The sequence below is a fragment of the Somniosus microcephalus genome, chromosome 20 (assembly GCF_052327205.1).
Source record: "Somniosus microcephalus isolate GS21.2 chromosome 20, FLI_Smic_1.0, whole genome shotgun sequence".
NCBI classification, from domain to species: domain Eukaryota; kingdom Metazoa; phylum Chordata; class Chondrichthyes; order Squaliformes; family Somniosidae; genus Somniosus; species Somniosus microcephalus.
This window is the reverse complement of record NC_141006.1, coordinates 58,800,995-58,873,083: the sequence shown is the minus strand read 5'-3', so window position 1 is coordinate 58,873,083 and position 72,089 is coordinate 58,800,995. Positions and strand designations below refer to the sequence as shown.

Below are 72,089 nucleotides of genomic sequence, written 5' to 3'. Positions count from 1 at the left end.
TGAGGCATTATATAAATGCAAGTTGTGTCTTTACTGAGGTGAGCCAGAATTGCCTCTCGAACTGTTAATGAGTTCAGTGGGTGTAATGCAGGCTGTGACCACTATGTGGCAGTGTTTTCACTCAATGATCACTTCCAGTATATTTGGCTGAAGGGAAATTTCAAGCTTCCCCACCATGGATGTTGTTGAATACTAAATGCCAGCTAATTCCACAACATTCACAGCTTATGTACAACTTCCCCACTTTTCAATGGGCAGTGAACTCAATCAGCACAGTATCACCTCTTGGCATATCAGTCCACCTGAGAGAGCAGCCGGGGCCTCGGTTTAACGTCTCATCCGATAGACGGCACCTCTGACAGTGCAGCACTCCCTCAACACCGGCACTGGGAGTGTCAGCCTGGATTTTGTGCTCAAGTATCTGGATTGGGAATTGAACCCACTGAGCCAAACTGACCCAAACTGACCCCGAGCAACCAAATTAGGTTTACCCCAACAATTGGTAGTTATGGATAGTTTATGATGTGGAGCTGGTAGTTATGGATAGTTTATGATGTGGAGTTGGTAGTTATGGATAGTTTATGATGTGGCGCTGGTAGTTATGGATAGTTTATGATGTGGAGTTGGTAGTTATGGATAGTTTATGATGTGGAGCTGGTAGTTATGGATAGTTTATGATGTGGAGCTGGTAGTTATGGATAGTTTATGATGTGGAGTTGGTAGTTATGGATAGTTTATGATGTGGAGTTGGTAGTTATGAATAGTTTATGATGTGGAGTTGGTAGTTATGGATAGTTTATGATGTGGAGTTGGTAGTTATGAATAGTTTATGATGTGGAGTTGGTAGTTATGGATAGTTTATGATGTGGAGTTGGTAGTTATGGATAGTTTATGATGTGGAGTTGGTAGTTATGGATAGTTTATGATGTGGAGTTGGTAGTTATGGATAGTTTATGATGTGGAGTTGGTAGTTATGAATAGTTTATGATGTGGAGCTGGTAGTTATGGATAGTTTATGATGTGGAGCTGGTAGTTATGGATAGTTTAAGATGTGGAGTTGGTAGTTATGGATAGTTTATGATGTGGAGCTGGTAGTTATGGATAGTTTATGATGTGGAGTTGGTAGTTATGGATAGTTTATGATGTGGAGCTGGTAGTTATGGATAGTTTATGATGTGGAGTTGGTAGTTATGAATAGTTTATGATGTGGAGCTGGTAGTTATGAATAGTTTATGATGTGGAGCTGGTAGTTATGGATAGTTTATGATGTGGAGTTGGTAGTTATGAATAGTTTATGATGTGGAGCTGGTAGTTATGGATAGTTTAAGATGTGGAGTTGGTAGTTATGGATAGTTTATGATGTGGAGCTGGTAGTTATGGATAGTTTATGATGTGGAGTTGGTAGTTATGAATAGTTTATGATGTGGAGCTGGTAGTTATGAATAGTTTATGATGTGGAGCTGGTAGTTATGGATAGTTTATGATGTGGAGTTGGTAGTTATGAATAGTTTATGATGTGGAGCTGGTAGTTATGAATAGTTTATGATGTGGAGTTGGTAGTTATGGATAGTTTATGATGTGGAGTTGGTAGTTATGGATAGTTCAATGAATTTATCAACTGTAAACAGCAGAACTTAAACACCGATTCCAACCTGTGCCTCACTCCAGATCTCCGCCCCGTCCAGTTTAAAGCTACACAAAAGGTGACATCCTTGGAATTATAACACATCCAGATGTGAGGGTGTTGGGTGTGAGGAGATGTTGGATATGATGGCAGGGGGTTGCTGCAGGTGCTGGTGAGCCTACATCTTGAACTGTTGCAGTCCGTGTGGTGAGGGTACTCCCACAGTGCTGTTAGGGAGGGAGTTCCAGGATTTTGACCCAGCGACGATGACGGAATGGCGATATATTTCCAAGTCAGGATGGTGTGTGACTTGGAGGGGAACTTGGAGGTGGTGGTGTTCCCATGCGCCTGCTGCCCTTGTCCTTCTAGGTGGAAGAGGTCGTGGGTTTGGGAGGTGCTGCCGAAGAAGCCTTGGCGAGTTACTGCAGTGCATCTTGTAGATGGTACACACTGCAGCCACGGTACGCCGGTGGTGGAGGGAGTGAATGTTTAAGGTGGTGGATGGGGTGCCAATCAAGCGGGCTGCTTTGTCCTGGATGGTGTCGAGCTTCTTGAGTGTTGTTGGAGCTGCACTCATCCAGGCAAGTGGAGAGTATTCCATCACACTCCTGACTTCTGCCTTGTAGATGGTGGAAGAGCTTTGGGGAGTCAGGAGGTGAAACACTTGCCGCAGAATACCTAGCCTTTGACCTGCTCTTGTTGCCACAGTATTTATGTGGCTGATCCAGTTAAGTTTATGGTCAATGGTGACCCCAGGATGTTGATGGTGGGGGATTCGGCGATGGTAATGCCATTGAATGTCAAGGGAAGGTAGTTAGACTCTCCCTTGTTGGAGATAGTCATTGCCTGGCACTTGTGTGGCGCGAATGTTACCTGCCACTTATCAGCCCAAGACTGAATGTCATCCAGGTCTTGCTGCATGCGGGCATGAACTGCTTCATTATCTGAGGAGTTGCGAATGGAACTGAAAACTCTGCAGTCATCAGCGAACATCCCCATTTCTGACCTTATGTTGGAGGGAAGGTCATTGATGAAGCAGCTGAAGATGGTTGGGCCTAAGACACTGCCCTGAGGAACTCCTGCAGCGATGTCCTGGGACTGAGACGATTGATCTCCAACAACCACAACCATCCTCCTTTTGAAGCATAGTCACTGTTGGATATGCGGCCACCAATTTGCACACAGCAAGGTCCCACAAGCAGCAATGTGACAATGACCAGATAATCTGTTTTAGGGATGTTGGTTGAGGGATAAATATTGGCCAGGACACCCGGGAGAATTGCCCTGCTCTTCTTCAAAATAGTGCGTGGGATCTTATACGTTCACCTGAGAGAGCAGATGGGGCCTCGGTTTAACATCTCATCCAAAAGATGGCACCTCTTGACAGTGCAGCACTCCCTCAGTACTCCACTGGAGTGTCAGCCTAGATATTGTGCTCGAGTCTCTAAAGTGGGGCTTGAACCTATGACCTTGTGACTCAGAGGTGAGAGTGCTACCCACTGGGCCACAGCTGACATTTTTTAATTTATGTATTGTACTCCAAATGACAAACACTGCACCAAGTGATTGGGTTTCGCTGGATCACATGAATTGTTTAGTTAGAATGGAATGAGATCATCTCTCATTCTCCTGCAAACCAATTATGAATCCCATTAAATCACCAAGCTGTATTATACAGTCTCCCAGCACCCAAGGAGCCAAACGACACACTGTTCGATCGCACGGGCGACCTTCTGCTGAACCTGTGACTAATCCCTTAGAAATGAATCCCAATCAATCAGTAATCAACGCACTAGGGGTGGGAGTTGGTACTGGTGAAATTCCAAGCACGGTCGGGGGAGAAGCAGCACATGGCTCACCCATAGTCAACGTGCTCTGTGCCGATCAACGGGAGGTGGAAAACACGGTCACAGCAACAACACCGGATGAATCACAACTTCCGATGAGTAGAACCACACAGCACAGGAGGAGGCCATTTGGCCCATCGTGCCTGTGCCGGCTCTTTGAAAGAGCTCTCCCATTAGTCCCACTCCCCCGCTCTTTCCCCACAGCCCTGCAAATTTTTCCCCTTCAAGTAATTATCCAATTTCCTTTTGAAAGTTACTATTGAATCTACTTCCATCACCCTTTCAAGCAGCGTATTCCAGATCACAACAACTCGCTGCATAAAAGAAATTCTCATCACCCCAACCACCCCCCCTTGCCCAATCCTTTTTCCAATTATCTTAAATCTGTGTCATAGAAACAGAGAAGATAGGAGCAGGAGTAGGCCATTCGGCCCCTCGAGCCTGTTCCACCATTTAATGAGATCATGGCTGATCATCCAAATTCAGTACCCTGTCCCTGCTTTCTCCCCATATCCCTTGATCCCTTTAGCCTTAAGAAATATGTTTAACTCCTTCTTGAATATATTTAATGAATTGGCCTCAACTGCCTTCTGTGGTAGAGAATTCCACAGATTCACCACTCTCTGGGTGAAGAAATTCCTCCTCATCTCTGTCCTAAATGGCTTACCCCTTATCCTTAGACTGTGACCCCTGGTTCTGGACTCCCCGACCATCGGGAACATCCTTCCTGCATCTAGTCTGTCTAGTCCTGTTAGAATTTTATAAGTTTCAATGAGATCCCCTCTCATTCTTCTAAACTCTAGCGAATATAAGCCTAATCGACCCAATCTCTCCTCATTCGTCATTCCTGCCATCCCAGGTATCAGTCTGGTGAATCTTCGCTGCACTCCCTCCATGGCAAGAACATCCTTCCTCAGATAAGGTGACCAAAACTGCACACAACCAAGGCCCTGTACAACTGCAACAAGACATCCTTGCTCCTGTACTCAAATCCTCTCTAATTGGAAAAAATATTACAAAAAAAACACGCTCTGTAACTTTTGGAATTTGTGGATTGGAACTAAACTGCGTAACAACAACAACTTGCATTTATATAGCACCTTTAACGTAGTAAAACATCCCAAGGCGCTTCACAGGAGCGTGATCAGACAAAATTTAACACCGAGCCACGGAAAGGAAATATTGGGACTGGTGACCAAAAGCTTGGTCAAAGAGGCAGGTTTTGAGGAGTATCTTTAAGGAGGAGAGAGAGGTAGAGAGGCGGAGAGCTTTAGAGAGGGAATTCCAGAGCTTGGGGCCCAGGCAGCTGAAGGCACGGCCACCAATGGTGCAGCGATCAAAATCGGGCATGCTCAAGAGGCCAGAATTGGAGGAGCGCAGAGATCCCAGAGGGTTGTAGGGCTGGAGGAGGTTACAGAGATAAGGAGGGAGCGAGGCCATGGAGGGTTTTGAAAACAAGGATGAGAATTTTTAAATCAAGCCGTTGCCAGACCAGGAGCCAATGTAGGTCAGCGAGCACAGGGGGCGATGGGTGCATATTGACACGACAGCAGCGACACTCTTTTGAGACCACCTGACACCATCCAGCCCAGGGATTGGATTTGGGATCTTTGCTAATTTTTCCAGCTTTTGGTCACCTATCCTAATAACTCTTTCTATGGATCGGTGTCAAATTTCCGTCTGATAACGCTCCTGTGAAATGCCTTGGGACATTTTTTCCATGGTAAAGGCACTATATAAATTAAAGTTGTTATTGCGATCATAAAAAATGATTGCACTATATCCTTAAGTACATACAATTCCCATTTTATGGGAGGGAGCGGGAAACAGTTACACATTCAGTTTTTTATCTGCTTCTCACTGTTACACAACATCAACCTTTCTCAGTAATCTCCTCTCTTGATTGACTGCATTGCAACACAAGTCTGTTGTCACAATGTTGTGATTCATTGACTCCCTGTGCTCACTTGACTGGAAGCCCCATGTGATCCGCTCAAAAGACAGGCCCATGTAAAGATATATGTTAATATCCAACGGTATTTCCCTTTCTCAAGAGATTCAAATAATTTTTTTAATAAAAAGGAAGAAAGTAGGGTTCCACAGGGCTCAGTACTAGGTCCCTTTTTGTGGTATATATCAATGATCTAGAGTTGAAGATAGGGGGTATGATTAAGAAGATTGCAGATGATACTAAAATCGGCTGTGTGGTTGATACTGAAGAAGGAAGCTGTAGACTGCAGGAAGATATCAATAAATTGGTCAGGTGGGCAGAACAGTGGCAAATGGAATTCAATCTGGAGAAGTGTGAGGTAATGCATTTGGGGAGGGCTAACAAGGGAATACACATTAAATGGTAGGACACTGAGTAGTGTAGAGGAACAAAGGGACCTTGGAGTGCATGTCCACAGATCCCTGAAGGTAGCAGGCCAGGTAGATAAGGTGGTTAAGAAGGCATACATAATGCTTGCTTTTATTAGCCGTGGCACAGAATACAAGAGCAGGGGGGTTATGCTTCAACTGTATAAAACACGAGTTAGGCCTCAGCTAGAGTACTGCGTGCCGTTCTGGTCACCACATTACAGGAAAGATGTGATTGCACTAGGGAGGGTACAGAGGAGATTTACAAGGATGTTGCCGGGAGTGGAGAATCTTAGCTATGAGGAAAGACTGGATAGGCTGGGTCTGTTTTCCTTGGAACAGAGGAGGCTGAGGGGAGGCCTTGTTGAGGTGTATAAAATTATGAGGAGCCTAGATAAAGTGGATAGAAAGGACCTATTTCCCTTAGCAGAGGGGTCAAAAACCAGGGGGCACAGATTTAAAATAATTGGTGAAAGGTTTAGAGGGGATTTGAGGGAAAACTTCTTCACCCAGAGGGTTCTGGGGGTCTGGAACTCACTGCCTGAAAGGGTGGTAGAGGCAGGAACCCTAACCACATTTAAAAAGTACTTGGATGTGCACTTGGGATGCTGTAACCTGCAGGGCTACGGACCAAGAGCTGGGAAGTGGGATTAGGCTGGATAGCTCTTTGTTGGCCGGCGCGGACACGATGGGTCGAAATGGCCTCTTTCCGTGCTGTAACTTTCTATGATTCTATAAAAGCTGTATTACTGTAGGAATGTGTATATCTATATCTATATAGCGCATTATTACATCTTCCAGAAACCACCAGCTCAGGATGGCTGCTCCATTTATCTTAGAAACATAGAAGAGCAGGAGTAGGCCATCCAGCCCCTCGAGCCTGCTCCGCCATTTAATGAGATCATGGCCGATCATCCAAATTCAGTACCCTGTCCCTGCTTTCTCCCCATATCCCTTGATCCCTTTAGCCTTAAGAAATATATCTAACTCCTTCTTGAATATATTTAATGAATTGGCCTCAACTGCCTTGTGTGGTAGAGAATTCCACAGGTTCACCACTCTCTGGGTGAAGGAATTCCTCATCTCAGTCCTAAATGGCTTACCCTTATCTTTAGGCTGTGACCCCTGGTTCTGGACTCCCCCGCCATCGGGAACATCCTTCCTACATCTTGTCTGTCTAGTCCTGTGAGAATTTTATAAGTTTCAATGAGACCCCCCCATCATTCTTCTAAACTCTAGCGAATATAAGCCTAATCAACCCAATCTCTCCTCATACGTCATTCCTGCCATCCCAGGTATCAGTCTGGTGAATCTTCGCTGCACTCTCTCCATGGCAAGAACATCCTTCCTCAGATAAGGTGACCAAAACTGCACACAATACTCAAGGTGTGGTCTCACCAAGGCCCTGTACAATTGCAACAAGACATCCTTACCCCTGTACTCGAATCCTCTCGCTATGAAGGCCAACATACCATTTGCCTTCTTAACCGCCTGCTGCATCTGCATGCTTACCTTCAGCGACTGGTGCACAAGAACACCCAGGTCTCGTTGCACTTCCCCTTTTCCCAATCTATTGCCGTTCAGATAATAATCTGTCTTCCTGTTTTTGCCATCAAAGTGGATAACCTTGCATTTATCCACATTATACTGCATCTGCCATATCACCCAACCTGTCCAAATTGTACTGGAGTTTCTCTGCATCCTCCTCACAGCACACACGCCCACCCAGCTTTGTGTCATCTGCAAACTTGGAGATATTACATCTAGTTCCCTCGTCTAGATCATTAATATATATTGTGAATAGCTGGGGTCCTAGCACCTATCCCTGCGGTACCCCACTAGTCACTGCCTGCCACTCGGAAAAAGACCCGTTTATTCCAATTCTTTGCTTCCTGTCTGCCAACCAGTTCTCCATGCTAGTCAGTACCTTACCCCCAATCCCATGTGCTTTAACTTTGCACGCTCATCTCTTATACAGGACCTTATTGAAAGCCTTCTGAAAGTCCAAATACACCACATCCACTGGTTCTCCCTTATCTATTCTACCAGTTACATCCTCAAAAAATTCCAGTAGATTAGTCAAGCACGATTTACCTTTTGTAAATCCATGTCGATTTTGTCTGATCCTGTCGCTGCTTTCCAAGTGCTCTGCTATTACATCTTTTATAATGGACTCTAGCATTTTCCCCACTACTGATGTCAGGCTTACCGGTCTATAATTTCCCGCTTTTTCTCTACCACTTTTTTTTGAATAGTGGGGTAACATTAGCTACCCTCCAATCCATGAGTACTGTTCCAGAGTATCGAGTTCTGGAAGATGACCAGCAATGCATCTACTATTTCTAGGGCCACTTCCTTAAGTACCCTAGGATGTAGATTATCAGGCCCTGGGGATTTATCGGCCTTCAGTCCCATCAATTTTCCTAACACCATTTCCCTACAAATACTGATTTCTTTCAGTTCCACCCTTTTATCAGACCTTATGTTCCCCGGCATCTCTGGGAGGTTATTTGTGTCCTCCTTTGTGAAGACAGAACCAAAATATGTATTTAGTTGGTCTGCCATTTCTTTGTTCCCCATTATAAATTCCCCTGATTCTGACTGCAAGGGACCTACGTTTGACTTCACCAATCTTTTTCTCTTCACATATCTATAGAAGCTTTTACAGTCAGTTTTTATGTTCCCTGCAAGCTTACTCTCAATCTATTTTCCCCCTCTTAATTAATCCCTTTGTCCTCCTTTGCTGAATCCTAAACTGCTCCCAATCCTCAGGTTTGCTGCTTTTTCTGGCCAAACTATATGTCCTCTCCTTGGATCTTATGCTATCCCTAATTTCCCTTGTTAGCCACAGTTGAGTCACCTTTTTTGTTTTATTTTTATGCCAAACAGGGATGAACAAATTCTGTAGTTCATCCATGCGATCTTTAAATGTTTGCCATTGCCTATCCACCGTCAACCATTTAAGTAACATTCCCCAATCCATCCTAGCCAACTCGTGCCTCATACCATCATAGTTTCCTTTATTTAAATTCAGGACCCTAGTCTCTAAGTCAACTACTTCACTCTCCATTTTAATGAAGAATTCTATCATATTATGATCGCTCCTCCCCAAGGGGCCTCGCACAAGATTGCTAATTAATCCCCTCTCGTTACATAATACCCAGTCTAAGATGGCCTGATCTCCCGTTGGTTCCTCAACATATTGGTCCAGGAAACCATCCCGTATACGCTCTAGGAATTCCTCCTCCACAGTATTGTTACTAATTTGGTTAGCCCAATCAATATCTAGATTAAAGTCACCCATGATAACTGCTCTGCCCTTATTGCACGCGTATCTAATTTCCCATTTAATGCCATCCCCAACCTCATCATTACTGCTTGGGGGTCTGTATACAACTCCCACTAACGTTTTCTGCCCCTTGGTATTTCTCTGCTCTGCCCATACAGATTCCACATCCTCTGGTTACCGACCCTCCTGCCAGTGGAAACAGTTTCTCCTTATTTACTATCAAAAGCCTTCATAATTTTGAACATCTCTACTTTATCCCCCCATAACCTTCTCTGCTCGGAGAACAATCCCGGTCTCTCCACATAAAAGTCTGCATCTCCATCATCATTCTGCCAAATACTAGGCTTTGTACAACAACTTGCATTTATATAGCACCTTTAACATAGTAAAAACTTCCCAAGGCGCTGCACAGGAACGATTATCAAACAAAATTTGACACCGAGCTACATAAGAGATATTAGGACAGGTGACCAAAAGGTAGGTTTTAAGGATCGTCTTAAAGGAGGAGCGGTAGCGAGGAAGAGGGGTTTAGGGCGGTAACTTTAGAGCTTAGGGCCTAGGCAGCTGAAGGCACAGCCACCAATGGTGGAGCGATGAAAGTCAGGGATGGAGGAGGTTACAGCGATAGGGAGGCGGGGCCCTGGGAGGGATTTGAACATGAGGATGAGAATTTTAAAATCGAGGCATTGCCTGACTGGGAGCCAATGTAGTTCAGCGAGCACAGGGGGTGATGGGTGAACAGGACTTGGTGCGAGTTAGGATAGGGGAGTTTTGGATGAGCGGAAATTTACAAAGGGTGGAAGGTGGGACACGAGCCAGGAGAGGGCTGCTGCATATTCACTTTTTTTTGGCTCATCACTAGAACTTTTCCACTGGCGAATGGAACACTTTCCACTTCAGGCTCCCAGTGCCAGGATCCAGCGCACCCAGTGCCCGCACTCGGCGGGACCTTGCAGGTCGGTGTGGCTCAGTGCCAGACCAGGTGGTGTGTTGACCCCTGAGTCTCCAGCAGGAGATCAGTTTGTACCTTCCGTTACCGCGCAGTACAAAAAATGAGCTCATCTCAGGCTCCAGCCTGAACAGGAACACTTATACAATAGCAGAATACTGCTGATGTTGGAAATCTGAAACAACAGAAAACGCTGAAAACACTCAGCAGGCCAGGTAGCATCGCGGAAAGAGTGTGTCAACGCTTCAGGTCGATGACCCTTCGTCAGAACTGGAAAAAGTTGGAGAAGTAACAGATTTTTAAGCAAGTGTGGGGCAGGGAAAGGGAGGAGGGGAGGAAAGAGCAAAGCGAAGGTCTGCGATAGGATGGAAGGCAGGATAGAAGGCAAGAGGAGAGAGGCCATGGAGGGATTTGAACAGGATGAGAATTTTAAAATCGAGGCATTGCCTGACCAGGAGCCAATGTAGTTCAGCGAGCACAGGGGGTGATGGCCTAAACAGGAACACTTTTACATGGTGTCTTTTTGTATAATGTTGGTATAGAAATGAGAATGTAACACTCAAAGGACTAAATACTTAACAGGAATGTAAATACCCACCTCCACCGCGGAGTCCTATTTTATGACATAGTTGTTTATTTCTGTCATTCACTGACCCGCCCCCACACAAGTGGGGATGTGAGGAAAAACTTTTTTACATAGCGAGTGGTGAGAACCTGGAACTCGCTGCTTACGGAAGTGGTGGAAGCGGAGACACTCAATGTTTTCAAGGGGAGGCTGGATAGGCACCGGAGGGAAATAAACCAGGCAGGGCTATGGGGACAGAGCAGGGGAATGGGACTGACTGGATTGCTCTGCAGAGAGCCGGCACGGACTCGATGGGCCGAATAGCTTCCTTCTGTGCCATTATGACTATGACAAGCTAGTGTAAACCAGGATTTTAGAGGCACTGCCTATTGTCACAGGAACTTTCAACTCCAGTGGAGTGGAAATGGGCGATATTAGATAATCTGCCAGTTATACGCCCACACTTTATACACAGGCGCGGCATAGAACTGGCGGGGCATAGAACGGGCTGTGCGCATAGTGGGCAGCCAATCTGTTTTCGTCCATTTTATGCCCCTGCCAAAGGTCAAAGTTCCACCCAGACACGTTCAGATCTCGTTACTCTTTGACCGTCACCTACCTCATACTGCGCCCACCAGGACGAGCACAGCCACGGGAGAACGGTACAAGTCACGACAAAGATACAGAACGCCGCTTCAGTCCACGTTACCTCCCCCAGATGTTAGCACTACTGGCGGCTACAAAAACAGCTGTCCGAGGTTAGACCGTCTAATGATAAGGTGAGCACTTTAGGAGCAGGGATCTTTCAGTTTAACATGGCCTGCCCCTTTAAGGTTACTGCTCAGATACTCTCCATGGGAAACGGTCCACATAGGGTCACTCCGAGACCAATTGCTGGAGGAAGTTTCTGTAGGTTGGCTGCTGCTTGTAAATCCTGCCCTTGAAGTGAGGCCGGGTCCTCAGAATCAGCAGGAAATGACTTGTCTTTGTGGGGGTTTTTAAATATACATTTGTGACACGTGTGATCAAAACTAGCTGACCTGCTGCGGCCCTGCTAAGGGCGGTGTAGTGTCTGCAACATTATTGTAACAGTCAGCTGACCAGGTTAAGGCCACTGCGCAGGTCCTCCCTGTGGAAAGGTGGTCTAAGTAGGTGCCGAGATCCATTAGAGGCCAATTATTATTGATGTTGGCCCCACTCCATCTCTCAATACCCTTGCCAGGTTATCTCAATGTCAGAAAAGCCATAGGAAATTACTATTGGTTTTTGAAGATTCTTCAGTTATGACTACTTGGTGTTTTACACAAAGGGTCGTTCACTGAAGCAGGAGAGAACTTCACAAAACAGTCAGACAGATTGGGTACAATTTTTATTTCAGTGCACGCATGTAGAGAGACTGAAAATTCTAATCCACTTGATCAATTCTCTCGCGGTCCGTCCCCACCTTTCTCCCTCCCTAAAGAGCCCCATCTGCTGGGGGAGGAGGAGGAGTGCAACCGCACCATCCATCTTACTTTCCAGCAGCAGAGGGGGAATCCAGCAAAATGGTGCAGTAGGGAAGAATTAACCAATAGGGGGCATTTCAGCAGCAAGTTGTCACTCGTCTCATTAACGACGGCGTCAACTGGATTAATTTCCCCCAGAGGTTTGGGTTGGGTCTTCGACCCGTTAGTGGCCTGCCCTCAGCAGCCGTGGCTTGGTGGGTAGCACTCTCGCTTCTCAAGTCAAGAGGTCGTGGGTTCAAGTCCCACATAAGAGACTTGATCACAAAATCTAGGCCGACGCTCCCAGTTCTGTACTGAAGAAGTGTTGCGCCGTCAGAGATGACGTCTTTCAGTTGAGATGTTAAACTGGAGGCCTCCGTCTGCCCTCAGGTGGACGTAAAAGATCCCACAGCACTATTTCAAAGAAGTTCTCCCCGGCGTCCTGGCCAATATTCATCGCTAAAACAGATTATCTGGTCGTTTATCATGTTGCTGTCTGCGGGACCTTGCTGTGCATAAAATTAGCTGCCACATTTCCTACATTACAACAGTGACCACACTTCATATTCCTCTCCTTCCTGGCGGTCATGTGTTTCTGTAGAAGCAGAAAAAAAAAATCTGCTTATTTTACCAGCGTGAGTCTTACAGCTGTGGAATTTCCCTCTGGCACAGTTCAGTGCTGGCTGGACAGTCAACTCTTGGGACTCGAAAATGTCCAATGTTACACAAGACCGTTTAAAAAAAGGGGAGTGCCTGGTGCAGTTCATACACCCTTAACATGTACAATTTTCCAGAAATCGATTAGAATTTGGTGAACACAACATTGCACGGAAGTAATTTTCAAAATGTTTTTTGAGGTGGTTTGGTGCAACAGATTTGCAGGAAGTGTAAAATCATTAGAGACACATATACGTAACGCACAGCGAAAGCATCCACCATCTTTCTCAATCGAAGAGGTTTCAGATAGACTCGTGGAGCTCGAAGCCATTCATCAAGCTGTCCTCTCAGGTGGGCGTAAAAGATCCCATGGCACTATTTGTTGAGCAGGGGGAGTTGTCCCCCGATGTCCTGGCCCAATATTTATCCCTCAAGCAATACCGCTAAAAACAGATTTTCTGGCCATTATCACATTGCTTGTTCACGGGAGCTTGTTGTGCGCAAATTGGCTGCCACGTTTCCTACTTTACAACAGTGACTACACTTCCAAAAAGTATTTCATTGGCTGTAAAGCACTTCGGGATGCGAGAGGCGCCATATAAATGCAAGTTGTTTCTTTCTTTGTTGTTCCTCCTTCATTAAAAAAGTGCCTCAAATACTGAGGCAGTGCAACCAAGCAACACGTCTGGTGAAGGCATCCGACACCAATGGTCAAAATTGGAAACCCAAGCATTTCTAAATGGCGTCGAGCAAACTGCGCACCTATTTTCTGAATATTTTCTAATCAATTGGGTAGAAATTCAGGGACTTAGAATGGGAAATCTTCTTTCTCCGATGCTGCTATTAAGCCAACCAAGCTTGCAATATCACCAGTGGACAACTCCACTGAGAAATATCCAAATCCAATCCAGCTGACCAGGGGTTGAATAGGACGCGCTGGTATGGAGCGGAAACATCAAAGTGTTGAGGTCCAGAGATGAGATGCACGGATTCACTCAGGGCTGTTGTGCCGCGGCACTCCATTTCCACCACGAAATGGCACCACATGGCCGTGGACAGCAATTCTTACACCCACGTCAACACCAGCTCCGTGACACGACAATGTACGGCATTCTCGCACACTCTGAAGTGCCGGCTTTTGGTGCACCTGAAGCCAATGAGTTCGTCTACCAGCATCAGCCAAATAGGAGTATTCAACTCTAGACAATGTCAACGTATCTTGGGGGAAAAACTTGGAAGGTAGGGAGGCCCAACGGGATTTAAGTGGATTTGGACAAATTTTAAGTGAACAGGCTAAGGAATGGTCGATGGGAGTTGACAGCCTTGATGGGCCAAATGGTCAACTTCGGCCCATCACTTTCTATGTTCTGGTTTAAGCATTGGCATACTGAGGAATACCCAAAACCAATAGGCGCTCATCACCTAAACTCCACTCAGCAACAGTTCTTGACCAAATCGGTTTACTATGGAATATTCAGTTTGAACCAGTGCTGCTGAATCAATTCACAACATTTAAAATTCAGTGTTCGGCACAAGACTTCAGCATTTACGTTGACAATTCCTTGCACGCGCTTGATGTTTTCCAAAGTTGCTGCCAGTCCCACTGCAAAAACATTGATGCCAAGTTCAACCCATGAATAAAAATCCTGGACTCACTATCCATTGCCAACTGAAGGATAAGGCCACCTTTCCCCCTTCCTCCACCCCCCCACAATCGATGGTGTACTCAAGGCGAAGATTATGCTGGATTGAGAAGCGGCCATCTTCATTTCTCCTTGCGGTCAAGTTTGATTTTGATGAGGTGCCTCATGTAAACCGCCGTGGCAACGCTCGAGGAAATGATCAGCGCGAAACAGACAACCACCAGCCAGGTGGAGTCGCTGTGCCAAACCTGGTAGAAGTGCTGCCTGTGTTTGTAATCCAAGTGGACAGCCTCCAGTTGGGCCAGGGTGCAGAGGACCATGAACGCGTGGAAAATCTGATGCCCCTGCAGGAAAATGTCGCACTTTCCCGCAAGCCACTTCTCAGGATGAGGGCAAGAGAAGAAATGAGCGCTCATGAGGAAGAAGGTGATCTGGCATTCGTGGTACCAAATGGAGGAGTCGGTGCAACCGGAGGAGTAGCAGTTGTATATCCGGTGCACGACAGGACTAATGTCCAGCATGTAGGCCAGCGCCGCTGGCACTACCTGGTAGAGTTTGCGTGCCCAGGGATGCAATACCTTGGCATTGGACTTTGCATAGCAGCATCCAACACAGGACATCCAAGCTAACATGGTAGCCATGGGGAGGTAGAACGTTTTGATGACGTGGTACCACTCCTCTTCAATGGAGTAGTAGTAGTGGACCAAAGCACTAGCGTACTGATAGATGGCCACCCCAACATAGTCCACGAAAAAGAAGGAGTAGTGGGCAAACTCGGAGCGAGCGTGCAAGAGATGCGCCAGGGAGCTGCAGGCCAAGTAGTTGAAGGCGGACAGGAGCAGGATCAGCAGCGGCAGTGCGTGGGGATCAGACAAGAAGTCCACTGTCTCGGAGAACTCCTGCAGTTTGAGGAGGACTATCAGGGCGGCGATCAGGTGGGACCAAACGTTGACGGATTCATTGTGCCGCTGGAACAAGGTGAAGAAGTAGTAGCGCCAGCTCTGCTTCACGGGCCTGTAGCCCGAGTGAATGTAGGGCTCCCGGAATATCCGCGGCACCTCGCAATCCTTCACAGTGCACGGCAGGCTGGGAAAGGACTGCTCCACCAGGCTCGGGATCTGACGGATCTGCTGGATGTTGATGAAGAGTCTGCCAATCTGCTCCATCACAACTGTTGCCATGGTAACACAGGGGACGTTACAAGCACTGGTACCTATATATAATTTTAAAACAAAAAAAAGTCCATTTAATAGGATTAACGTCAACATAACTTTGGAAAAATCAAAGCCAATAGGTGCTCACCTTAAGGCTGAACATTAACTCCATTTTAGGGCAAAGAAAGAACTTGCATTTATATAGCACCTTTCATGACCTCAGGACATCACAAAGCGCTTTACAGCCAATGACATGCTTTAGAGGTATAGACACTGTGGTAATGTAAGAAACGCAGCAGCCAATTTGCACACAGCAAGGTCCCCCAAACAGCAATGTGATAATAACCAGATAATCTGTTTTTAGTGATGTTGGTTGAGTGATAAATATTGCCCCCAGGACACCAGGAAGAACACCCTTGCTCTTGTTCAAATTAGCACCACGGGATCTTTTACATCCACCCGAGAAAGCAGACGGGCCTCGGTTTAACGTCTCATCCGAAAGACGGCACATCCCCTCAGTACTGCACAGAGTGTCAGCCTAGATTTTGTGCTCATGTCTCTAGGGTGGGACTTGAAAGTTCTTTATTTCTATAATTACACTCAGGCTTGTTGCTTCTGGACATGGTGGAAACAGCTGAAATAAAACCAGAACTGATAAGCATCAAAAGGCAACAAAAGAAAAAAAATGGAGTGGGAAGAGTTCAATTACAGTCGACAGCCCACGAGAGAGAATCAGTTATGTTATGTTGTCAGTTAAACAATAGGGCCTTCCCAGCAGAGCTCCTCTTAAAAATTAAATAGTTACCTATCATGGTAAACATTTTCTTACGTCTTTTTTTCTCCTTTAAGGATAGGGGAAAAGAAGTGGAAACCAGAGAGAGAAGTGGATAGTCGAGAGATTTTGCAGCTGGGAAGTTTTCCACAGAGCGCCCGAAGTTCTAACATATTACAATTCCCTCAGTCGGTGCCAGACACGGCACGTAGGTACAGCACCTACCCCACCCCGACCCAGGGTCCTGCAAAATGCTCAGCCCCAGAAATGTATTTCCCCTAGACGGTGGAAGTTTAAATTTTCATGTCAATGCAGGGACGTTAGATGGAGCCTCTCCATCAGGGCTCCTTTTGAAAGTTAAACAGTTACAGTGACCAACACTAACATCCCTTTTCTGTGTTTGTTTTCTGTGTGTCTGTTTAAACAGCGAGTCCGGATGACATCGCACAGGCACTGGTTGGAGTTACTGATCCCGGCTGTTGTGGAGCGGAGTTATCATTGCCAGGAGCAATGTGCGTGGGAGAATTCACCTCCCTCACACTGTCTGGCTCATTAACCCTTCCAAACCAGCATCCCTACTTGTATCAGCATTCACTGTTTAAACACTGAAACAAACAGAACCGAACAGTTAGTGCAATTACATCAAAAATGTGTTTCTATGGATGTTTACAACAGAGAAAATTCCCCCTTTAATTTTTAAAATAATGAAATGAAGGCTTAGAGGATTTAGTAAAGCAAGATCTGCGAGCACTTTGTCAACAGACAAAAGACCTCCTAAGTTTAATGGTTCTACATCAAGTAGGTTTGCACAGTGTCGATCCAGTACCTATTGAGCATGGCTCAACTCAGAACTGCCCTAACTCGCCACTAATTGGCAATCGCATTCAAGCCACAGAATGACTGATGTGGGAAATGGACAAATATCGCATTAGTGCAAATGGGACCGCTTTTCATAGGCTGGGACTGAGGAAGTGTTGGGAAAGTGTAGAGGGAGCTGCATCTAACCCGTGCTGTACCTGCCCTGGGAGTGTTTGATGGGACAGTGTAGAAGAAGCTTTACTCTGTATCTAACCCGTGCTGTACCTGCCTGCCTGGGGGTGTTTGATGGGACAGTGTAGAGGGAGTTTTACTCCGTATCTAACCTGTGCTGTACCTGCCCCGGTAGTGTTTGATGGGACAGTGTAGAGGAAGCTTTACTCTGTATCTAACCCGTGCTGTACCTGCCCTGGGGGTGTTTGACGGGACAGTGTAGAGGGAGCTTTACTCTGTATCTAAAATGACAAGAGAACTTCCATTTATATCAGACCTTTCACATACTCAAGATGTCCCAAAGTGCTTCACAGCCAATTAATTACTTTTGAACTGTTGGCACTCACGCAGGTAAACATCCACACTGCAACAGTCCATGAACAGTAAAATTCTTGGTGGTGTTGGTTGAGGGAGGAATATTGGCCAGGACACCAGAACCCCCTGCTCTTCCAATAGCCTGTGCTATACCCAGGTGCTTGATGTGTTGAAGTGTTCCATGGCCCAATGCGTGGATACCTCCTCTCGACAACCACAAAATCCACAACAAGATTAAAAAATGATTCACGACATGTGGCACAAGGATATAATTGCACCATTTGGCAAGTGAACGGTTTGTGTAGCGGACAAGATTTAATAACTGATGACAGTTCAAGCAGCCTGCTTCAAAACTTTGGCTCTTCCTTGCTCCTGAAGTAGACAAAAAAAGGGTTGGAGTATGAGGAGTAAAGGAAAACTATTTCCCTTCGTGTCCCTGGGGTGCCTTTTGGTCTGGTTGAATTTATTTTGTTGGAGAGGGTGGGGTAAAGAGGGGGAAGATTAGGTGGGCAAGGGCAGTCTTGCATTTACAATTTCACTACAACAAACAGGGCACAGGAAACTTTGCCAAGGGGACAAAGGCATAAGCATTCCTTGCAATGGAGGCCAGTTGGCAGTGAAACCAACCTCCAATCTATTAGAATGGGCGGTTACAAGGATGACGACCAAACAGTTCCCAACAACAACTTGCATTTATGTAGCGCCTTGAACATAGTAAAACGTCCCACAATGCTTCACAGAGCGTAATCAAATAACATTTGACACCGAGCCACACAAGGAGATGTTGGGACAGGTGACCAAAATATTTATCGAGAGGCAGGTTTTAAGGAGCGTCTTAAAGGAGGAGGAGAGAGGCAGAGGGGCTTAGGGAGGGAAATCCAGCGCTTCGGGCCTTGACAGCTGAAGGCACGACCGCCAATTAAAATCAGGGATGCGCAAGAGGCCAGAATTAGAGGAGTGCAGAGATCTCGGCGGGTTGTAGGGCTGGAGGAGGTTACAGAGATAGGGAGGGACAAGGCCATGGAGGGATTTGAAAACAAGGATGAGAATTATTTTTTTATTTTTTTAATAAATCAAGGCGTTGCTGGACCTAGAGCCAATGTACGTCAGCGAGCACAGGAGTGATGAGTGAATGGGACTTGGTGCGAGTTAAGATATGGGCAGCATAGACTTGGATGAGCTCAAGATTACGGAGGATGCAAGGTGGGAGACCGGCCACGAGAGCATTGGAATAGTCTCCTTTAGTCACCAACGTTTACATACAAAATTGATGGGCAGGAAAAGACCATCTGGTCCATCATGCCTGCTCCACACTAATGATGTCCAGAGCATCATAACTAGACACTTCTTTCTTCCTTCCTTCCCTCCCTCCCCCCACAGAAGTGTAATCTCCTGGGAGAGGCGAAAAAACCTAGAGCCAAGAAAGGGAAAAAATACCCTGGAAAATTCCTCTACGACCTGTGAGGCGATCAAAACCAGTCCAGAAGATGATGGTTCATCAAAAACATGGCGCTGCTGCAGTGTGGATGCTATTCACAGAAGTAAGTTAATTAACCAGGCTAGTGATCACACTTACAGTTTAAAAAAAAAATCAGTGCAAATGACTGAACCATTAGTTGAATTCCTGAACAGTGAAGCAGCCACTGGGCAAAGACAGGCATGTTATGACAGTGCTAATACCAACCGCCCCCGCGACAAAGCAACACAGTCGGAATTGGCTTGGCACAACACAAACTGACTCTGCAATGCAACCCTACTGCCGTCACAGCAAATCAGCTCAGTTAATACCACCCTCGCGATTTCCCTTCCTGCCCCTACATCTGCATCTTCCTCAAAGAAGTGGTCAGCCTACTCAGGCTGGAATAAAATGGTGTCCTCAACAGCGGAAACTTTAACAGGTTGGGGCTCTTTTCTCTAGACAAGAGAAGGCGGAGGCGTGACCTGATAGTTCATCATTTTAAAGACTGAGCTCGATAGGGTAGGTGCAGTCTTTAAAATGATGAATGTGGGAAGTCACACAACACCAGGTTATAGTCCAACAGCTTTATTTGAAATCACAAGCTTTCGGAGTGCTGCTCCTTCATCAGGTTCACCTGGCTTCACTTCACCTGACGAAGGAGCAGCGCTCCGAAAGCTTGCGATTTCAAATAAAGCTGTTGGACTATAACCTGGTGTTGTGTGACTTCTCACATTTGTCCACCCCAGTCCAACACCGGCATCGCCACATCATGTTTAAAATGATGAACTGAGCACGATAGGGTAGGCGTAGAGAAGATGTTTCCACTTGTGGGGGAGACCAAAGCTAGGGGCCTTAAGTATAAGATAGTCACTAATGGGAATTCAGGAGAAACTTCTTTACCCAGAGAGTGGTTAGAATGCGGAACTCACTACCACAAGGAGCAGTTGAGGTGAATAGCAGAGATACATTTAAGGGGAAGCCAGATGAGCACAAGGGAGAAAAGAATAGGTCATGTTGATTTTGGGGGGGGGGGGGGGAAAAAGAGAGAGGAGGCTTGTGTGGAGCATAAACTAGTTGGATGATTGGACTGTTTCGGTGCTGTACATTCTATGTAACTTACATTTGGTATCACCGGCACTCTGCCTCGCTTCAACGACAGTACGGCCTCCACATGCATTTGAGTAATGAGGCAGGTTTCCAGGTAGTCGTGTTACCAGGATACTGGGTTCCTAACTGGGACACTCAAAGACCTAGCCCTACTCTTCCATCAACTTTACCACTCAACCACGAGCCTCACCGGTCTCGGGCAGGCTCGCGAGTGGGCGGGTGGGTGTAGGCACAGTGGGTAGCACTCTCACCGGAGTCAGAAGGTCGTGGGTTCAAGTCCCCACTCCAGAGTCTGGGGCACACAACCTAGGCTGACACTCCCAGTGCAGTACTGAGGTGCCGTCTTTCAGATGAGACATTAAACGGAGGCCTTGTCTGCCCTCGCAAATGGATGCAAAAGATCCCACGGCACTATTCGAAGAGGAGCAGGGGAGTTCTCCCAGGTATCCTGGCCAATATTTATCCCTCAACCAACACCTAAAGCAAGTTATCTGGACCTTTGTTTTGTTGTTTGTGGGAGCTTGCTGTGCGCAAATTGGCTGTTGCGTTTCCTACATTTCAACAGTGACTACACTTCAAAAGTACTTCATTGTCTGTAAAGTGCATTGGGGCGTCCGGAGATAGTGAAAGATGTTATATAATTGCAAGTTTTATTCTTAACTTGGGTCTGCAGACTTGTCATCATGCTTGGCAGATACCAAATGCCAATTCAGTAGCTGTAGCACTCCACCCATATGACACGCCAATTATGCAAGGTTTCTTTTCTAACTCAATTGTTGAGATTGGCATCACATGGGAGTAACTGCACGAACAGGTACACATGAGTGGGGAGGAGCAGGCTACTGCACCTTAACTGCAGCAAACCATGTCCTTAGTTAATCTTCAATTTATGCTCCTACACACAACAGCAGGCAACTTATCAGGCATATCACAACATAAATGTTAGGGAGCTTGGCACGTCTGACTGGTGCCCATTACAAGGTTGGTCTCCGCAAACAATGACTACACATCGCAAACACTCAATTAATTTTTTGTTTTTAAGTTAATAAGAGGGCCTAATTTTCTACATGCCCCTCCCCCTTTCCTCCCAAAACTTCTGACCTCCTCTGCTGAAGACACTGACCAGTCCTGAAGTTTGGTTCCACAGATTGAGGCAGCCCTGCCGTACCTTGCCCATTTTGCCACTCTCTGTGTGAAAGCCCGCTCAGCAAGTTCGGTGGGCTATTCGACCGCTCATTTCCTCACCCAAGGTCCAAACAGGAGCATGTTCCAGCACGAGGGAAGGAAGGGTGGTAGGGGTGGGGGATAAAGAGAGAGAATTACAATCTGGAGCAGGAACCTTTGCTTGTTTCCCCAACTCCAGAACACGGAGCTCATCTGTAGCATCAAACCTGAGATCAACTAACAGCACAAACCAGCGACTGAACCTGGCACCTTGGTGTTCTGGATGTCCCACTAATATCTTGCAGTGCATTGCTCAAGTGAGCCACTCCCAGGGGAGAAAGAGGGGATGGTGGTGAAGAAAGAGCAGGGAGATGAAAGAGAGTGGGGGGGGGGGGGGCAGTGGGGCAGAGAGGTGAGGGGGTAGGAAAAGCCCCAATTTTCTCAAATTTAACACTAGTCCCATCAAACCCAACAAGAACCACACTTCAGAAGTAATTCATTGGTCATGGGCAGAACATAATTGCAAGGTCTTTCATGTTTTTGTAAATGCTCTGGGCTGTCCGCACATTTGCGTCATGTTTCAGACTACCGATGTCAGAATATATTTGCATGACAGAAATGACCTGCAATGTAAAGAGACCAGACTCGAACAAAGAGTTCACAACAGGGAATGATGAGAGGACACAGAATCTATTAAGCAAAATATTTAATTGTCATCACCAAGGTCACAAAGCTGTGTTTACAACACGTAATTGCTTAGTCTACAGACAGGCATGTAAATAGTTGACTTTTACTGAAGGCTACATATACTCACTCTTCCTTTGTTTATTAAAATGAAGACTAGATCTCTTACTTAATCATATACGAGCTTTTAAAAAAACACAAACGAACAGCACACAGATAGCAGTTTGCATCTGGCCTCTTGTGCATTCCCTGCCTCCCCAACTCTCAATCACAGAATAGTACAGCACAAAATGAGGCCATTTGGCCCATTGAGTCTGCGCCGGCTCTTTCGAAGAGCAATCCAGTCAGTCCCGCTCCCCTGCTCTTTCCCCATATCCCTGCAATTTTTTCTCCTTCAAGTATTTATCCAATTCTCTTTTGAAAGCTACTATTGAAACTGCTTCCACCACCCTCTCAGGCAGAGCGTTCCAAATACTAACCACTCGTTGTGTAAAAACGTTTTTCCTCATGTCGCCTCTGGTTTTTTTGCCAATCACCTTAAATCTGTGTCCTCTGGTTTTCAACCCTTCAGCCACTGGAAACAGTTTCTCTTTATTTACTCTTCTCCCAATTAGAGCCCGTACCTTCAGCAGCCGAGTCCCTGAACTCTGGAATTTTCGCCCTAAACCCCTCTGCCTCCTTTAAGACACTTTAGGTTACATTTTGAAATCCTCTGGTGTCTGACTCTGTTATTCCAAACCTTTATTAATCTTTGACTAAAGATTTTTTTCTAACATCAATTAGGAAGAGGCTCCAAGAATATCCCCATCCTCAATGATGGTGGAGCCCAGCACGTGAATGCAAAAGACAAGGCTGAAGCGTTTGCAACTATCTTCAGCCAGAAGTGTCGAGTGGATGATCCATATCGGCCTACTCCTGAGGTCCGCACCATTACGGAAGTCAGTCTTCAGCCAATTCAATTCTCTCCATGTGATAGCAAGAAACAGCTGAGCGCACTGGATACAGCAAAGGCTATGGGCCCTGACAACATCCCGGCTATCGTGCTGAAGACTTGTGCTCCAGAACTAGCCGTGCCTCTAGCCAAGCTGTTCCAGTACAGCTACAACACTGGCATCTATCCAACAATGTGGAAAACTGCCCAGGTATGTCCTGGCCTCAAAAAGCAAGACAAATCCAACCCAGCCAATTACCGCCCCATCGGTCTACTCTCAATCATCAGCAAAGTGATGGAAGCTGTCATCGACAGTACTGTCAAGCGGCACTTACTCACCAATAACCTGCTCACTGATGCCCAGTTTGGGTTCCGCCAAGACCACACGGCTCCCGACCTCATTACAGCCTTGGTCTAAGCATGGACAAAGGAGCTGAATTCCAGAGGTGAGGCGAGAGTGACTGCTCTTGACATCAAGGCAGCATTTGACCGAGTGTGGCATCAAGGAGCCCTAGTAAAACTGAAGTTAATGGGAATCAGGGGGAAAATGCTCCACTGGCTGGAGTCATACGTAGCACAAAGGAAGATGGTTGTGGTGGTTGAAGGTCAATCATCACAGCCCCAGGAGATCGCTGCAGGAGTTCCTCAGGGCAGTGTCCTAGGCCCAACCATCTTCAGCTGCTTCATCAATGACCTTCCCTCCAACATAAGGTCAGAAATGGGGATGTTCGCTGATGACTGCACAGTGTTCAGCGCCATTCGCAATTCCACAGATAATGAAGCAGTCCATGCCCGCATGCAACAAGACCTGGACGACGTTCAGGCTTGGGCTGATAAGTGTCAGGTAACATTCGCACCACAGAAGTGCCAGGCAATGACTATCTCCAACAAGCGAGAGTCTAACCACCTCCCCTTGATGTTCAATGGCATTACCATCGCCAAATCCCCCACTATCAATACCCTGGGGGTCACCATTAACCAGAAACTTAACTGGACCAGCCACAAATTTTGTGGCAACAAGAGCAGGTCAGAGGCTAAGTATTCTGTGGCGAGTGTCTCACCTCCTGACTCCCCAAAGCTTTTCCACCATCTACAAGGCACAAGTAAGGAGTGTGATGGAATACTCTCCACTTGCCTGGATGAGTGCAGCTCCAACAACACTCAAGAAGCTCGACACCATCCAGAACAAAGCAGCCCACTTGATTGGCACCCCCTCCACCACTGGCGCACCGCGGCTGTAGTGTGTACCATCTACAAGTAACTCGCCAAGCCTTCTTCGGCAACACCTCCCAAACCCGCGACCTCTTCCACCTAGGACAAGGGCAGCAGGCGCACGGGAACACCACCACCTCCTAAGTTCCCCTCCAAGTCACACAGCATCCTGACTTAGAAGTATATCGCCGATCCTTCTTCGTCGCTGGGTCAAAATCCTGGAACTCCCTACCTAACAGCACTGTGGGAGTACCTTCACCACACGGACTGCAGCAGTTCAAGAAGGTGGCTCACCACCACCTTCTCAAGGGCAATTAGGGATGGGCAATAAATGCTGACATTGCCAGCGACACCCAGGTCTCAAAATAATTTTTTTAATTTTTTCATTTATTAACAAGTTCATGCCCTAGTAGCCTGATTTACCTGGGTTCACCTAACCTGTACCATTTAATACTTAATGTCTCTCCCCCCCACCCAACCTTTTGTGCTGCAGACTACGGAATGTAACCTTCCAAACATAGGAACAGGAGGAGGCCATTCAGCACCTCGAGCCTGTTCGCCATTCAATGAGATCATGGCTGATCTGCGACCTAACTCCATATACTCGCCTTTGCCCCATATCCCTTAATTGGTTCGCAAAAACTTATCAATTTCAGATTTAAAATTAACAATTGATGTAGCATCAATTGGCATTTGCGGAAGAGAGTTCCAAACTTCTACCACCCTTTGTGTGTAGAAGTGTTTCCTAATTTCACTCCTGAAAAGTCTGGCTCTAGTTTTTAGACTATGCCCCCTAGTCCTAGAATCTCCAACCAGCAGAAATAGTTTCTCTCTATCTACCCTATCTGTTCCCCTTAATATCTTGAAAACTTCAATCAGATCACCCCTTAATCTTCTAGGGAATACAACCCTAATCAATGTAATCTCTCCTCATAACTTAACCCCTGGAGTCCAGGTATTATTCTGGTAAACCTACACTGCACTCCCTCCAAGGTCAATATAGCCTTCCTAAGGTGTGGTGCCCAGAACCGCTCACAGTGCTCCAGGTGTGGTCTAACCAGGGTTTTGTACAGCTGCAGCATAACTTCTATCCCCTTGTATTCTAGTCCTCTCGATATAAAGGCCAGCATTCCATTAGACTTTTTGATTATTTTCTGTACCTGTTGCATGATGCAGTTTGTATCAAGTCTAAGAAAGAATGGCAGTTATTCAAAAAGACTTATATGCTTCATTTATTGCTAATAAAAATGGGATTAAAGTATTCTTGGGTTTTGAGCCTTGGGTGGCCCCGGGGAGGGGTGACGTGTGATGGAACAAAGAGGGAGGTGGGAAGAAGGGAAAGGAGAGAGAGGGCAGAGTTGAGGTATGACACTCCCAGGGTTCAGATGTCCATCATGTTAACCCTGAACTACAAAAGGTGGAGTTAGGCTGCTCTGGTACTTAGACAATGACCCAGGACATTGAAAGTTGGACCTGTTGTAGGCCTCATCTTGTACGAGATTCCCAGCAAATTGTGACACACTACAGCACTGACCGTTATCCAGTGCAATAGACTGAATTAAAAGGGAGAAAAAAATCTGAAAATTTCCAATCATTCACGAAGCACCTTAGCATTCTGAACCCCTTTCACCCACTGCCAAATACAATAACTGAAAACCACACCCTTCACCCCAAGACTTGATTGCATTTTACATATGTTATTTTAATAAAGGCTGTGAAGATTTATAGGTGCTAGTTGATGACCTTGAAATTCAGGGAGGGGGGGCAGAGTTTATATGGGGATACTTCAATATGTAAACCGTCAGGTAAATGACTTAAATCGTATAAGCGGCTTTATAAAAAACCCTCGATTCTTCACCCTCCTGTCCTGAAGGGGCTGCTTCCTCCTGATATATTAGTATAATAAGCACCAGCGGTTTCTCCCTCCCACAGCCAATTATCTCCCCCAAGAGGCCCTTCTTCGACTGTGAGCCTAGATTGTGCGCATCTGCAAGCTCTTTTGCCAAGGGGGGCATCACAAACAAGTCTCGCTTTGCCCAATATCCAAATAAGCACACTTGCCAGCCAGTCATTGGACAGAAATAGAAGGAATCCTGGCTGATTTTTCTTCTCTTCTAGTCAAGAGATTGTAGTGTCCATAACCCCATCTCGTCTGAGATCAAACACAGAAACCAGAGACCTCCTGATCTACGTGTGGTGCAGCACACCAGGGATGAGGGGCTTCAGTTATGTGGAGGGACTAGAGGAGCTGCGATTGTTCTCCTTACAGAAAGTCAAGGGGAGGTTTAATAGAGTTGTTCAAAATTGTGAAGGGTGTAAATAAGGAGGAACTGTTTCCACTGGCAGGAGGGTCAGTAACCAGAGGAGACAGGTTTAAGATAATTGGCAAAAGAACCAGAGGAGAGATGAGGATTTTTCTTTTTTTAAACAAACGCAGCGAGTTGCACGGCCTGAAATATTTGAAAAAGAAAAATTTGCAGAGCTATGAGGAAAGGGCAGGGGAGTGGGACCAATTGGATCGCACTGTCAAAGAACCAGCACAAGCACAATGGGTCGAATGGCCTCTTTCTGTGCTGTAAGATTCTAAGACTGAACCACCAGGAGAGCTCCCCTCCCCTCCCCTCACCCAGGCTCAGAAAACAGCAGCTTCAACAGCTTGGGAATAGTTCAATTCTTGGCAGAGGGACAAATGAAGCATCTTAAAGGAATGCCACCACCGTTCACAAAAGAGGCAGCAGAAATAGGGGAAATTCCACACCGTTTGAGTCAGCCACCCACTTCTGAAAGGGGAAGACACATGCAGAGAAAGTACTTTTCATAAAGTACAGATGACAAAGGCCAATTCAGCCCATCATACCTCCACCATCTAAAAAAAAACACTGCCCTCCCCTCACCCACAGCATCGAATTGTGTGCTATGTACAACTAGCAATCATCATGCCTATAAAATCCATCAACGCCTCAATTTTAAAATTCCCATCCTTGTGTTCATCCTCCCTCCCAGGCCCCAAAATCCCACGGCATTGTTTCAGAGAGCAGGGGAGTTCTCCCCGGTGTCCTGGGGCCAATATTTATCCCTCGACCAACATCACTATAAAAAAAATAAAGAGATTCTCTGGGGTCATTAATCACATTGCTGTTTGTGGGAGCTTGCTGTGCGCAAATTGGCTGCCACATTTCCTACAACAGTGACTACACTTCAAGCAAAGTATTTCATTGGCTGTGAAGCGCTTTGCAGCGTCCTGAGCTGGTTGAGAGCAAAACTGCAAGCTCGCTCTTTTTAACTCTGGATTGATTCTGGAGGTTTCATCAGATAACCTCCAGACTCCAACAGCCGCACCCAGTCAAAAACGCACTAAGTATTCAAAGAAAATGAACACAAATTTTTTTTTTAATACCCCTATGATTTTTCTCCCGGTTTTGCTCGTAGCAGTGTTCTGGAGCTCAATCCCATGGAGCCTCCAGGGCAATCCGGAAGGGTTGGCAACCCATGGGTTTTCCCAGTGACATGGGGATGAGACCCAAACATTTTCACCAAGGGGAGCCATGCTCCCACTGAACTGACGCTGCTGAAATGATAAGACCAGCTCCCGACAGCCAGTTAATGGCAATTTCCAGGCGGAAAAGGCAATTCTGCTGCTCAAACACTCACCGTTTTACTGGAAACCCTGTCACTTTCCAGACGGGGAGTTCGGTCTGAACATCACCGTCTCCAAAAGCCGCCCCGGGAGTATCCGCGAATGCATTCACCTACAATTTACAAAAAAAGACAGCCAGTTAACAACAGATGTGCAGGCATGCAGATGCAATTATGGAATAATTAATAGCCTTGTCACAAAAAAAATTGAAAGACATTTCAGAGTTTTCTATGTAGGTTCAAACTTTTTAATGCAGATTTCAAATTAATGGCATTGAAATATATTTCAACAGTTGCATCTAATTTCTGGATACCGTTCAGGGTGTGTCCGGCGGAATTTCGGGCTGAACCCCCCCGCACCGGATACACATCCGCGCTCGCTACTTGTCCGCCGGTTAATACCCGTGCGACCGAGCTGATACATCAGGCTCCGAGTCCCGGGCACGCCCTGTCAATCAACCCGCCGGCCTGTCAATCGGCCGCCGCAGCCAATCGGCCGTCCGCCACTTGCGTCACGCCACCAATCAGCTCGCCCCGCGAGGGATGGGTTGGGTTGGGGAGGAGGCCCCGCCCATTCCTCGGTACCACGTGGGCCTCACTGTGTAACAAAACAAGTGGAGAAAAAAAAATGGCCTGGCATTGGATACAAGGGTGGGGCATTGAGACATTAATTTTATCCTGTTCGAACTGATAATCTGCATAGCAGGGAATTGTGCAATTTATTTTTTTTACATCAACTTCCCACCCCCCCAATCTTCCTGAGCCTGCTTAATGTATAACCACTTCCACCTAGGCTGCTATAGTTGTTAGGTGAAAACCCAACCATCCTGTGACCAAATAGCCAGCAAACACTCCCTGTCTCAAGGCCCGCAGAGGAAAGAATGGCCAGTTGGCCAAGGTAACTGTATCCCAGCGTGAGTCAGTGCCTCCAGGAGAGGAATAATACTGCAGCCAGATTAGCCATTTAATAACAGATGTGAGACTCACTGTTGGGGGTGCCGTCTTTCGGATGAGATGTTTAAACCGAGGCATCCTCGGACGTAAAAAGCTCCCATGGCACTATTTTGAAGAAAAGCAGGGGAGTTCTCCCCGGTGTCCTGGCCAATGTTTATCCCTCAACCAACATCACTAAAACAGATGATCTGGTCATTAACTCATTCCTGTTTGTGGGAGCTTGCTGTGCACAAATTGGTTGCCGTGTTTCCTACATTACAACAGTGACTACATTTCAAAAGAACTTAATTGACTGTAAAGCGCTTTGGGACATCCTGAGGTCATGAAAGGCGCTACAGAATGCAAATCTTTCTTATTAGTTCATTTGATTAGAGTGCTGGTTTTCAAACTTTTTTTGCATGGGAGCCCCATGTAAATATTTGGTATGTTCCCAGAGCCACACTCCTGGGATTCCATGTAATTACTGACGTATTCCTGGGGACCTGTTGTAATTATTGAAGTGTTCCTAGGATTCCCTTGTAATTATGGTGCATTCCTGGGGATCTATAATTATTGACTCACTCTTGGGCAGCTCCTTATAATTACTCTTGGGATCTCTTGTAACTACTAACATATTCCCAAGATTCTCTTTAATCACTGGCACAGTCCCAGGATCCCCTGTAATCACTGACAGATTACCGAGATCCACTGCGATCACTGACACACTCCCAGGATCTCCTGTAGATCCCATTCATCCATCGCCCTTGTGCGCACTGACCTACATTGGCTCCTAGTCCGGCAACACCTCAATTTTAAATTTCTCATCATTGTTTTCAAACCTCTCCATGGTTTCGCCCCATCCCTATATCTGTAACCTCCTCCAGACCTACAACCCTCTGAGATCTCTGCGCTCCTCTAATTCTGGCATCTTGGGCATCCCCAATTTTCATCGCTCCACCATTGGTGGCCGTACCTTCAGCTGCCTAGGCCCACGCTCTGGAATCCCCTTGTTAAATCTCTCTGCTTCTCTCCTCCTTTAAGAGGCTCCTTAAAATCTAACTTTTTGACCAAGCTTTTGGTCAACTGTCCTAATATCTCCTTATGTCAGCCACGGCACGGTTGGTAGCACTCTCTCCTCTGAGTCAGAAGGTTGTGGGTTCATAGTCCCACTCCAGGGACTTGAGCACAGAAATCTAGGCTGACACTCCTAGTGCAGTACTGAGAGAGCACTGCACTGTCGGAGGTGCCATCTTTCGGATGAGACGTTAAACCGAGGCCCCGTCTGCCCTCTTAGGCGGATGCAAAAGATCTCATGGCACTATTTCAAAGAAGAGCAGGGGGAGTTATCCCCGGTGTTCTAGACAATATTTATCCCTCAATCAACATCATTAAAACAGATTATTTGATCATTATCACATTGCTGATTGTGGGAGCTTGCTGTGTGCAAATTGGCTGCTATGTTTCCTATATTACAACAGTGACTACATTTCAAATAGCTCTTCATTAGCTGTAAAGCGTTTTGGGACGTCCGGTGGTCATGAAGGTCATTATAGTTATTTATTTCCTTCCTTCCTTCCTTCCCTCCCTTCCTCCCTTCCTTCCTTCCTTCCTTCCCTCCCTCCCTCCCTCCCTCCCGCTCCCCCCTGCCTTGGAACTTTTTACTATGTTAAAAGTGTAGTGTAAATGCAAGTTTTTATGTTGTAATCACTGAAACACTCCCAGGATCCCCTGCGCAAACTCTGAAGGGCAATAGAGATAAAAAGAAAAACAACCTGCGAAGAACCAATAAAAGACCAAACCCGAAACATGATCCTGTCTTTTCTTTTTTTCAGATGTTGACAGACTTGCTTTGTAACATTTTCTGTTATTTTTTAAAGACAAGAGTCTGCTACCCAAAGGAAAATAGTATTCACTTTACAAAAAAACAGTATTATTACTAAATAGGAGCAAAGGTCAGCACTAGTAAGTCTATAAATGTGGAAATCAGATGGAAGGAAAGAGTGTGCATTTATACAGCATCTTCTCTAATCTCTCAGGATATCCTAAAGTATATCAGATGTAATGAATTAAAGAAAGAACTTGCATTTATATAGCGCCTTTCACAATCTCAGGACGTCCCAGAGGGCCTCACAGCCAATGAAGTACTTTTGAAGTGTAGTCACTGTTGTAATGTAGCAAATGCGGCAGCCAATGTGCGCACAGCAAGGTCCCACAAACAGCAATGTGATAATGACCAGATCATCTGTTTGAGTGATGTTGATTGAGGGAGAAATATTGGCCAGGACACCGGGGAGAACATCTCTTTAGAGATTAGTACCTGTTAGTGAACTAAGTGTGATTTGGTCTTTGAGTATATATAAAAACAAGTTAGAAACAATGAAAATGGCGGCGTCTGGGCAGATCCAGGGCTCTAGAATACTCTCACTAAACCTCTATGTCCTGCTGCCCATCTGTCCTCCTTCAAAAGGACATCGGGAGAACTCCCTTACTCTTCTTTGAATAGTGCCATGTCACCGTTTACATCCGCCTGAACAGACAGATGGTGCCATCGTTTAACATCTTATCCAAAAGACGGCACCGCCGACAGTGCAGCACTCCCTCAGTACTGCACTGGGAGCGTGAGCCTAGATTATGTGCTCAAGTCTCTGGAGTGGGGATTGAAACTCATGACCTTCTGGCTCAGAGGTGAGAGCGCTACCAATGAGCTAAGGCAGATAGACACTTGCTTGGAAAGTAAGGATGTTAAGGGATATGAGGAAAGGGTGTGGAATTGGGATTAAGAAAATTAACAATATGGCAGAGAAAGCTGAATGGGGTAAATATCCTAACCCTGTTTCTACGTTCATGCCTTAGTAATAGTGTATCATTAGTGACAAAGTCCAAGCAAGTTATGGCGATCACCAGGATCTGAATTGTATCCCACAACTCCCAATCAGTTACTCTGCTGATAACGCAAGTTAAGTAATTAAAAAAATCAAAGTTGGAAGTAAATATTCGTTTTAAGTATGTGGTAAACCACTGTTATAACCTGTCTGTGTCTGTATGTGTATTCCACTAGGTACAGGTCTGGACATGCCTCGGCTGACTCCTCCCACTATTCCAGGTATATAAGTGACTACCTCCCAGTCCCTTAGTATTCTGGACGGGTCGACCACTCGAGACAAGACCTTCATTCTTTAGTTAATAAAATTGATGCGCCATCAATTACTCAAAAGACTGAGGTTGAGCGAGTAACAACCAGTCGCCCTCCAGCTCCTCAAGACCCAGTACACGCGCCCTGTGAACGAAGTATACGCTAGGCACCTTCTGGGGAGTCGCAAGCAACAACCTGGGGAATCGACTGAGGAATACCTCCAAGCACTGTCCGTGCTTGGCCGGGCCTGTGGGTGTAAGGCGGTAACGCCCACTAAGTACACAGAGGAACTGATCCGGGATGCCTTCGTAGCGGGCCACAGGTCCAACTACACCCGACAGCGACTGCTGGAGCAGAGTGACCTCACCCTCGACAAAGCCTCCGACATCGCACTAACGCTGGACGCAGCCTTCCGGGGCATGGATGCCTACTCCTCTGCACCGTGGACGCCGCGGGGAACGACAACCTGGGACACGGTAGGACAGCCCCATAGCACCATGCCACCCCAGCCACAGCCCAACAACGGCCCAACTACCACAGCAGTGTCCCAAAGCCAGACAGCAGTATCCCAAGGCCAGAAATGCTACTTCTGTGGCCAGGCCAAACACCCCAGAGCGCGCTGCCCGGCGAAGAATGCGACCTGCTCGGGCTGCGGGAAAAAGGGACACTACGCCAGCGTCTGCAAGGCCAAAGCCACCCCGAACGCCAGCAGCGCCGCGTGTGGGCCGTGCGAGCCGCCATCTTGGGCCCCCAACAGCGCCGCGTGTGGGCCGTGCGGGCCGCCATCTTGGGCCTCCCCAGCCATGTGCGAACCACCGCAGCAGCAGCCATCTTGGACGACTCCAGCCACATGGGAATCATGGACGCCGCCATCTTGGACACCAGCCGGGACACAGCAGATCGCCAACCCCCCCCATCTGATACTCGCAGCGACACACCGACCCCTATGCTGGCCTCTGTGACGCTGGACCAAACGAGACCGCACCAGCTAGCTCGGTCCAAAATGGACGTTAAGGTAAACGGCCATGCAATAAACTGCCTTTTTGACTCCGGGAGCACAGAGAGCTTCATCCACCCCGACACGGTGCGGCGTTGCTCTCTCCCAGTCCTGCCTGCGCACCAGCGGATTTCTATGGCCTCCGAGTCCCAGTCAGCAGACATTGGCGGCTACTGCGTGGTGACACTAGTAGTAGACGGGACTGTGTTCAATAATTTTAAACTCCTGGTCCTGCCCGACCTCTGCGCTGCCGTTCTACTGGGGTTGGATTTCCAGTGCCACCTCAAAAGCGTTACGATGGCGTACGGTGGCCCCCTCCCCCCACCCGCAGCCAGCAGCCTTCAAATTGCCCGCCGCGCACCAGATGCAACCTCTCCACACTCAGAGTCCCACCCCCCCCCACTGTTTGCTAACCTCACCCCCAACTGTAAGCCCATCGCCACAAAGAGCAGGCGATACAGTGCCGGGGACAGGGTTTTCATCAAAACCGAAGTGGAACGGCTCCTGAAGGAGGGGATTATTGAGGGCAGCTCCAGCCCCTGGCGAGCCCAGGTTGTAGTCGTTAAGACCGACGAGAAACAACGCCTGGTCATCGACTACAGCCAAACAATAAACCGCTACACCCTGCTGGACGCCTACCCACTCCCCCGCATAGCTGACATGGTCAACCAGATCGCGCAGTACCGCGTCTTTTCGACCATTGACCTGAAATCAGCGTACCACCAGCTCCCCATCAGCCCTGAAGACCGCCAGTATACTGCTTTTGAGGCAAACGGCCTCCTCTATCACTTCCTTAGGGTTCCCTTCGGCGTTACTAACGGGGTCTCCGTCTTCCAAAGGGAGATGGACCGGATGGTCGATCAAAACGAGCTGCAGGCCACTTTCCCTTACCTAGATAATGTGACCATCTGCGGCCATGACTTGCAGGACCATGACGCAAACCTCGAGAAATTCCTCCGCACCGCCCAACTCCTGAACCTGACATATAACAAGGAGAAGTGCATATTCCGCACAGACCGCCTCGCCATCCTTGGCTGTGTTGTGGAACACGGGGTCATCGGTCCCGACCCGAACCGGATGCGTCCCCTTATGGAACTCCCACTGCCCCACTGCCTAAAAGCTCTGAAGAGGTGCCTAGGGTTTTTTTCCTACTACGCTCAGTGGGTCCCCTACTATGCAGACAAAGCCCGTCCGCTGATCAAGTCCACCTCTTTTCCCGTGATGGCAGAGGCCCGCTTAGCCTTCCACCGTATCAAGGAAGACATTGCCAAAGCCACCATGCACGCAGTGGACGAATCCATCCCCTTCCAGGTGGAAAGCGATGCGTCCGACTTCGCTCTGGCCGCCACCCTTAATCAGGTGGGGAGACCTGTGGCATTCTTCTCACGAACCCTCCAGGGCCCGGAGACCAGACACTCCGCGGTCGAGAAGGAGGCCCAGGCTATCGTGGAGGCTGTGCGTCATTGGAGGCACTACCTGGCCGGAAAACGATTTACCCTGCTCACTGACCAGCGTTCAGTTGCTTTTATGTTCAACAACAAGCAGAGGGGCAAAATCAAAAATGACAAGATCTTGAGGTGGAGAATCGAACTTTCCACCTACAATTACGAGATCTTGTACCGGCCTGGGAAGCTCAATGAACCCCCAGATGCCCTATCGCGTGGCACCTGCGCCAGCACGCAGATCGATAGGCTAAGGGCCCTCCACAATGACCTCTGCCACCCAGGGGTCACCAGGTTCTTCCACTTCATCAAGGCCTGCAACCTGCCTTACTCCATCGAGGAGGTCAGGACCATGACCAAGAACTGCCAAGTCTGCGCTGAGTGCAAACCGCACTTTTATAGACCAGACAGAGCCCACCTGATAAAAGCCACTCACCCTTTCGAACGCCTGAGCGTCGATTTCAAAGGGCCTCTCCCCTCCTCCGACCGCAATGTGTACTTCCTCAACATCATTGACGAGTACTCCCGGTTCCCGTTCGCTATCCCCTGCCCGGACATGACCAGTGCCACGGTCATTAAATCTCTGAACAGCCTCTTCACCCTGTTCGGTTTCCCCAGCTATATCCATAGCGACCGGGGCTCATCGTTTATGAGCGATGAACTCCGCCAGTACCTGCTCGCTAGGGGTATAGCCACAAGCAGGACCACCAGTTACAACCCCCGGGGGAACGGACAGGTGGAAAGAGAGAATGCAACAGTTTGGAAGGCCGCCCTACTAGCCTTAAAGTCTAGGGGCCTTCCGACCTCCCGCTGGCAGGAGGTGCTCCTCGATGCACTCCACTCGATTCGGTCACTGCTCTGCACTGCCACCAATGCCACCCCTCACGAGAAAATGTTTGTCTTCCCAAGGAAGTCCACATCGGGGACATCGTTACCGCCATGGCTGACGTCCCCAGGGCCGGTACTACTGAGAAGACACGTGAGGGCCAATAAAACAGACCCCCTGGTCGAGAGGGTCGACCTCCTCCACGCCAACCCCCAGTACGCTTACATTGTGTACCCGGACGGGTGGGAGGACACAGTCTCCATACGAGACCTCGCACCCTCGGGGACCGCTGTAACCCACTACCCATTACCACCCCCCCCACGACCCGATATCCAACCCCAGCAGCCGGCTCGCCTTGGACCGTCACCCACGAGGACTACACTCCAGGGCCCCAGCCTACACGGGACGCGACGCCGGAAGCTCCACCACCCCTGCCGTCGCCACGTCGATCACAGCGGCAGACAAGACCTCCGGAGAGACTCCAATACACGAACTTTTAAATACACTTCACCCCGCCGGACTCATTTTTAAACAAGGGGTGAATGTGGTAAACCACTGTTACAACCTGTCTGTGTCTGTATGTGTATTCCACTAGGTACAGGTCTGGACATGCCTCGGCTGACTCCTCCCACTATTCCAGGTATATAAGTGACTACCTCCCAGTCCCTTAGTATTCTGGACGGGTCGACCACTCGAGACAAGACCTTCATTCTTTAGTTAATAAAAGCCTGGTTGTTACTCGCTCAACCTCAGTCTTTTGAGTAATTGATGGCGCATCAAAGTACAAGCAACATTAATGCTTGGATAACAGAATGGATTTATTGGTGGCATTGCACTCTGTCCTTCACTCTGCTTCCTGTCCACAAAATTCCACTGACAAGGAATGCACTGGCATTGTGTTTCTAATTTGTCAAAAATTTCCAGCTGGAGGAAATGTTCATGAACATTCTTCAGTCTTAGGGCCCAGAGCGATCTACTCCCGATATTGAGTGTTAGACATGACTTAGTGGTAGCACTCTTGCCTCTAAGTCAGAAGGTCGTGGGTTCAAGACCCACTCCAAAGACTTGAGCACCTAATCCAGGCCGACACTCCCGAGTGCAGTACTGAGGGAGTGCTGCACTGTCGGAGGTGTCATATTTGACCCTGAAATGAGCTTCCAATCACATAGACCGCCTATTTCCACCTCCATAACATCGCCCGTCTCCGCCCTTGCCTCAGCTCATCCGCTGCTGAAACCCTGATCCATGCCTTTGTTACCTCTAGACTTGACTATTACAACGCACTCCTGGCTGGCCTCCCACATTCCACCCTACGTAAACTTGAGGTCATCCAAAACTCGGCTGCCCGTGTCCTAACTCGCACTAAGTCCCGTTCGCCCATCACCCCTGTGCTCGCTGACCTACATTGCCTCCCAGTTAAGCAGCACCTCGATTTCGAAATTCTCATCCTTGTTTTCAAATCCCTCCATAGCCTTGCCCCTCCCTATCTCTGTAATCTCCTTCAGCCCCACAATCCCCAAGATATCTGCGCTCCTCTAATTCTGCCCTCTTGAGCGTCCCTGATTATAATTGCTCAACCATTGGTGGCCGTGCCTTCTGTTGCCTAGGCCCTAAGCTCTGGAATTCCCTGCCTAAACCTCTCTGCCTCGCTACCTCTCTCTCCTCCTTGAAGATGCTCCTTAAAACCTACCTCTTTGACCAAGCTTTTGGTCACCTGCCCTACTTTCTCCTTATGTGGCTCGGTGTCAAATTTTTTGTCTTAAAATACTCCTGTGCCGCGCCTTGGGACATTTTACTACGTTAAAAGCGCTATATAAATACAAGTTGCTGTTGTTGTTGAGGTGCCATCTTTCGGATGAGACGTTAAACCGAGGTCCCGTCTGCTCTCTCAGGTGGACGTAAAAGAAGAGCATCGGAGTTCTCCCTGCGTCCTGGGCCAATATTTATTCCTCAACAAACATCATTAAAAACAGATTATCTGGTCATTATCACATTGCAGTTTGCGGAAGCTTGCTATGTGCAAATTGGCTGCCATATTTCCAAATTACAACAGTGACTACACTTCCAGAAAGTACTTCATTGGCTGTGAAGGGCTTTGGGATGTCCTGAGGTTATGAAAGGGGCTATATACTGTAAATGCAAGTCTTTCATTCTAATATATCATAGTAATAACATCACAGTGTTTGGCATCATCTAGTTATGGAAGCTATTAAAGTATAATTGTAAATACTTCTAGTTATATTTCAGTATCATTTCATTCCATCCCATAGCGTGACTTAGTATTTCCCATAATCGCACATGGTGCCTTTCATTTCTTTTCTGGTTCTCGGTCACCAGCTTGAGGAGTCACTGAGGTAAAGGAAGCAGAGTTGGCCAACTTGTGCTGTCGCACTGCCAAGTAAATGGTATAATGAGCTTTCCAGGAATCCCAGTATAGCAATCTTAATATAAAATGCTGCTTTTTTTCCAAATCCAGCCCAGACAGACAAGATAGACATCTCCCCTAAGAATTTTACATGATGAGTTTAAGCAACAACAACTTGCATTTATATAGCACCTTTAACATAGTAAAACGTCCCTAGGCACGTCACAGGAGCGATTATCAAACAAAATTTGACAACGAGCCACACAAGAAGATATTGGGACAGGTGACCAAAAGCTTGGTCAAAGAGGTAGGTTTTAAGGAGCGACTTAAAGGAGAGAGGTAGAGAGGCGGAGAGGTTTAGGGAGGGTATTCCAAAGCTTAGGGCCTAGGCAACAGAAGGCACGGCCGCCAATGGTGATGTGATGGAAATCAGAGATCCAGTGTAGGCCAGTGAGCACAGGGGTGATGAGTGAACGGGACTTGATGCAAGTTAGGACACGGGCAGCAGAGTTTTGGATGAGGTCACATTTACGGAGGGTGCTTGATGTCACTAGGGTTGCCAACTTTAGTTGGATGTATCACATACCCTCCTGCCTCCAACCATCCTGCTCAGTCAAGAGTCTTTTCCCCATCTCCAATATTTTTATAACTAATAATCAAAAGTGTTGGAAGAAAATGAATTTTGTTTAGATACCCCTGTGATTTTTCTCCCTGGATTTGCTCGCAACTGTGTCCGGGAGGTTAAACTTTAATTCTTGGACACTCCAGGGCAATCCTAGAGGGGCGGCGACTCTAGATGTCACCCAAACACCAGTTCTTGATTTACCTCATTTTCTTTCCTACTCTTCCCAACCTGGATGCTGTCCTGCACCATGGGTCTTGGCCCTTCTGGGTTTGTCAATTTAAAAAACAGAGTGAGTATTGACACCACTGTGTCAGCCAATGAGTTGGAGGTGGGGTGGGACTTACAGTGGGACTTACAGCAGAATCTATTTTATAGCAAACAGTGTCTATTTAAACTGAGTCCCTACGAACTACAGCAAACAGAACTCATGACCAAAACTGCAGCAGAGTCTCCCGATAAAAGCAGGATTATTTCTCCAGCAAAATGCAGTGAGTGGAGGATAGTTACATAATACAAATTATGTTCGTAAAATCAATTCCAGCCACTTACAGCAGTGCGGTCTCCAGGCGTGATTGATGGGGAAATTACCCAATCAGCTCCATTCCGACTGGGACTTGTGGTGTCTCTATGTGCAGCCTTTAAAAATGGCAATCTCATATTTACTCTTAGAAAGCAGTCTCACTATGCTCCTTGAATACACATGTCTGTAAGTGCATTCCACACGAATGCCCCCATTGGCAAAAAATCCTGAAAAACCAGTACTGTACTAGATGCTATTTAGTAGCTATGGGAGAAAAATTCGGTTGGTTAGCGCCTCCCGTTAGCGCCTCCAGGTGGCACTAACGGAGCACTAACGACTTACTGCCCATGCGCGGCGATTTTAGCGCCGCCTGCGAAATTCAACTGGCGGTTTGCGGTGGCGCTAAACACTACCGCCACAATCTCTTGCACCCGGAGATCATGACGTGATCCAAGCGCGCATCACCCTGGTAGCGCCCTAGACCGGAAATTGATTTTCGCCCCCTGCCTCAGCGCCTGCCGCTAGGAACGACATGTTGAGGGGGACGGTTTGCAGTCGGCTGGGAGAGCGCTATTTAAAGGCGTGCACTTCCTGTTTTTTCTTGTCGGCAATCAATTCTGCCTACGCAGGTTGAGAGAGGCGTTTGGAGAGATTTAACGGTTTCCTATTTGAAGGAGTTTTGGTCGTCAGCAAGACTTATCAGGTTCCCATTTCTGTTATCTTTGGTACTACTACATTTAGAAGAGTTAATGGGGGCTGTACTGGCATGGGCCCTCGCCCTCCAGCGTCACCGTCGGAGGCAGCGGAGGAGGAGAGAGAGTGTGGAAAACATGGCCAGTGGGAGGAGGGCCAACAGGGCTCCCCACAGGAGATCTTACCCTCCCAGGGTATTCCAGGAGAAATTCTCATACATTCATCTGTCAGAGGAGCAGTGTATGAGAAGGCTCCGCTTCAGCAAGGAGGTGGTCACAGAGCTCTGCCACCTCCTGCAACCAGAGCTCCAGCCTCAGCTCAGGACCAGGACGTCTCTGTTGGTGGCAGTGAAGGTGACAGTGGCTCTCAATTTCTACGCCAGCGGCTCCTTCCAGGCTTCAACAGGGGACATTGCGAACATCTCCCAGTTCGCTGTCCATTGCTGCATCCGGGAGGCAGCGTCCACGATTCATTCATCCTGCGCCAGACTGGTGTCCCAGCACTGTTCCAACCACCGCATCAAGCTCGCAGCTGGCTCCTCGGGGACAAGGGTTATCCACTCTGCACCTGGCTGATGACACCCCTCCATAACCCCAACACTCCTGCTGAGCTCGTCTACAATGAGAGCCATAGTGTCACTAGGAGCCTCATTGAACAGAAACCCGGCGTGCTGAAGCAACGGTTCCGGTGTCTTGACCACTCTAGAGGAGCCCTGCAGTGCTCCCCCGATCGAGTATTGGTTTTCATAGCTGTGTGCTGCATGCTGCACAACCTCGCCATTCTGAGGACCCAGCCATTGCCACCGGGGATTGGTGGACCAACCTCAGGAGGAGGAAGAGGGAGAGGAGGCGGAGGAAGTGGAGGAGGAGGATGAAGAGGAGGAGGATGAAGAGGAGGAGGATGAAGAGGAGGAGGATGAAGATGAGGAGGAGCAGCAACAACACGGGAGGGAGGCACTCAATGTTGCTTCTGCAAGGGCCATTCATGAACGCCTCATAACACAGCGCTTCCGATGAATGAGAGAGAAGATGGCATTTGGTCTCAACCACCACATCATTACAGCCAGCCTGCAGCCCCTATGACCGGCCAATGTTCCAATGAGAAACATGAGGAAATTTGTAACATTTAAATAACAACTGTGTCTTATTAAGCACAACCAATATCAAACAAACACAATGTTATAAATCTCATCATCAAGAAACTACTTATGAAATAACGCTGGACGGCCAGCTGGTGGCGCTGTCCAAGGAGTATAAATACTCGGGCGTGGACCCCAGCCATCCAGGGACATTTTGTAAGACAAGGAACTAGTGAAGTACAACTAGACCTCCATGTTCTGAAACAAGTTGATTAAAGTCTTGCTTTATGCTCAAACCAAGTGTGTAGTGAGTTTTATTACATCACACAACAATTTATTAACCAACACAACTGGTTTTTAGCACATCGAAATAATTCTTAACAAAGTGAACAATATATTTACAAACACATCCAACTTTGGTACAAACACTCCCCCCATTTGGTCTGAAAATTTTAGTTAGTGGGCCTTCCTCAATGATCTCCCTCCCCTTCGCACTTCCCCCCTCCCAACCCTACTGCTCCTCCGTAATGTGGCCCCAGTGGCTGCAGCAAGGCTGATGGAAGGCTGCTGAATCTGGGAGCCAGAGACTGCAGATGGCCTTGCAGGACGACCTCGACCAGCTCTGGGCCTGGAGGGCCCGGCTGCAGACTGCACCAACTCTGCATGGGTGGCAGCAGTCTGTGCTGGCTGGGTTACAGGCTGTGGCAAGTGCAATGGCGGAGTGGCAGTGGTGGGAGCAGGAATGCTGTCATCCTGGGAGAGAACAGCACCTTCCTGCTCGACCGACACACTGCCACTCCCCCGGGGCAGAACCACAGCATCCGAAGCAATCTAATCGAGCACAGATTGCTGGCCTGCTGCAGCACCATCAGTTCCCCGGTGGACTGTGGTTGCCCCAGCTACGATGGCAGCAGCCAGCGCTTACGTGGCATCAGTCTGAGATTGGATGGCACCAACCACTGACTCGATTCCAGCACTAAGCCATTGCGTTGCCTCGGCCTATGCTGCAATAGATGTTGCCACCTCACCCATGACATGCGGCATGAGGCCTGGGTTCCCAAGGTCTCCCTGCAAGTCAACCATCCTCTGCAAAGAGGCAAGGATGGGGGTTGAGGGTTTGCGCACAGATGACAGCTGTGCTGGCGACGGACTCCTCCACGCTCCTAGCCAGTGCATCCATGCTCTCAGGCACCCTTGCCATTGCACCCATGAGCTCAGTATGCATGCTCATCACCTGTGTGTTCATCGCCACGATATAGAGTTCCTCCTCCGAGTCCTGTGCAGCAGAACTCGTGCGCGCACTCACCCTCCGGGGAGATGGCCCCCGAGCTTCCCTTTCCCCATGGTGTTGTTGCAGCCCCGCTGGGTCCCGGAGATTCACCCACATCAGAGCCAATTCCTCTGCTCCCCTCCAGTGACCGTGTGGCCCCATTATCGGATGTCTCACCCTTGGGAGACACAGGTCGTGAGGCTCCGGCTTGGTGTTCCTCCTCCTCTCCCGCATCGCTGCCACTGGGAGGCTGAGGGACAGGCTGTTCAGATGGTGGCTCACTATCTGAAAACAGGAAGGCACAAGAGTGGGTTTAACGTGAGGAGAGGAGGGCAGGAAGGGAGCAAGGAATGGAGACAGTATAGTTAGATGGAAAGTGGGAAGGGCTCATGTTGTGAGGGGGAAGTGGTATGAGAAAGGAGGGAGAGATGATGAACATACTGTGGCTGTCCCCAAGGGAGTCGACCTCTCCCACTGCCACAACGCCAACGATATGGCTCGTGATGATTCTGTGCACTCGCTCCTCCAGCTGTGCGAGGGGGTGCAGCTCAGCCTGACCTCCTCCCGTGCATTGCTGCTCCCTCTTGTTATGAGCAAGCTTGACCTGTAAGAAAAAGGACAGCGTGTGAGTGAGTGTGCAGCCATGTGTTTGGCAGATGTGCCTACCACAGTTGAATAGCCCTTAATGTCTGCAAGGTGTGAGATGTAGATGGCCATAGTTTTTGGGTGAGTGTTGGGGATTTGACAGTTTATACCGTCTGTGCACAGAGTGAGTTTGAGATTGATCTACTCACCCTGACTACCCGAGTGAGGTCGTTGAGCTTCTTGCGGCATTGGGTGTGAGTTCTTTGGGCCAGGCTTCTGGTCGAGACGTAATGTGCCACCTCCCTCCACATCCTTGTGAACTCCTGGGGTAATGGCCTCCTGACAGTGTCTGGGAACAGCACAGCCCATTGGCGTTCCACACCCACAACCGGAGCCTCCAATGCCTGGTCGCTAAACTGGCGAGCTCTCTCCCTGGGCCTCTGAGCAGCCATGATATTCCTGGATGAAGAATTGCACCTCCTTGCAGGCCCGGGTCACAAGCAGTAATGATCAGGGTGAGGCTGTGCGGCATGATGGACTCTCCCCTTTAAGAACTGGAAGGCGCCAGTCTGTCTGAGTACTAGGTAATTGACATCGCCTGAGCTTGAGTAGCGCTCTGAGGTAGCGCCCCGTTCCCCGACATTAGCGCCCTAAGAGAAGTGTTGTAGGGCTTGAATTAGCACTCCAGTCACCTCCAGGGGCGCAGGTGATGAATTTCGCGGTCGCCGGCGCTAAAGTTTGTGGCTGGCCAATGTTAGCGCCCCAAAATGGTCAATACCGAATTTCTCCCCCTATGAGTCAGCATCAGTCTCGGCTTGTTAGCTATCAAATAACTCTTCCAAAAAGCACAATTCAGCTAAGGCAATAATTCATGCATGTGGAACAGGACTGAGTGCTCGAGCTATGTCCTGTGGGAAACACAAGCCCTGGCAATATCAGCCTCAACGTCCAGGAAACAGTCCTATTTGCGCTTATATTTCTTATTCACTGATTTGTCCTGCTTGAATTTTATGGGCCTGGAGGTTTGAATAGGGCTGTTCTTAGCCCTATCTGATTGTAGTCAGAGCATCTCCAGCAATGGCTTCTTTTCCTATCCTTAGCCCCTTTCTCTTCTTCATCTATAGGCTGCCCTTGGAGTCCTTGCTGTCCTACATTGGCTTCCAGTCCTCCAATGCCTTATAGCTTTTCCCCTCCCTACCTCTGTAACCTCTTCCAGCCCTACAACCTCACCAGAACTCTCTGTTCCTCTATCTCTTGTACAACCCCCTTCCTTCACCTCACTATTGGCAGCCGTGTCTTCAGCTATCTAGGCCCCATGCTCTGGAATTCACTCGCCTTTCCATTCCTTAAGACCCTCCTTAAAACTTATCTCATTGAACAGGTTTTTGGTCAATCTTCCTAATATCTCCTTCTTTGGTTCAGTTAAACTGTTCATCTAAACAAGTTGATTTAGCAGTTCATTACTCACAATTACTGTTTAAAGAAAGAAAGAAATTGCATTTATGTAGCGCCTTTCACAACTTCAGGACATCCCAAAGCGCTTCACAGCCAATGAAGTACTTTTGTAGTTTAGGGGACACCAGGGAGATCTCCTTTGATATTCTTTGAAGAGTGCAATGAGATCTTTTACATTCACCTGATATGGCAGATAGTTGGTTTAACATCTCATTCTCTTCCTTCTGATCCATCTCCTGGGTGTCGCCTGAGTTTTTCCTGGAGTCATCTATGCTGAGAGTGAACCAAACCCATTAAGGTATGCCCCACGAACCGGAACCACAGAAAAATCCATTCAATCATGTATCTGCCATAGCCCAATTCTACCCAATCATGAGCCTGGTAACCTCTGTCTCCAGCCATAGGTCATGGACCTTCTCATCTACCTCAGTACAAGCTTTTGATGTTCTTTGTTTCCGGACGGAATTTTCCCGTTGCCGAGCGTGTGGCTTTGGGGGGCGGGTCAGCAATAAAAATAGCGAGCGCGTTGGGAACCTGCCATCATCCCATCACCTCGTGCATTTAACTTGGGCAGCTTTGAAGGCGCGACACGAACCTGATCGGCAGAGGCGGGCAACCTCATTGAAATCATTAAGTGCTTGTTGAGAGACCCTTAAGGGTGATTTTAATGCCAGCTTTTGAGTTTAACTTCAGGTGTACGGGATTCATGGAGGTCGGGTACCTCGCCTGTGAAGGGGAGGCAGAAGCTCAGTGGTCATTGGCGAGTTCATTCATTGAGAGTTGGGAAAAGTACATAAATACTGCAACATTACACCTCATTACTTGCCTCATGGAAAGGCTCTTGCTAACTCCATTTTGTCCACAGATTTTGGTGTCTGCAGCTTGCAGGTCATTTTTGAAACCTCGGAAGCCACTCTCACCAAATTGCTACTCACTATCACAACATTGAAGGATTGGCCCTCTCATCTCCACTTTACCTGCCATCTACTGCGTCAGCATGGGTGCCACTTATACTGTCTCACCTTGGTCCTCAGAATCGGACCAAGATGAGCCCCACCACAAACAACACCAGCCACACCAGCAGCAACCATAACAGCAGCCTTCTCCTCAATGATCTGATGCTCCACAGGAGAGAGGTGGGCACCACAAGGCTGCAGTGCGCTGGAGGCAATACCCCCAACACAGGGTATAGAGGTAGAGGATGAACTTCCTCAACATGACTGAGCAGCAGTGCTTCAGGAGGCTCAGGCTATCGCCCCAGGTCATCGCAGACATTTATAGTTTGCTGGAACAAGACCTGCTGCCCAGAGGTCCTGGTGGACACTCCTTACCAGTGACTGCCAAAACTACCACTGCCCTCAACTTCTTCGCCTCAGGTTCCTTCCATGGATCTGTAGCAGACATTTTCGGGATCTCGCAGTCGGCCGCCCACAGATGCATCACCCAGGTGACCGATGTCATGTTTCACAAGTCAGCCAATTATATCAACTTTGCCACTGATGAGGCCAGTGTTACTGAGAATGTGCTCAGCTTGGCAGCTCTGGCTGACTTCCCACTGGTGCAGGGCGTCATCGGCTGCACACATGTGGCCATGAACGCACCCCCTAATCACCCAGGAGTGTTTGTGAACCACAAGGGCTGCCACTCCCTCAATGTGCAGCTTGTCTGCACCATAAAAAGATGATTATGCATGTGTGCGCCAGATTCCCTGGCAGCTGACTCTTCCGTGCTGCACCAGTCTACCCTCCCTCAGCTCTTCGCACCTTCAAACAGACTTACCAGCTGGCTGCTTAGAGACAAGGGCTATCCACTGAAGACGTGGCTCATGACACCCCTGAGGAGGCCAAGTACTGAGGCCGAGGAACATTATAATGAGAGCCACATCTCCACCTGATGTGTCATAGAGTAAGCAATAGGCATGCTGAAGATGCACTTCAGATGCCTTGACAGATCTGGAGGAGACCTTCAGTATGTGCTAGCCAGGGTCTCCAGAATTACTGTCGTCTGCTGCGCGCTACACAACATAGTACAGCAGCGAGGATTGGAGCTGCAGGAGGAGCATGGTGCAGAGTGCACAGACTCTTCAGAGGAGGAGGAAGACAAGGAGGAGGAGAAGGAGGAACCTGAGGTGCAGATGGCACCAGCAGCGGCGCACATTACTGTCCGGGAGGCCTGCAATGGCCTCATCATGGCCAGATTTACTTAACTTACTCCAATGCGGCCACATGCTTGCCACATGCTGTACTAAGTTCCCCCTCCCCCCCATCCAACAACACCATAAAGCACCCTTACAATGACCAATCCATTCCTCTCACCCAAACCCCCAATGCTCGAGGTTAAATAATGTCTCACCATTCACTCCAAGTTGATGGACCTGTGGAAGATTAAAGAAATGAATTAGAAGTCTTATAATAAGAATGGGTAATGTTACCATTATGCACATGATGACATTTCATTGGCTGCTGACATCAGTCACCATATGAGTGACTGTTGTATGCCATGTGGCTTAATGAGATAAAATTCTGTCACCAGGTTGCTGGGAATGTCCCCCTCTCTCTGTCTCCCACCGCCAGCATCTCTCAAACTCCCGAGATCTCTAGAGCCCCCTCCTCTGCTGCTGTTAGTTGTGCGAAGACTGGAGGGCCACCTCCGGTTCTCTCCCTCTCTCTGTTGTTCTGGGTTCTTTTCTCCTGCAAGGAGGGAAAGAAGAGAAGTTTGAGTGAGAGTGATGGAATGAGTGTAAGGAATGAATGGGTTACATCTGTTGAGGGTGACTATGAGGAAGTGGGGTGCCAATGCCAATTGGCCTCCTTCTGTGATGTTATTTGCTACGATTGCATTAGGATGAGTGTGCGTGTGAGGGGTGGTTAGTCAGATGGGGATGTGAGTATGTACATAGAGAGAGAGGGATGGGTGGACCTGGAAGGTAGGTTGGTGTGAGACATGATGTGCAGATGTGGGCTTGGGAAGGTAGAGTGATGGGGAATGGGGATGTGTTGACAGGCACATCAGGATGAAGGTGAATGTGGCATTGCACTCACTTTTCCCGACCTCTTGAGATCATTGAAGCATTTCCTGCACTGTATCCCTGCTGCTGGCCTCCTCAGCTATATCCAGCCAGGCTCTTTTTGTTTTGTGTGGAGGTCTCCTTCACCTATCAGCAGGGAAGAGGACCTCCCTACATGCACTGTCCCTTCTCGTATCAATTATTCTTACAGTCGTGGCTTCTACCCAGGACACAACGGCATAATATAAGTCTCAATTGTACTCTGTAAACTGCTGCTCTAATATTGTAATGTATTAAGTCTTGCTTGAGCTGAATAAAGTTAAATCACCGTCACCAATACAGGTCAACTTCGAATAATTTGGAACCGGGGTCTCTCTGGGACCCTTACAGAGCACTGCATTGTCAGAGGTGCCGTCTTTCGGATGACATTTTGAACCAAAGCCCCGTCTGCCCTCTCAGGTGGATGTAAAAGATCCCACGGCACTATTTCAAAGAAGAGCACTGGAGTTCAACTGGTGTGCCTCAACCGACACCACCAAAACAATACTTACTTCAACAGCACCTCCCATCCCTGCAACCTCCAGCCTGGATGACAAAAGCAGCAACGTCATGGGAACACCTGCAAGGCAAACACCACCCTGATTGGATACAAACCTCCATTCCTTCATCGTCACTTGGCCAGAATTCTGGAATGCGCTTTGTAGCACCATGACAAGGACTGCAACCGTTCAAGGAGAAGGCCCACCACCACCTTAGGTCAACTAGGGATAGATAATAAATGCCGGCTTTGCCAGCAACACCCGTATCCTGAGAACAAATTTTTTTTTTACAGGAAACTTTGGTTTATCCGGAGGTTGTATGTCCGGAAACCTCGATCTAACGGCAGAAATCAGCAGCCGTTTTGGTTAGGTTTTTTTTCTTCTCCTAGCATTTTTTTAACAGTCAGGCTCTGGAAAGCGTCTCTGTAGCTTAGCAACAGCTTCAGAGACACTTCCAAGGTACGGGCCGAGTGTTTACAAGCTGTTGCTAAGCAACAGTGTTTGTTGTCAGATACGGAGATGAAAACCTCCGTATCCTTCAACATTAGCGCTGGTCTATCCGGAAGTTTTGATAGATCGGCAGCAGCTCGGTCCCGTCAGTGCCGGATATCGCGAAGTTTCCTGTAAATTCAAAAGTAATTCATGAAGTTGGCTTAGGACATCCTGAGGGAAAGATCAGACATTATATAAACTTTACTTTTCTGTTTTTCTTTCTTTCTCTCTCTCTTTCTTCCTTCCCGAATTGCCTCACCTAATTTCTCTCGTCTTCCGCAGGCTGTTCTTCTTCATTGTTCGACCTAATTTTGTGTCTTGTGTCTGCCTGTCCTTGTTGGAAGTTGGCGCAGTGCCTTCGCTGGCCTTCGATTCCTTGCTTCCAGTGGCGCTCAGGGTCTCTCCTGCTTCCTTCTTGGATTCTCTTCACTTGACAGGCAGTGGCCCTGCCTGCGGTTTAATGAGTTCGCTCAGCAATCGACTGCACACGACTTGTTTCTGTCGCCCCTTCACTCTCAGTTTTTTTCTTCTAATTTCCCCCATTTGGAAATGCTCAAGATTTTATTAGTTATTTTATTCTGACTTATGCTACTGCCTGTCTCTGAATTGTTACAATAGCAGTCTGTAATTGGTTGGAATTTACAAATAAAACTTACATATTTTACTGTTTTTCCTATCAAATATTGTGAAACCGACCAAGATGGCAGGAAATTGCTTGTCAGAGACTTGGAATAAAAAAAACAACTCCGCAAACTCAAATGAATCTCACCGTCCAGCAGGAGCAGTGTATTTTTCACCATAGTCCGTGAATTTAGTTCCTATTTACTTTCAAAATCGTATCAGTCTTTAAAATAGATGTCAGTATTCACAGAATCACAGAAACCCCACAGTGCAGATAGAGGCCATTTCGGCCCATCGAGCCTGCACCGACACATATCCCACCCGATCCCCGTAACCCCACGTATTTAATCCCCCTAACACTAAGGGTCAATTTATCATAGCCAATCAACCCAACCCGCACATCTTTGGACTGTGGGAGGAAACTGGAGCACCCGGAGAAAACCCACGCAAACACGGAGAGAATGTGCAAACTCCACACAGACAGTCACCCGAGGCCGGATTCGAACCCGGGTCCCTGGCGCTGTGAGGCAACAGTGCTAACCACTATGCCACCGTGCTGCCCAAAATAGAGTGGAGATGCCGGGGATTGAACCCGGGGCCAACAGTATTGGTACTGTGTGTGTTCCCAGGGTTAGACAGGAACTCCAGGTTCCCAGGAGCAGTATCACATGATTTCCTTCCGGTCGTGACCAGCAAAGAACTCAGGAACTCTGAAAAGATAAACAAGAACTTGCGTTTATATAGCGCCTTTCACGACCTCGGGATGTCACACAGCACTTTACAACCAATGAAGTACTTTTGAAGTGCAGTCACTGTTGTAATGTAGGAATGGTGGCAGCCAATTTGCGCACAGCAAGATCCCGCAAACAGCAATGTGATAATGACCAGTTAATCTATTTTTAGTGATGTTGGTTGAGAGATAAATATTGGCCCCAGGACACCGGGGAGACCTCCCTTGCTCTTCTTCAAAATAGTGCCATGGGATTTTTTGCACCCACCTGAGGGTGGACAGGGCCTTGGTTTGGAATCGTAGAATGATACAGTACAGAAGGAGGCCGCCTATTCAGCCCATCATGCCTGTTTGGGCTCTTTGAAAGAGCTATCCAATTAGTCCCCCTGTCCTCCTCTTTCCCCATAGCCCTGCAAATTCAAAGGGCAGTTAAGAGTCAACCATGTCGGTGTTGGACTAAGAAAAAGAGTCACATATATGCCCAGACCAGGTAAGGACGGCAGGTTTCCTTCCCTAAAGGACATTTATAAATTTGTTGGGTTTCTATGACAATACAACAGCTTCATGGTCACTTTTACTGATACCAGATTTTTATGTGTAAACTTCTTGTGCAAAGCAAAAGATCGTACTTGAAGAAGAGCATGAAGCTGTCCTGGTTTCCTCGCCAACATTCTTCCCTCACCCAATACCCCCATTAATTGGCCATTTGTCTCATTGCTGTTTCTTGCTGGATATCGGCCATAAATATAAGATAATCACTGACATGAATCAGTCATTCATGAAAGACTTATGAAATAATACTGAGCGGCCTGCGGGTGGCGCTGTCCAGGGAGAGTATAAATACTTGGGCCCGGGCCCAGCTTGCGCAGGACATTTTTAACAGGAATGAGTGAAGGACACAACTAGGCCTCCATGTTGTAAAACAGTTGATTAAAGCTTTGTTTAACGCTTAGACCAAGTTCCTAGTAGTTTTCTTATGTCAGTCACTAATAAATCCAATAAAGAATTTAGGAGAAACTTCTTTACCCAGAGAGTGGTGAGAATGTGGAACTCGCTACCACACGGAGTGGTTGTGGCGAATAGCATAGATGCATTTAAGGGGAAGCTAGATAAGTACATGAGGGAGAAAGGAATACAAGGATATGCTGATAGGGTGAGATGAAGAAGGGTGGGAGGAGGCTCATGTGGAGCATAAACACCAGTATAGACCTGTTGGGTCGAATGGCCTGATTCTGTGCTGTAAATTCTATGTAATTCTATGAGTATAACAGCTGATGTGTTCCGCCACGTATATGACGTGCAATGTTTCAAAGAGTTGCAGTAAGGTGCTATATAAATGTACGTGTTTCTTGTTTTAACTACATGTGCTATTTGTGAAAGACTAGCCTGCTGTTTAAGTACTAACGCCACAGTTGTTCTGTTCTGCAGAGTGATGCAGCTTCTCTCTTGGCTTCTCCGAGCTTATTCCAAGGCACATCGTGCCCCAGCCAAGGATAACTTCAATCAGGAAATGAACAGGATTTTTGCTTCAATGGGACTGGCCACTGGGTCAGGTCAAGGCTTAGCTTGTAGCTTCTTCTGAAGTGCACAGATGTCTGCGATTCTTTTAGTGCTCCATATTGTGAGCACATGTGTGAGACCAGGGTTCTAATTCCTCCCAGGTGGCTAGATTCGTTACATGACATACATTAAAAGCGTCGTCAGCTGTGGCTCAGTTGTAGCACTCTCGTCGCTGAGTCTGAAGGTCATGGGGTCAAGTCCCAGACCAGAGACTTGACCACAGACACTCCAATGAAGTCCTGAGGGAACACTGCACTGTTGGAGGTGCCATGTTTAGGATGAGACATTAAACTGTCTGCCTGTTCAGTTGGATGTAAAAAAATCCCAAGGCACTATTCAAAGAAGGGTAGAGGAGATGTCCTGGGCCAACATTTATCTCTCAACCAAAGTTGAAAACAGATTACCTGGGTGTTTATTCTCAGTGTTGTTTGTGGGAGCTTGCTGTGCACAGATGGGCTGTTTTGTTTGCTACATTACAACAGTGACTGCACTTCAAAAATAAATAATTGGCTGTTAGGCACTTTGGGATATCCTGAGGATGTGAAAGGTTCCATATAAATGCAAGTTCTACTGTTCTTGTTTACGCTGCTGATGTAGATTACCAGCAGTTAAATGATGGTTGTGATCAGGACCACAATAAGGAAGTTCAGAAGCCCAAGTTGTGCTCAATCATGTAAAGGATACATTTGCTCAAAGCACATTGGTATGTACCTTTACCTACTGCACTACTTATTGCCCCTTCTTGCAAGATCATCTGATCTCAGCACCTTACACATTTCTCCATTAAATTAAATGTTTCAGGTATAAATTGGGGAGGTGGAGTAGCTGTACTTATTAGGGATAACATAATGGCAGTAGAAAAAAGTGACACAGCTATCAGCAAGACAAAAATAGAATCCATATGGATAGAGATAAAAGATAATAAAGGATCAATCACACTAATAGGTGTAGTCTACAGACCACCTAATAGTGGAAAGGAGGTGGCGGAAGAAACATGCAGACAAATTAGGGAAATGAGTAAAAAAATAGAATAATAACCATGGGGGATTTCAACTACCCCGCTATTAATTGGACAGAAGAGGTAGGTAAAGAGGATAAGGGAATGGAGTTCCTACAATGTGTACAGGACTCCTTTCTAACCCAATATGTAAAAAGTCCAACAAGGGAGAATCTGTTATTGGATCTAGTAATGGAGAATGAACCACAGCAGATAAGAGAAGTAAAAGTAGGGGAACATCTAGGCAATAGTGACCATAATATAATAAGCTTTAAGATGATAATTGAGAAGGACATAAGTATGATGAAAACCAGGGTAATAGATTAGAGAATAGCTGATTTTAAGGGGCTGAGAATAGAACTTGGGAAAATAAAATGGGCAACAATATTGGCAAACAACAATGTAGAACTGCAATAGGAAACATTTAAAATTGTGTTCAACAAAGTGCAGGAACAATATATCCCGCTAAAATGAAAGAACAAACTAAACACTAATGAGACTCCATGGATGAATAAAGCCATAACGGAACAATTGAGGGTAAGGAAAGAGACATACATTAAGTACATGGATAGCAGGGGAGTGCATGATAAGGTAGAATATGAAGGAATTAGGAGAGAAGTCAAAAAACAATTAGGAAGGCAAAGAGGAACTATGAAATTAAATTATCAAGGAACATAAAACAAAATAGTAAAGTATTTTACAGGCACATCACTAAAAAAAAGGAAGGTTGGGATGGGAATAGGGCCATTAAGGGATAGACAGGCTAATACCACAGGTAATGATAAAGAAATGGCAGACACATTAAATAATTATTTTGCTTCAGTATTTACCAGGGAGATAGAACAGGTGGACATGACATTGGATGATGAGATAAGTGCATTTAAAATAAAAAGAGGGGATATATTAAATAAACTAATCAAACTCAAAGAGGATAAATCCCCTGGGCGGATGGATTGCATCCGCGCATTTTAAAAGAATCTAGGGAAGAGATAGCATAGGCATTACTACACATATTTAATAATTCATTAGAAAAAAGTGTAGTGCCAGAGGACTGGCAGATAGCTATTGTAATACCTATATTTAAGAAGGGAGATAGAACATGTCCAGGGAATTATAGACCAGTCAGCTTAACATCAGTGGTAGGAAAAATAATGGAATCCCTACTAAAGGAGAAAATAGAAGAACATCTAGAAACCAAAAACATAGTAATGAATAGTCAGCATGGATTTCAAGGGAAAGTCTTGCTTGACCAACCCCACTGAATTTTTTGAAAAGGTAAGAGAGAGAGTAGACAATGGTAATGAAGTAGATGTAATTTATCTAGATTTTCAAAAGGCCTTCGATAAGGTACCCCATAATAGACTGATGAACAAGGTGAGAGAATGCAGAGTCAGGGGACAAGTAGCAGAATGGATTGCTGGCTGGCTTCAAGACAGAAAGCAGAGAGTGGGAGTAAAGGTTAGCTATTCACAGTGGCAGAAGGTGGGTAGTGGTGTTCCATAAGGATCAGTGCTGGGACCACTGCTGTTCACAATTTATATTAACGATTTAGACTTTAGAATCAAAAACACAATTTCTAAATTTGTGGATGACACCAAATTGGGGGGGATAAACAATACTGAGGAGGACTGCAACAAATTACAGGAGGACATTAATAAACTTGCAGAATGGGCATATAATTGGCAAATGAAGTTCAACACAGATAAATGTGAGGTATTACATTTTGGTAGGAAGAATAGGGAGGTCACTTATCACTTGGAGGGTGCGAGTCTCGGTGGGGTAGAGGAACAAAGGAATCTCAGAGTACAAATACACAAATGACTAAAAGTTGCGACACAGGTTAGCAAGGCCATAAAAAAAGCAAACCAAGCACTAGGGTATAGAATTGAGAAGTAGGAAATTTATGCGAAACCTGTATCGAACCTTGGTTAGACCACACTTAGAGTACTTTTTTTTATTCGTTCATGGGATGTGGGCATCGCTGGCAAGGCAAGCATTTATTGCCCATCCCTAATTGCCCTACGTACAATTCTGGTCGCCATATTATAAAAAGGATATAGAGGCACTGGAGAGGGTGCAGAGAAGATTTACAAGGATGATACCAGAAATGCGAGAGTATACATTTCAGGAAAGGATGAACAGGCTGGGTCTCTTTTCTCCAAAAAAAGAAGGCTGAGGGGTGACCTAATAGAGGTCTTCAAAATTATGAAAAGTTTTGATAGAGCGGATAGAGAGAGAATGTTTCCACTTGTGGGGAAGAGCAAAACTAGAGGCCATCAATATAAGATAGTCACCAAGAAATCCAATAGGGAATTCAGAAGAAACTTCTTTACCCAAAGAGTGGTGAGAATGTGGAACTCGCTACCACAGGGAGTGGTTGAAGCAAATAGTATAGATACATTTAAGAGGAGGCTAGACAAGCATATGAGGGACAGAGGAATAGAGGGTTATGCTGATAGATTTAGATGAGGAAAGACGGGAGGAGGCTCGAGTGGAGCATAAACGCTGGCATGGAGTAGTTGGGCCGAATGGCCTGTTTCTGTGCCGTATGTCCTATGTAATCCTATCTAAATTATGGTGTCAGCCGTGGCTTTTTTTCTTACTTATTCATTCATGGGATGTGAGCATCGCTGGCAAGGCCAGCATTTATTGGCCATCCCTAATTGCCCTTGAGAAGGTGGTGGTGGGCCACCTACCTGAACCACTGCAGTCCATGCGGTGAAAGTAGGGAGTTCCAGGATTTTGACCAATGTTCCCCCTAATGTTTTTTGGGTGCGCCGCCCCTTTAAGGGGCTGCACAGCCCATTCAGTTTCGCGTGGAGGTCACCTCGTACAAGTAGTAGGGACTGCATCAAATTACAGGAAACTTTCGTTTAAACGGAGGTTAAATCTCCAGAATGCTCTCTCCACTGGCAAAATTCAGGAGTCGGTTCAGATAACTTTTTTTACTTTTCATTGCTTTTTTTCTCCATTCCTGGCTCTGCAAGCGTCTAGCTGAAGCTGTTGCTTAGCTACAGAGACACTTGCAAGCTGCGCCGACTGTTTTGAAGCTGTTGCTAAGCAACAGGGTTTGTTGCTAGATACGGAGCTCGGAAGCTCCGTATGTTTTAACATTAGCGCTGGTTTCTCCGGCAGTGTTGATCGACCGGCACCAGCTCGGTCCCGTCAGTGCCGGATAACAGAAAGTTTCCTGTATCAGGGCCAGAGTGATCTCCTGGACTAGTTTCAATCGCCATGGGGAGACTGAGAGAGGAATTTCCAAGATTTTTTCCCCAAAGTGGCCTGGGTTTTCATCTAGTTTTTTGCCTCTCCCAGAAGATCTCATGGTTTCGGATGGGGTGGGGACTGTCTAGATTGTAATGCACAAGGTATCACAATTGTATGGGACAGATTGGAAGGACCAGAGGGTCTTTTCCTGTCTGTCATTGTATGTATGTTCATATTATCTGTCACTCCAATCCTAACTTCTGCCCCCTCACATCCAATGATGTTAGAAGGCATTTTGGCACTTTGCAACGCAGATTGGAGGATAGCAAGGCCAGGATCAGCTCACCATTGTTGTGAGAAACCTCGGACAACCCACCCTGTCCTGCAAATCAATCAGTCAAGGGGTCAGAGGGAGGAAAAATAAAGACTTGCATTTCTATAGCGCCTTTCATGACCTCAGGTTGTTTCAAAGCACTTCACAACCAATGAAGTACTTTTGAAGTGTAGTCACTGTTGTAATGTAGGAAATGCGACAGCCAATTTGAGCACAGCAAGCCCCCACAAACAGCAATGAGATAATGACCAGATAATCTGTTTCAGTGATGTTGGTTGAGGGATAAATATTGACACCGGGGAGAATTCCCTGCTCTTCATCGAAATAGTGCCATGGGATCTTTTACATACACCTGAGAGAGTTTAATGTCTCATCTGAAAGACAGCACCTTCAACAGTGCAGTACTCCCTCAGTGCTGCACTGGAAGTGTCAGTCTGGATTTTGTGCTCAAGTTCTGGAGTGGGATTTGAACCCATAAGCTTCTGACCTAGCGGTGAGAGTGCTACCACTGAGCCACAGCTGACACCTAAGTTACCGTCAATGGCCAAAGGGAATTCCAGAGCTTCCAAATCATGGCAACAGGATGCAGTAACAGGCACCGAGCAGGTTAAACTCAGAAGACAAAATATCTTTCGCAAAATATTTCTGAAGGTTCTCTGCAACTTTAATCGATCAAATGGAGACAGACAGAGCCAACAGTTACCCAGGCATTTTTTTTCTGCTTTCAATGTCAATTGATTCAAGTGATTAATTGAAGGATTGAGGTGACGGAATTATAAATCTTCCCAAAGATCTTTTTTTAAATTGCACAATAACCTGTCAGAATATGTAGAATAAGAAAGATCGAGCACAATCAGTGCAACCCGGAAATCTGAGTAAAGATATAGGCCCAGAACTTGGTGTCGGGGGCTTGCTGCGCGTGCAAGCCCCCGATGTGCGCTCACCCTGCGCGCCGACATCTGAAACCTGGCCCGCAGTGGATTTCCTTTCAGTGGCCAGGTTCTGATGTCAGCGCGCTGTGCTAACCTGACACAGCAGCGTAGTTAGTGCGATGTGCCGGCTGGGATCAGGTGAGCACTGTTCAGCCAATCAGGGGAGGGGAAACTTCATTCATAAGTTTGAGAGTAAGAACTGTCAAACTCATGAGAAGTACTGCACCCCAAAACACTACTTAAACTTTAAATAACATTTAAAAAAAACATCCCAATCATTAAATTAAGTATAAATAGTTAAAAAAAATAATTTAAACAATAATTTTTCTTTTTGAAAAAAATAAATTTTTAATAAAAAGGGTCTAAAACTAAACTTACCTTATTGTAGATTCTTTAAAATAATAAACCTGCGGAATTTTTTTTTCTAAATTGCACTAAAACACCATTTACCTGTAAAAATAAATACTTACGTGTGCTTTTTACAAGTGTAAAGACCGGAGGCCTTTACACATGCGCAAATCCCCCAAAACAGAGGAAATCCAAGATGCACGCGCTGCCCCCTACAGCGCATGCGCTAGCCTCTTCACCTCTTGGGTTAGAGGAAAGGAAATGTCGGTTTTCAGCGCATGCGCTGTGCATGCTGAAAACCGGCATTTCCTCCGGCCAGACGCGTGAGTACCCCTTCCGTACTCACGCGTTTGGGGAGGAATTACTGCCCCAGAAAGATCCGAGATCACAACACTCCGACATATATCGGAGAATCGGGGCATGCAGGTCAATACAAACTGATTCTCTGGCCATTGAAATTTAATCTAAAGTGCAGAAAATTGGGTGGCCAAACAGGAGCCCAGTTCATGGCTTCAAACTGGTTTCTGAGGCGGTTTCTTTCTATTCTCCCCATCTCTCCTGAAGGTGCTGACTCTCACTGGGCTTCAGGTCCCCTCCTCTCCTGAAGGTGCCGACTCTCACTGGGGTTCAGGTCCCCTCCTCTACTGAAGGTGCTGACTCTCACTGGGCTTCAGGTCCCCTCCTCTCCTGAAGGTGCTGACTCTCACTGGGGTACAGGCCCCCTCCTCTCCTGAAGGTGCTGACTCTCACTGGGCTTCAGGTCCCCTCCTCTCCTGAAGGGGCTGACTCTCACTGGGGTACAGGTCCCCTCCTCTCCTGAAGGTGCTGACTCTCACTGGGCTTCAGGTCCCCTCCTCTCCTGAAGGGGCTGACTCTCACTGGGGTACAGGTCCCCTCCTCTCCTGAAGGTGCTGACTCTCACTGGGCTTCAGGTCCCCTCCTCTCCTGAAGGGGCTGACTCTCACTGGGGTACAGGTCCCCTCCTCTCCTGAAGGTGCTGACTCACTGGGCTTCAGGTCCCCTTCTCTCCTGAAGGTGCTGACTCTCACTGGGGTTCGGGTCCCCTCCTCTCCTGAAGGTGCTGACTCTCACTGGGCTTCAGGTCCCCTCCTCTCCTGAAGGTGCTGACTCTCACTGGGCTTCAGGACCCCTCCTCTCCAGAAGGTGCTGACTCACTGGGCTTCAGGTCCCCTCCTCTCCTGAAGGTGCTGACTCTCACTGGGGTTCGGGTCCCCTTCTCTCCTGAAGGTGCTGACTCTCACTGGGGTTCGGGTCCCCTTCTCTCCTGAAGGTGCTGACTCTCACTGGGCTTCAGGTCCCCTTCTCTCCTGAAGGTGCTGACTCTCACTGGGGTACAGGTCCCCTCCTCTCCTGAAGGTGCTGACTCTCACTGGGGTACGGGTCCCCTCCTCTCCTGAAGGTGCTGACTCTCACTGGGCTTCAGGTCCCCTTCTCTCCTGAAGGTGCTGACTCTCACTGGGGTACAGGTCCCCTCCTCTCCTGAAGGTGCTGACTCTCACTGGGGTACGGGTCCCCTCCTCTCCTGAAGGTGCTGACTCTCACTGGGGTACAGGTCCCCTCCTCTCCTGAAGGTGCTGACTCTCACTGGGCTTCAGGACCCCTCCTCCCCTGAAGGTGCTGACTCTCACTGGGGTTCGGGTCCCCTTCTCTCCTGAAGGTGCTGACTCTCACTGGGGTTCGGGTTCCCTCCTCTCCTGAAGGTGCTGACTCTCACTGGGCTTCAGGTCCCCTTCTCTCCTGAAGGTGCTGACTCTCACTGGGGTACGGGTCCCCTCCTCTCCTGAAGGTGCTGACTCTCACTGGGGTACGGGTCCCCTCCTCTCCTGAAGGTGCTGACTCTCACTGGGCTTCAGGTCCCCTCCTCTCCTGAAGGTGCTGACTCTCACTGGGGTTCAGGTCCCCTCCTCTCCTGAAGGTGCTGACTCTCACTGGGCTTCAGGACCCCTCCTCTCCAGAAGGTGCTGACTCTCACTGGGCTTCAGGTCCCCTCCTCTCCAGAAGGTGCTGACTCACTGGGCTTCAGGTCCCCTTCTCTCCTGAAGGTGCTGACTCTCACTGGGGTTCGGGTTCCCTCCTCTCCTGAAGGTGCTGACTCTCACTGGGCTTCAGGTCCCCTCCTCCCCTGAAGGTGCTGACTCTCACTGGGGTACAGGTCCCCTCCTCTCCTGAAGGTGCTGACTCTCACTGGGCTTCAGGTCCCCTTCTCTCCTGAAGGTGCTGACTCTCACTGGGGTACAGGTCCCCTCCTCTCCTGAAGGTGCTGACTCTCACTGGGGTACGGGTCCCCTCCTCTCCTGAAGGTGCTGACTCTCACTGGGGTACAGGTCCCCTCCTCTCCTGAAGGTGCTGACTCTCACTGGGCTTCAGGACCCCTCCTCTCCAGAAGGTGCTGACTCTCACTGGGCTTCAGGTCCCCTCCTCTCCAGAAGGTGCTGACTCACTGGGCTTCAGGTCCCCTTCTCTCCTGAAGGTGCTGACTCTCACTGGGGTTCGGGTTCCCTCCTCTCCTGAAGGTGCTGACTCTCACTGGGCTTCAGGTCCCCTTCTCTCCTGAAGGTGCTGACTCTCACTGGGGTACAGGTCCCCTCCTCTCCTGAAGGTGCTGACTCTCACTGGGATTCAGGTCCCCTCCTCTCCTGAAGGTGCTGACTCTCACTGGGGTACAGGTCCCCTCCTCTCCTGAAGGTGCTGACTCTCACTGGGATTCAGGTCCCCTCCTCTCCTGAAGGTGCTGACTCTCACTGGGGTACAGGTCCCCTCCTCTCCTGAAGGTGCTGACTCTCACTGGGCTTCAGGTCCCCTCCTCTCCTGAAGGTGCTGACTCTCACTGGGGTACAGGTCCCCTCCTCTCCTGAAGGTACTGACTGTCACTGGGGTTCAGGTCCCCTCCTCTCCTGAAGGTGCTGACTCTCACTGGGATTCAGGTCCCCTCCTCTCCTGAATGTGCTGACTCTCACTGGGGTACAGGTCCTCTCCTCCCCTGAAGGTGCTGACTCTCACTGGGGTACAGGTCCCCTCCTCTCCTGAAGGTGCTGACTCTCACTGGGGTACAGGTCCCCTCCTCTCCTGAAGGTGCTGACTCTCACTGGGGTACAGGTCCCCTCCTCTCCTGAAGGTGCTGACTCTCACTGGGGTACAGGTCCTCTCCTCCCCTGAAGGTGCTGACTCTCACTGGGCTTCAGGTCCCCTCCTCTCCTGAAGGTGCTGACTCTCACTGGGGTACGGGTCCCCTCCTCCCCTGAAGGTGCTGACTCTCACTGGGGTACAGGTCCCCTCCTCTCCTGAAGGTGCTGACTCTCACTGGGCTTCAGGTCCCCTCCTCTCCTGAAGGTGCTGACTCTCACTGGGGTACGGGTCCCCTCCTCTCCTGAAGGTGCTGACTCTCACTGGGGTACGGGTCCCCTCCTCCCCTGAAGGTGCTGACTCTCACTGGGGTACAGGTCCCCTCCTCTCCTGAAGGTGCTGACTCTCACTGGGCTTCAGGTCCCCTCCTCTCCTGAAGGTACTGACTCTCACTGGGCTTCAGGTACCCTCTTCTCCTGAATGTGCTGACTCTCACTGTGGTAAGAGTTGCACAGGTGCCAGGAACTTCATTTAATTGTCCATATTCATCTGTGAGCCTAGGCAATGAGTGCTGGCAGACTAATCTCATCCTTGTTTTCAAATCCCTCCATGGCCTCACCCCTCCCTAACTTTGTAACCTCTTCCAGCCCTGCAACCCTACGAGATCTCTGCACTCTTTCAATTCAATCAGTATTTGTAGGGAAATGGTGTTAGGGAAATTGATGGGATTGAAGGCCGATAAATCCCCAGGGCCTGATAATCTACATCCTAGGGTACTTAAGGAAGTGGCCCTACAAATAGTAGATACATTGCTGGTCATCTTCCAAAATTCTATAGACTCTGGAATAGTTCCCATGGATTGGAGGGTAGCTAATGTAATCCCACTATTTAAAAAAGGTGGTAGAGAGAAAACGGGGAATTATAGACCGGTAAGCCTGACATCGGTAGTGGGGAAAATGCTAGAGTCCATTATAAAAGATGTAATAGCAGAGCACTTGGAAAACAGTGACAGGATCGGACAAAGTCAACATGGATTTACAAAAGGTAAATCATGCTTAACTAATCTACTGGAATTTTTTGAGGATGTAACTGGTAGAATAGATAAGGGAGAACCAGTGGATGTGGTGTATTTGGACTTTCAGAAGGCTTTCGATAAGGTCCCGCATAAGAGATTGGCGTGCAAAGTTAAAGCACATGGGATTGGGGGTGAGGTACTGAATTGGATAGAGAACTGGTTGGCAGACAGGAAGCAAAGAGTTGGAATAAACGGGTCTTTTTCCGAGTGGCAGGCAGTGACTGGTGGGGTACCGCAGGGATCGGTGCTAGGACTCCAGCTATTCACAATATATATTAATGATCTAGACGATGTGAGGGTGCCGGTTAGTTCCCTCAGTAACCCTTAGATGGCACCTTCACTTGTTTGTTTCCTTTTGCTAAATTGTTACTAGTTTACTTAACTGCCTTTTATCAGGTTTATTGGTTTCACCTGTTTTTGCTGGTATTTAAGTTCTGTGGTTTCTTCCCTCTGTGCTCAGTCTTGACAAGCTGTTTGCCTAGTGGTAGCTTGTCTTGAGCTCCTATGTTTGTAACTGTTTACCTGTGTGATTCTAGTAAAGAACTTTTATTTAAGACTGCATACCTGCTTCTCGCCTCGTCTGTCTGCACTTGGGTCCAGAACCAGCCTCGCCCTGACAGATGAGGGAACTAGATGTAATATCTCCAAGTTTGCAGATGACACAAAGCTGGGTGGGCATGTGTGCTGTGAGGAGGATGCAGGGAAACTCCAGTATGATTTGGACAGGTTGGGTGATTGGGCAGATGCATGGCAGATGCAGTATAACGTGGATAAATGCGAGGTTATCCACTTTGATGGCAAAAACAGGAAGACAGATTATTATCTGAATGGCAATAGATTGGGAAAAGGGGAAGTGCAACGAGACCTGGGTGTCCTTGTACACCAGTCGCTGAAGGTAAGCATGCAGATGCAGCAGGCGGTTAAGAAGGCAAATGGTATTGTTAGTCTTCATAGCGAGAGGATTCGAGTACAGGAGCAAGGATGTCTTGCTGCAGTTGTAAGGAGATATGAGGACGGGTGTCCAAAGCTTGGTCAAAGAGGTAGGTTTTAAGGAGCATCTTAAAGGAGGAAAGAGAGGTAGCGAGGTGGAGAGGTTTAGGGAGGGAGTTCCAGAGCTTAGGGGCCCAGGCAGCTGAAGGCACGGCCACCAATGGTGGAGTGATTGAAACTGGCGAGATGCAAGAAGCCAGAATTGAAGGATTCCAGAGATCTCAGAGGGTTGTAGGGCTGCAGGAGGTTACAGAGAACAGGGGGTGGGGGGGCGAGGCCATGGAGGAATTTGGAAATAAGGATGAGAGTTTTGTATCGAGGTATTGCCAGACCGGGAGCGAATGTGGGTCAGTGAGCACCGGGTTGGTCGGTGAACGGGACTCGGTGCGAGTTAGGACACGGGCAGCAGAATTTTGGATGAGCTCAAATTTATGGAGGGTGGAAGATGGGAGGTCGGGCAGCCTGGCGAGCGCTGGAATAGTCAGCAACTGCTTGACGTAGCAACAGAAGGTGCTCGAAACACAAACAGCAGGTCTGCCGGCATCTGAAAAGAGAAAGGATGGAGTCACAATTGGGGTGTAACACTTCATCGACCAGCTTTCTGATTTCATTGAAGCGAGTAATCTCCTTTAGCAGAAAAACAAGCAATTGACTCCACTCGATGGCTGACTGAGTTTAATGAGTGGGCCGGTGAGCCATACAGACTAGGCTGAGCCTGATTCTGACCTTGCCTGACTACCACACACGTACACTTTCCAGTAGGAATAGTTGGGCTTTGATCAGTGGGATTCCTCTCCCTACTCATGGGCACTGAAAAGAACTGATGGCCCGTTGGCCATCCCAGCTAAGATTAGCTAACTCAGCACAGACCAGGGCAGGACCCTTGACACCTCCCTGGTCTGTCCTGGGCCAACATTCGTCCCTCAATTAACGCCACCAAACAGAAACTAATTGCACATTCACCAAATTTTCTGTGGCGGGGGGGAGTTCTGGGATCTTGCTGTGTGCAAAATGGCTGCCATGTTTGCCTACATAAACAGGGCTATGGGGAAAGATCAGAGGAGTGGGATTAATTGGATAGCTCTACCAAAGAGCCGGCACAGGCATGATGGGCCGAATGGCCTCCTTCTGTGCTTTATCATTCTATGATTCCATAAAGAAAGAACTTGAATTTCTGTAGCATCTTTCACGACCTTGGGACGTCCTAAAGCACTTTACAGCCAATGAAGTACATTTGAAGTGTTGTAATATAGGGAAGTGGGGCAGTGATTGCAGGTTCAAAAGCAATTCATTGGCTTTGTGAAGTTTCGGAGAGATGTGATAAGACACTGTATCGATGTAAGTCTTTCCCAAAACTAGGATAGCCCCAAATTAAATGAGAGCCAATGATAAGTAGGACAGTGATGATACATGGGGCCCCTCTGTGTTAAACGGCCTGTAAACTCATTGAAGGAAATAAAAAAGATATTATACAAACCTCAGTGAAGCATCCTGTACAGCTCACTGCTCACATGTCGTCACTCATACTCCATGGAATTCTTTGCAAGGTCACACGGTAACAGCCTGGCACAATCTTTTGTTCTCACTGGAACTCCTATCAGCCTGTGTTTGTTGAACAATTTGCACCTCTCTAGAAATCTATTTAATCCAAAGTATTTAGTCACTGGCTACTCACAGTCTGAGGGTCACCGTTTATACATTCACAATGTTCGCCCTCATTTGTACTGCCATCCTAATGCGCAAAACTTACATTGGAAAAGCAGGGCTGCGCGGGACCGGCAGAGAGGTGCGTGGCTGCGCAGCTCAGAGGAAACACTGATTTTGACTGAGCAATGATGAAAAAATGGTGATATATGACCAAGTCAGGAAGGTGTGTGACTTGGAGGGGAACTTGGAGGTGATGGTGTTTCCATGCACCTGCTGCCCTTGTCCTTCTAGGTGGTGGAGGTCGCAGGTTTGGGAGGTGCTGTCGAAGAAGCCTTGGTGAGTTGCTGCAGTGCATCTTGTAGATGGTACACACTGCAGCCACGGTGTGCCGGTGGTGGAGGGAGTGAATGTTTAAGGTGGTGGATGGGGTCCCAATCAAGCGGGCTGCTTTGTCCTGGATGGTGTTGAGCTTCTTGAGTGTTGTTGGAGCTGCACTCATCCAGGCAAGTAGAGAGTATTCCATCACACTCCTTACTTGAGCCATGTAGATGGTGGAAAGGCTTTGGGGAGTCAGGAGGTGAGACACTCGCTGTAGAATACCCAACCTCTGACCTGGACCAGCCACAGTATTTATGTGGCTGGTCCAGTTAAGTTTCTGGTCAATGGTGACCCCCCAGGATGTTGATGGTGGGGGATTCAATGATGGAAATGCTATTTGTTGTGTATGTACCTTTAAGGGAATAACTGGTCTCAGACTGCAGTACCGGCAGTGACCACCCCTGTATAAAAGGCCCTAGCAGGCTTCTGTAGTTTCAGTTTCCAGGTTGTCTCCATTCAGTAAAGACTTGTTATAATCAACTCCTGCAGTTCGTGTCTCAATTATACACGGACATAATACTGGCGACGAGTAAGAAACGAACTTACCTGCAACTCGGCAGCACCTCAGACGACGTTATTGAAGGTCGAAGCCAGAAGAAAGAAAAAAAAAAAAATAATCCAAAGAAACTCGAGAAACGGGCGTCGACCGTGGGCAACCGCCCTCCAAATCATCGAATTGAAAAGTGCAGGAGAGACTGTCGAGAGCCAGGCTTTGCTCTCCAGTCTGTGGTTTCCCAGCTAATCGGGCTGGTGGCAGGTAGTGCACTGATCCTTCCTGGGCTGCGGCAGGCTAGAGCTCGATCGGGTGGCTCTGCAACGGGGCCGGGCAGCGAGTCGGGAAGCAAAGAGAGAGAGAGAGGGTGGAGCAAACAGGGCGCGGCCGGTGCTTCAAAGCCGGGCAGCGTTCGGACCTAAGAAGAGGGAGGGAAGTGTCCCAGAGGGTCCGCTCCACGACGGGAACGGTTCTTCAATTAACGGAGCAAATATTGAAGCGCGATAGAAAAATAAAAATACCGCGGAGAGCGGCGTTGGCAGCAGCGATCGGGGAGGTGCGAAGACCATAGGGCGTCGCCATTACAGGATAGTAAAATAAATATAATTGCCAACAGCAGCATTGGCAGCAGCGGCAGTGGCGGAAAAGCGCGGGAGGCGCCATTTTGATCCATCGGGGACAGAGGCAAAGCGCGGGAGGCGCCATCTTAGATTTTCAAGATGCCAAAGACTGGCGATATCACTGCCTTCGATAATGCAATAGAAGACTGGACCACGTATGTGGAAAGAGTCGAGGTATATTGCGAGGCAAACGAAATAGCCGATGAGAAAAAGGCATCGGTATTGCTAAATTTAATGGGCGCAAGAACGTACGGCCTATTGCGGGACCTGATTACTCCAGCCAAACCGAAGGCGAAGAGTTTTAACGAAATTGTTGCTATCCTACAGGAACACCTAAATCCTACACCACTGCTGATAGCAGAAAGATTTAAATTCCACAGGAGAAATCAGCATAAAAATGAGAGCAATGCTTATTACCTTACGGAACTACGCAAGCTATCAAAGCACTGCCAGTTCGGAGCAGGACTGGCAGATACCTTACGGGACAAATTTGTCTGTGGACTCCTGAGTGAAGGAACCCAGAAGAGGTTACTCTCAGAGAAAGAGCTGACGCTAGATAAGGCTTTCAGCGTGGCAGTATCGTACAAAGCAGCAGCAAGGGGAGCTGCGGAAATACAACAAAAGCCACAGGAATACGGCACCCACGAAATGACACGGGGATTTGCAAAATGTTATCGCTGCGGCAGAACAAACCATGACCAGAAGGACTGCTGGTCCAAGGACAAAATATGCAGACAATGCGGAAAGATAGGACACATTGCACGAGTTTGCAGGTCTGGGAAGAAGACCAACGACAACAAAAAGGCTACTAAGGAACCGTACAGGAAAGTACAAAAGATGACGGACAGTAGTTCTGAAGACCAGATGAGCGATAGTGAATCCGGAAACAAGAGACTAAGCTGTCTCAAATTTCACAACGTAATCGCAAAAGAGGATCACCGAACCATTTGGGTCACCCTCACGATAGCAGGGTCCCAAGTCAAAATGGAATTGGATACAGGATCAGCTCTAACCGTCATGAATCGACGAGACTACGAGCGGCTATTCTCACACATACCCTTGAGACATCCATTGTCTTGAGGACGTATACGGGGCAAAAGTATACCCCAGAGGAAAAATAAGGGTGCCTGTCGAATACAACGGCAAGAAAATACGGAAATTGTATCTCTACATTCTGCAAGATGGTGGGCCACCGTTATTGGGACGTGAATGGATTAGAAAGATAAGTTTAGACTGGCACTCCATTCAGGTACTGACGGTGGCTGGTAAAAAGGATGACGACGTCGCTCCTGGACGATTGTCAACAATCTTAGCTGACGCCAAAGAGGTATTTCAACAAAACTGGGCACTCTTAAAGGCGTAACCGCCTCGATAAAAATAGAGGAGAATGCAATTCCCAAGTTTTTCAAAGCAAGACTGGTACCATATGCAATTCGCCCAGCCGTCGAGGCAGAGCTGGAGAATCTGGAGAATGCAGGCGTGTTATCTAAGGTAGACTGGAGCAAGTGGGCGACACCCATTGTTCCTGTCATGAAGAAAACGTTAAACAATAAGTCTGAGGAGCCAAGGAAGGTTCGCATCTGTGGGGACTTCAAGGTGACGGTGAACCCAGTCCTTCACACAGTACAATATCCTCTTCCAAGGATAGAAGATATCTTCGCCTCACTATCTGGAGGGAAGAGTTTTACAAAAATTGACCTAGCACAAGCATATTTGCAGATGGAGGTTGAAGAATCCTCTAGGAAGCATCTCACGATAAACACTCACAAAGGTCTTTACCAGTATAATCGACTGGTATTCGGAGTAGCATCAGCTCCGGCGATATGGCAAAGAGCGATGGAACAAGTCCTGCAAGGCATTCCGGGGACTCAGTGTTACTTGGACGACATCCTAGTGACAGGTGAAGATGACAGTGAACACCTTGCCAACCTAGAGCAGGTGCTCACTAGACTACGTGAACATGGGCTACGAGCCAATCGCCCCAAGTGCGAGTTTTTTAAGAAACAGATATCGTATTGTGGCCACGTGACTGATGAAGAGGGGTTGCATAAGTCCCCTGACAAAATTGAAGCGGTAGTTAAGGCTCCAGCGCCTGAAAATGTGTCGCAACTGAGGTCATTCCTCGGATTGGTGAATTACTACCATAAGTTTTTGCCGAATTTGTCCACAATTCTGCATCCACTGAACGCCCTACTACGAACGGGAGTAGCATGGAAATGGAGCGATGAATGTAAGCGGGCCTTGCAGAAGAGTAAGGACCTAATCACTTCAAGAGAAGTATTGGCTCACTACAACCCATCACTACCGATAAGACTGGCGTGTGATGCGTCTCCCTACGGCATTGGGGCGGTACTGTCACATAAATTCCTTGATGGTTCAGAGAGGCCGATAGCTTTTGCGTCACGCTCGTTAACTTCAGCCGAGCGTAACTACGCCCAGATTGACAGAGAGGCCCTCAGCCTGGTGTGGGGGGTGAAGAAGTTCAATCACTACCTGCACGGTCAGAAATTTACTCTACTAACTGATCATCAACCTCTCGTCTCCATTTTCAACCCTCAGAAGGGCGTACCGATAATGATGGCACAACGGCTACAGAGGTGGTCCCTGTTCCTAGGGGCACACCAATATGACATCGAGTACAAAGGAACTAAACAGCATGGGAATGCTGATGGATTGTCGCGCCTACCGTTGCCGATGGTGGAAGAGGAACTGGCAGTGGATCCAGTGGAGTTATTCCACTCGACTATAGTCGAATGTCTCCCTGTGACGAATGCAAACATAGAAAAGGAAACACGAAATGACCCGACACTCTCCTGGGTCTATGATTTAAAGGTGAAGGGATGGCCAGCACATGGCGAACCACTGCTGCCAGCATTCTCGCCGAGAAGAGAACAGCTGTCAGTGTGCAGAGGAACCTTGATGTGTGGATCCAGAGTAGTAATTCCACCCAAATTGAAGGATAGAGTGCTCAATGAGCTTCATGAGGGTCATCTGGGAGGGGTAAAAATGAAGAACTTAGCCAGAGCATTTGTGTGGTGGCTGGGAATCGATAGAGAAATCGAAGAGATGACCAAGAGATGTACTGGATGCCAGAAGGTCCAAAACGCCCCACCACAAGCCCCTCTACATCCATGGGAGTGGCCCTCATCTCCATGGCAAAGGGTGCACATTGATTTTGCTGGTCCCTTTATGGACTCGATGTTTTTAATTGCGGTGGATGCACATTCAAAGTGGCCAGAGGTAATAAAAATGTCCTCAACCACCACAGAAAAAACTATCACAGTCTTACGAACCATATTCGCCAGGAATGGGCTGCCTGAACAGATTTGCTCTGACAATGGACCACAGTTTGTGTCTGAAGAGTTCCGGAGGTTCTTAAAGAACAATGGTGTTAAGCATTACACATCCGCCCCATATCATCCAGCCACTAATGGATTGGCCGAGAGGTTCGTTCAAACATTCAAGAAGGATATCAAGGCAATGTGTAATGAAGATATACCCCTACAACACAAGGTGGATAACTTCTTGTTTGCCTACCGGAATGCGACACATGCGGTTACCAACCAAACTCCAGCCATGATGTTCTTCAATCGAAGACTACGATGCCGCTTGGATTTGGTTAAGCCAAACGTCAGAAGAGATGTGGAGAACAGGCAGTTTAAGAATATGAATGAAAGGCCGACCAGGAGTTTTAAGATAGGTCAACCAGTTTTGGCCCAGGACTACCGCACAGAGAAATGGCAGCCAGGAACGATCTGTACACGGCAAGGACCTCTAATGTATACCGTGGACGTTGGAGAGAGCATTGTAAGACGCCATGCTGACCAGATTCTAGAGTCACTGGAAAACGTCAACTCCACACCACGATCTGATACACCTGGCGATGAAACCGAAGTACCAATTGCATCTACCGCAGAATCGATGATATTGGAAGCAGACGAACCAAGCAACGACATTGATCCCGACTCAACCCTGCCAGAAGAACCTGATATCCCAAAGAGGCGTTATCCAGACAGAATCAGGAAGCCTCCTCAAAGACTGAACTTATAATTGCTTAACTTCAACCAATGTATCTAGCAACTGTAATTGTAATTAGTTATTATTTAGTTGTTAAATGAATGTTATGTACTGTTTATCTAAAAGGGGAGGAATTGTTGTGTATGTACCTTTAAGGGAATAACTGGTCTCAGACTGCAGTACCGGCAGTGACCACCCCTGTATAAAAGGCCCTAGCAGGCTTCTGTAGTTTCAGTTTCCAGGTTGTCTCCATTCAGTAAAGACTTGTTATAATCAACTCCTGCAGTCCGTGTCTCAATTATACACGGACATAATACTATTGAATATCAAGGAGCAGTGGTTAATCTCTCTCTTGTTGGAGATGGTCATTGCCTGGCACTTGTGTGGCATGAATGTTACCTGCCACTTATCAACCCAAGCCTGGATGCTGTCCAGGTCTTGCTGCATTGTAGCAGTGGTAGCACTCTTGCCTCTGAATCACAAAATCTAGCCTGACACTTCAGTGCCAGTACTGAGGGAGTGCTGCACTGTCGGAGGTGCCGTCTTTCGGTTGAGACGATAAAACCGAGGCCCCGTCTGCCCTCTTGGGTGGACCTAAAAGATCCCAGGGAACTATTCAAAGAAGAGCAGAGGAGTTGTCCCCAGTGTCCTGGCCAATATTTATCCCTCAACCAACATCACATCCAATGAAGAAGTTATAATTATTGGCATTTTCTTGGAGAGAAAAAAAGCAAAACGAGGAGCATTTTAAGATAAAAACAGAAAATGTTGGATTTATTTCAGATTTCCAGCATCCGCAGTAGTTAGCTTTAGCATTTTAAGATAGTTGTCCTCATCATTCATCCCTCAACCAACTCCACCAAAATGGATTAACCGGTCATTTAATCTCACTGTTTTTAATAGGACCTTGTTGTGGTCAAATTAGCTGCCATGTTTGCCTATATAACACCAGGGTGACTACATCTCAAAAGTAATTCATTGGCTGTGAAGCGCTTTGGGATATCCTGAGGATGTGAAGTGCAAGTTCTTTCATTCTTTTATACTGTTTCACATCTGTAAGAATTAGCTGAGTGCAGGAGGTAAAGGGTCTAATTTTACTAGTGTAAAGGTCAATGGGGAATTCGCTGGAATGGGGAAATTGGCGACAAGCGGTATTAGTTAGACCACAGTGTTCCCCGATCGCCCAGTGGCAAATTTGTGCCAAAATGTGCCGGCAAAATAATTAGAATATGCCACAGCGAGTGTAGTGGTTGACCAGGAGCCGCCTGGCAAATGTTTGATACACAGCCAAGGTACTGGGTCCCGGCACAGATCAGAACAACAGGTTATTTATAAGGGACATGTTTAGGGGCAATGGCTCCGATCTGATAATGGCGGAATGGGTCGCATTCTGAACGGACAGAATGTCCAGGTCGGGTTTAATTTGATTGATGTGATTGTACTGAAACAAATTGTCATTAAGAAGGGAATCATGTGCATAGAGGTGTAAGTCAGCGATTTACTTGTACTGCTTTCAATTTAATATGCTGCATTCGCTGTTCACAATGCGGTCTCCTCTGCATTGGGGAGACCAAACGCAGATTGGCGGAACATCTCCATTGGATCCGCAAGCGTGATCCCGAACTTCCGGTCACCTGTCATTTTAATTCTCCACCCCACTCACACTCTGACCTCTCTGTCCTCGGCCTCCTGCACTGTTCCAATGAAGCTCAACGTAAGTGGAACAGCACCTCATCTTTCTATTAGGCACTTTATAGGCTCAACTTTGAGTTCAACCATTTCAGATCATAACCACTGCCCCCATTTTTTCGGACAGCAGGTGCTAGTAGTAACTCTGTTATTGCCATTTAAAGCTCCTCTAGACCCATCTCATGTTGCTTTACTTGTCCCAATACCATCTTCTTTCACCTTGCACCATTCCATTTGTCATTTAATCTCTCCTGCCTTCCAACCTATCACAGACCTTCCCTTTTGTTCTTTCCTAACCTCCCCCCTTTCCCTGCCCCTGCACTTGCTTAAAACCTATTACATCTCTAACTTTTTTCCAGTTCTGATGAAAGGTCATTGACCTGAAACGTTAACTCTGTTTCTCTCTCCACAGATGCTGTCTGACCTACTGAATATTTCCAGCATTTTCTGTTTTTATTTCAGATTTCCAGCATCTGCAGTATTTTGTGTTTGGATAGGGGTGTCTCCCTGACTGCGTGCGATCACTTGCCATATTTCAGTACCGGTTGTAATCCGTGCTTAGCGCACAAGTTCAATAAATATTAATACAAAAATAATATCAGTCGGGGGAGTGGGAGTTTCGGGCAGGAGGAATCAGAACATGCCTGGGTGTCAAAAGAATTATTTTATTACTTAGTTAAGCATTAAGATTTCAATGATGATCCTAGAACCAGCCAGTAAAAGTGTTACCCTCAGGCAACCTGCTGAGCGATTGAATGTTTTACTGATTCCGAGCCATCCAGGGCCATTCTGTAACGGTTTAAGCGTCTGTGGCGATCACAGTGTCGTTAGTTCAGCAAACTCTACCTCACCATCGATTTCAATAGCGGGTGGAGCTACGATAACCAGCTGTTCAACTTATTCGGCAAGATCCCAGGAAATTATGGTGAGGGGTAAGTAATGGCACAAGCCACTCATACCATAACGTCCTGGAATTTCTGCACCGTGGTAATTATGACTATGGCGCAAGTTTACAGCAAATTCGGGCCCATTGTTCAAGAAGTTTAAACTTTCTTACATTTACACCTAGCTTGGAGCTGATCAATTGTTCTTAGTTTGTTTCAACTTACTATATAAGGCAATATAAACTAAATGATACAATTTTAAAGGGGGTGCAGGAACAGAGAGACATGGGGGTTCATTTACACAAATGATCGTTAAGTGGCAGGACAAGTTGATAAGGCTGTTATAATATATATATGGGACTGTGGGCTTTATAAATAGAGGAATAGAGTACAAAAGCAAGGAATTTATGCTAAACCTTTATAAAGCACTGGTTAGACCTCAGTTGGAGTATTCTGTTGAATTCTGGGCACCGCACTTTAGGAAGGATGTCAAGGCCTTGGAGAGGGTGCAGGGGCGATTTACTAGAATGGTACCAGGGATGAGGGACTTCAGTTATGTGGAGAGACTGGAGAAGCTGGGGTTGTTCTCCTTAGAGCAGAGAAGGTTAAGGGGAGATTTAACAGAGGTGTTCAAAATTATGAAG

At 47.5% G+C, this 72,089-nt stretch overlaps 1 protein-coding gene across 3 annotated transcripts; it reads right to left on the bottom strand.

Annotated features, from left to right (window-relative positions):
- Window positions 1-11,365: 11,365 nt before the first annotated feature.
- paqr7b (progestin and adipoQ receptor family member VII, b) lies at window positions 11,366-28,330 on the bottom strand. 3 transcript variants are annotated; one of them, XM_085962792.1, is made up of 4 exons: window positions 28,194-28,330; window positions 27,895-27,992; window positions 21,376-21,473; window positions 11,366-15,629 (listed from the first exon to the last, which is right to left on the bottom strand). In XM_085962792.1, exon 4 carries the CDS (start codon window positions 15,595-15,597, stop codon window positions 14,539-14,541), a length of 1,059 nt encoding a protein of 352 aa, XP_085818918.1. In that variant the 5' UTR covers window positions 15,598-15,629; window positions 21,376-21,473; window positions 27,895-27,992; window positions 28,194-28,330; the 3' UTR covers window positions 11,366-14,538. The 3 variants fall into 3 exon arrangements, with proteins under 3 accessions (XP_085818918.1, XP_085818920.1, XP_085818919.1); XM_085962794.1 differs by having other exon boundaries at window positions 21,421-21,473; XM_085962793.1 differs by lacking the exon at window positions 21,376-21,473.
- Between the last annotated feature and the right edge of the window lie 43,759 nt (window positions 28,331-72,089).

Bases quoted from the DNA above. Each gene is read 5' to 3' on its own strand.
- paqr7b (XM_085962792.1), bottom strand. From the start codon at position 15,597: ATGGCAACAGTTGTGATGGAGCAGATTGGCAGACTCTTCATCAACATC.